General features: G+C 29.3%; 1 protein-coding gene across 1 annotated transcript; it reads left to right on the top strand.

Annotated features, from left to right (window-relative positions):
- The first annotated feature begins 22,963 nt into the window (after positions 1 to 22,963).
- On the top strand, positions 22,964 to 53,964 carry eIF2alpha (eukaryotic translation initiation factor 2 subunit alpha). The gene is made up of 8 exons (XM_067286639.1): positions 22,964 to 23,069; positions 33,819 to 34,063; positions 36,289 to 36,368; positions 43,165 to 43,313; positions 50,519 to 50,625; positions 53,160 to 53,257; positions 53,328 to 53,474; positions 53,565 to 53,964. The coding sequence occupies exons 2-8, from the start codon at positions 33,826 to 33,828 to the stop codon at positions 53,721 to 53,723; spliced, it is 978 nt and encodes a 325-aa protein (XP_067142740.1). The 5' UTR covers positions 22,964 to 23,069; positions 33,819 to 33,825; the 3' UTR covers positions 53,724 to 53,964.
- Positions 53,965 to 62,486: the final 8,522 nt, after the last annotated feature.

Raw genomic sequence — 62,486 nt, 5'->3', positions numbered from 1 at the left:
GTTATTATTTTAAAGCTAATTAATGAGATAAAATTTTAATTTTGTGTTAGAGACTAATGGTTAATAATTACTAAATACTTTGGTCTGTATTTATGATATTTATTATCCTGTAAAATTATACATCATTTATAGGCATACTCATATTTAATTAAATATTTTTTAAAAAATCCTCATTTATCAACTAATGATTAAAAAACACGATTAATAATCGAGGTTTATTTTTAAATAATATAAAACTATTGCTAATCAACATTCTAGAATTTTTAACTCATTAAATTTTCATACTGCTGATATGAAGCAATTTAAATATAATAATTTGTTTTATGATTTAATAAATTTAATAATGGATAATTTATAACTTTCTAATCTTTTCTCGCTTTTCTATTCTACAAATTTGTCAAACCTGTTAAAATTTATAAATAATCCATCAAGTTAACTTTTAACCTAACTTGACCTTTAGTTTTTCGTGCTTGATCAATTCTGTGCTATTTACCATCTTATTAATGCTTAAACTGACTTTTAAATGTTATTAACTTTTCTGAGTTTGAATATTTAACTTGTTTTAATAATTTATAATCATTATTCAGTTGAGTGACTTACCATGTTTCTATTTATTATCTGAAATTATTAAAATTTGTAATACCCTTTCTTTATAGATGTTAACTATGATGAAAAATTATAATGTAGATATTTTAAATAATCTATTAAATATACACGTTCTTTATATTATATTTAGGTTTTAAATTTAGTCAAAAGCATATAAATGTGTCGAGACTATCGAGAGAGAGCTGGGAATTTTCCTCTGGAACCCGAAGAAAACTTAGTGGTTTGTAGAAGATCCTATTTCTATAAATTAATGTTACTTTTACTAAAAACAAACAAAATCTTTAAGACTAGTATTTATTAATAAAGAAATATTCTAAGTATTTCATCAGTTCAAAAGTAAAACAAAAAGAAATGAAAAAATGGCAAATGGCCTTTACCAAACTTTCGACGTTCTGTATATATGCATATACATTTTTAATTATGTATACAGTAGCCGATATACTTATATATATATATATATATATATATATAAGGATTATACTAAACTTTATACCGATTTTGTCTATACTTCATGCTATATAAGGCATAGACGAAATTAAATTATTCATCAATCACTTTCACTTCATCATAATTAGGCTAAAAATTAAAAAAATACATTTCGAAACTAAAAATAAATTATATAAATCTAAATTCTCTATTTTTTCCACAATTTTATATCTAATTGTTTGCAATAAACTTTCTTTATAATATATTTTATAGTAAAATAATGTAAAAAAAAGCTTTTATAAATTTCAAGCATCCTAAAATCTTTGAAAATAATTAAAAAAAAAATTAAATAATTTTCGTAAAAGTTGCAATATAAATACTTTTTTAACTACATGATTTTGGATTATAAAAGTAAAATTATAATTTCTAAGAGAATGATATGAAAGCATAATTGATTTACCAAATCGAATATAACTTCGGAAATAGGACAAAACTGATAAATATTTCAACAGAGATTTTGTATGGATATCTCGAAACCTTTATAAAATATGCATCCACATTTCTTCATCGAAGCTATCATTATATTTTTATAAAGAAATAAATTTATTGAAAACCCTTCTAGAATTATGATTAAGATGGTCGGAATTAGATTATTATAGCCCCGTGTTAGAAATAAAGCAATTCAATTCCGACATAACTGAATTTAACCTGCGCAAATCTCATTTAATAGTTTCTTTCAGACATTTTTCTTATGAAAATTTTGTCGTTTGTCGTTTCCATATGAAACTTTTTTCTTACTTTTAGTATGTTAAAAATTACATAATAAAAATGTGTCATTAATAATATTACCACTCTGATACAATATTAAAATATTTGAAAAGTAATTGAAGTGAATGAAACTCAGAAAGAATTTTAAAATAAAAAATATAAATTGTCTTCAGTTGCAATATATATAGTTATTAAACCAATGTATCTTAATGGCGAATGGCCGAAGCAGTGAAGACGTAAGCCTATTGCTCTGGGGGACTCGAAATCGAATCCAGGCGAGCAACTCCCAAAAATTTTTCATGGGCGATTACCATCTGCCGCCTCTATTGTGGCCTGGCTAAACCTATTCTTACTGCCTATAGTGTAAAAATGGAAAATAAATTGTGAAGGTATTTTAAATCCACTATGCACGTTTTAATGTATAAAATATATGACAGATAACTCATTTTACTAAGTTCTCCTAATTAAGAAGATCAAATTCATTATTTTTTGTTGTAAGGAAAAAATACAAGAGTTTTGTTTCTTAAAAATTAAATAAATTATATTAAAATCAATCTTAAAACGTAGTAATTTACTATAAAATGATACATATATATATTGATTTTTCTCTCTTTGTAAAGCAAAAGAAATTTGTTTTTTTTTTTTTTTTACCATGATCTAACTTATCGCGACGTGAAACACTGAATATGGTTGAACTGACAATATGATTGATTTTTGTGTCATGTGACTAGAAAGAAAACAAGCTAATATTGTTTACTGGAATGAATAAAATAATACTACTTCCACTTGTTTTCTTCATTAATAGATAATAAATCTCTCTTTTTATATTGTGATAATTGACAAAATAGTCTTTATTAAAAAATATCGAAACAAATTAGCAAAATTATCTATTTTATAATTAACGAAGACAAAAACTGATGTTCTTTAAAGACATATATAGATGTTTCAAATTTTGTAAATTTTTTAAAATAAAACAAAATAAAAAATATTTATTCTGTTTAAAAATTTTATTAAAACTTTAACTTAAAACAAAGAGATTTAAAATTCTAAAGCATTTTTAATTACAAAGAGTATTAATATAATACTTGGTAAATTCCTGAAGTCGTTATACTTAAATTTGTAAATGTTAATTTTTATTGATTTCACTTTTGTTTTAAGCAAAAATCTGGTATTTCTCAATAAATATCTAAATAAAGTTAATACACTCGAACTACAAGTAGTGACGTAACTAAGAAAGGCCTAAGAAGCCCGGGCTCGTCCTTACTTTCGTAAATAAATAAACGAAGAAAAAATCAAATAAGCACAGGAAAGTGACTTGAATGTGACAAAAGCACTTCTTATACATATGTATTCTGCATACAATATGCAGTATATAGAGGTAAGGGCTTACTCTTTATCCACAGTAAACAGAGGTAACATAGGTTTGCACGTTCTAATTCGGCCCCTAACATCGGTTCTAGTTACGCTACTGACTATATGGTTTAATGTCAAAAATAAACGTCTGCAGCCTGGATAACATCAAAGTTACGCTTTTAATAAAGGAAGAAACGTCTGCTATCTCCTTCTTTAATGAGTTTTAGAAAGATAAAATTTGGCATAGAACTTACTGATTAAGAAATTTTTTTAATTTGATTTTCAAATATTTTAAAGTTATAACATTCAAAATAAAATTACGATAGCAAAATTTGTGAGTGTCTACAATATTAAATATTTATATAAAATTGTTTTAAAATATTAATAAAATAGAACTAATCCTTTTTTAAAATAAAATAATTGCATAATATTTGTAAAATTTTAATTTTATTATTTTTTTATGTTAATTTAACATACATCTGTCAATAGGACAATTTTTATAAGACCTTTTCTACAGTAATATTAAATCTTAGAAGATTATTCGTTCATATTTGGTAATCTACAAAGAATTTATTAAGTTGTTTTATAGTAGCATTCACAAGAACATTTGATGACTGCCTGAAAACAATAATTTCCATTAAAAAATCAATATACAAACATATAAAAGGTAATACAAAATAAAAACTATAAATACAAATATTTAAAAAAAATTCATTAGCTTGTAAACTTTTGAACCTTTTGAGTTTTTTTTTATTTTATTAACGAGAAAAATTCGAATGTAATGTGATTACTGAAAATGAGCCAAATTTTGTGATATTCTCTTCGTGTAAGTACTAATTACTTAAAAGTTTGAAATTTTCTGAGATATTTAATCCGCATCCTTTTAACTTTTAGAATAGTGAACCTCTGCTATTACTTTTCTGATTATGGTATGTCATTCTAAAGCACTTCTTAATTAAGTGAAAAATGCCACTTTTTAAAATGCTCTAAAGTTTGAATTTGTTTTGTTTTAATAATGAAAATGAACTTAAAGAAACTATTTAAAATTCTTTCCTTAAAAAAAACTGTAAAATTTGAAGTTTTTTAAAAAGTTTTTTCGAAAACATTAAGCCAGTACCTGTATATATAATGACGAGTAGAAAATTTTCAAATTATAATAATGGATATTTTTAAAGAATTTTTGTAATTCATAATAAAGATTCACACGGATAATATACACTTTTTTGTTCCTTGATAATCTTTTTCTCTCTCTTTCTTTATTATTTTCAAGATTTTTATTTAATTACGAGTATAACTTAAACCAATAAATCTTTCGATTAACTTCTGTAATGTTTATGAGATGTCAATTTGTAGAATACAATTTAAAAAACAAAACACTAAACAGTAGGCCTACTGTTTATATATAATGTAATGTAATTATAATAGTTAAAATGTTAAACATTAATTTAATGAAGTGTTAGGAAAATTAAGTTATACACTATTCAAAACAGTTAAAACATATTGTCAGATTTATTCTATATAAAAGTACAGTAAATCCAAGTTTTATATTTTAGGTCTATGTGTATTGAATAACTGAACTCTTGAATAATCTTGCATTTGCTGAAGGATTAACGCAGACCGAACCTCGTTCACCATTCTACCATGATCCTTTTCTTAGTATACAGGTAAGAAATAACTTCTAATATTAAATAACAAAAATCCAGTTAATTTTATTTAAACCCTGGCAAAAATTGCGAAAATCTAGTGATACATTAAAAATTGCGATAATTTATTACTTTACGTAGGACCTTCTGTGGAACCACATGATTTGCACCACCTCTCAGCAGAACTGTGCCAGATGTTCTGTTGTTTTAACACTTAAAAGTATGCTACGTCTCAGTTACTTTATCATGAGATCACGCCATAAAGATTAATAAATTGTTTATATTAAATATAATGTTTTCGTTACATTTACCTAATAATTAATTTTACAATTATTAAACATTGTCTTCGATTCTATTGAAATATTTAGACTGATTTTCAATTGTTTTGAAATAATATAGATTTTTTAAAGTTATAACATTATATTTTTTTAAACGACTATCAATGTATTCTTTCAATTCAGAATGCACACCTTAAACCGAAACACCGTATTTTAAATTATAAGAATTTTAAATTTACATTTAAATCTTACGTATAGTCATATGATTTTTGTTTGTATATTATGTTAATGTTTTATTTGCATTTTAATGGATTTTGTTATCGGTTCGAAGGTTAAAAATCTTTCTTAGAGAATAACTACACGTATTCTTTTGTCTTCATTATTTCTTTAATGCATTCTAAATAAAGATTAAAATAACTTTTTGTACTTTTCTTAATTAAAGAAAAAACAAATATAAAAAGATTTTCTTGAATTGTCTGTTACTCTGCTTACCTCAGATGCATTCGTCTTGTCACAATAATGTACACCTTTATGTCAATTTGACGTCATTTTGACACTTCCTCATTACAAAAAAGTAAAAATGACGTCAAATTGACGTAAAAATGTACACTATTCTAACGAAACGAATGCATCTCTCCTTTACTTCATCTTTTTACGGTTCTGAACGCAATTTAGATATACACAAATTTAAAATAAACTAAAATGTAAATAAAAATTTTTTAATGGAATTAATATTGTTTACAGTGATATGCCGTAACTTATATTTGAAATACTGTATAAAGTAATAAGTCACTTTCTTAAAAATTTGAATTATAAATTTAATTAAACTTTTATAGACTGTAAATCCATAAACTATCAGGATACGTTAAATTCCTGATTGTTTAATTACTACAGATTAATGATTTTCTCAACATGTAAATTTAATCGAGGATAATATTTTACATAAAATTACCTATTGATATATTTAATCATTATAATTACAGCCTGTTCAATCTATTGATTAATTAATTTTCTAATTAATTTAATAATTAATAAATAATAAAACGAATTTAACATCTTAAATTTCATCATAAAATTTTATATATATATAAAAAATGTTTTCTAATTGTAAATATTCGCTTAAAGTTTTTTTAGCTGAGGTTTTTCTGAAAATGATTTCGCTAAGTCTATTTGAAAATTCTAATATTTAAGAAATATTCTGAAAGAAAAGATGAATAAATTGATAAATTTATAAAAATAAAAGGTAATCTAAATGGAGAGATTATAAAATTAAATTGTAAATAATATTTTATAGGCTACGTTTAATTGAGAATATGCAGCATAAAAAATAATTAATTCAAGTGAGTAATAAAATTCTCAAATAATTATGCAAAATAGAATTAAATCTTGAATTTTTTTAAATCATATTTTTTTTTACTTCTTCCTAACATTTTTCATCTTAGCATTACTTAAATTTATATTCATTTTTATTGTAATTTTGCGAATTATTAACTAAAGTGAAATAATAATTTAAAAATTATTGAAAAGAAAAAATTGTTTCATAAAAATCTAACTTGAGTTAATGATTGTTTCAAATATAATAAAATTGTTAAATCAAATATTTATCTGTGTAATCAAGAATTATTCTAAAACAAACCTGTTCGAAAGACTTTTAGGATAGTGGCTTTTTCATCTTGCTCTATAAGAAAACATTCACCATTACTTTATCTTATAAAGAAAAACAGGTTATTTTCGTCTTCTTAGGCAAGCCAAGAGCAAACAGAAGTAGACCTACAAAATACTTTTTAAATAAATAAAATTTATATATTTAATAAAAAACTTTTATATTTGTTTTGAAGTCTAAATGATCACGACTATTTAAAAATAGTTAATAATTTCAACTATATATTTTCCCATAGACTAATGTTTTAATCATTAGCAATATACTGTAAAATGTTGAAAATTGATTATTTTGTATTCATTGATAATAATAGACTTACTATAGAGAAATAAAAATGTATTTTCTCATTTTTCCAAATCTCTTCAATGGTACAAAGCACATCATATATTTTTCTACCATTAAAATATTTATTTTGGCTTTAAAACTTACTAGGATAATTCAATATTTTGTCTCATTGCGTTGATATTCTGTGGCAAAAAATTAGAAAATAGCAATATAAACTATATCTGCCTAAAAATAATCACATAAAGTTTTTCCTTTTAAAAAGTCATTCTCAACATAGTTCTACTAGATACTCTGTATATAAACTATTTTGAAAATCAAAATGATTATATATTAAATCTATATGAATATGTAAAACATTAATTAATCGATTATAGAATTAAATCTGCAATATACATCAAAATCGATAATATAATGTATATGTAATATATATTAAGTGTATTCGTGCAAACTTAATGAACAACAGAATGTAATAAATGATAAACAACCGACTAGACATTAAAGTAGGATCGAAAAATGAATAAATAAACAAGAACAGTTCACGTTTTTCTCTCTCTTTTTAGATTGCATGCCACTAATGACGCATGGGATTATATAGAATGAATAAGCCTACAATCTACAGTATCTTATTTTATTGCATTGAATAAATATTTTAAGAAAATGAGTCATTCCACCATGACACATACTCAAATTAATTCCAGAATAAGTTAACATCAGTTTAAATAGTTTATACGTTTAAATGAAAGCAATAGTATGGCACCGTCTATCCGAAAAAGTTAGGGGAATATGTCGTCAAACCTCTGAACAATGGCCACTAACCAGAACATTAAAAAATGGCCGTTTGGAGATTCTTTCGTATGCATTTTGTTCAAAAAATTCCTGAAATAATGCCCGCTATTTAGAGGTGGCCTTTATTAGAGATTCGACTGTATATAAATTATACTATACACATGTAATATTAAGTTGATCGCTGATATTTATTTAGAATTGAAATTAAAAACCTAAAATTAAGAAATATAGAATCAACAATTTTAGATATAAAATAATTCTGAACAGATTTTATCCAGTTTTTTTTGCGTGAAAAGATTTATTCTGAATTATTTTGTATTTGATGAAATTCAATATTTAAGGTTTAATATAAATTATTAGATATTTTTAAAAGGAAAAAAAACAACTTATGAATATTGTTAATTGCTAATCGTGACTTGACTGAGAGCTTTCGTGAGATTATGATTGAATAAAGTATGCTTATTGCAAACGAAAAAAAAACAATCGACAGGGAAGCAAGATAATAAAATTATATTGATAAAATATGTAATACATTAATTTATAACATATTAGAATAAAATCTAAATAAAGCATAAATTTATAATAAAAAATTATTGTTATAATCATGATATAAGTGCATTATTCGCGTTTAAGTAGACCTATAATAATTTTTTCATATAAATTTCGTTTATTATTATTTTCAAAACAATTATTTCTAGTAATTGCATGTTATTTACTAATCGCTCTCAAATTCCTGTTTAAACTGAAGGAAAAAAATTAAAATTTGCTTAAGAATTTGCTAAAGTTCTTCTAATAGGGCTCTTCTAAGTGACAAGCAGCTAAGTAAGCAAACTAATGGCATAATCCATTTCATATGAAACGAATTGTGCCATTAGTTTGCTTACTTAGCTGCTTGCTGTTTAGAAATATACCATTATATGATTCATTGTAAAATATAACAAGATAAATTAGTTAAAATATATTTTACGTATTATGACTTTAAATTATATTATTATATAATAAATTATATGATTTTATATTTAAATAAATCATTGTTTTTAACGTTATATATAACATCAATATAGTGGTAACTCGTGCAGATACTGCTAAAATAGCGTGCAACTGTTCTGCACCTTTGTTTAAAATAAACTAGCTTGTATTGTAATTATCGAATATTTAAATTTATTTCATGTTCGTTTCATTGTAAAGAATCATTTCAATAGAGATCACGTGAGTATCAACAATAAATCAATGCATTAAGTCAATGACTTGCATACAATACACAAGCGACTATGACATAGGTCTGTGTAGAGTCACGACAAAAGCAAAAAAAGAAAAAAAAATTAAAATGTTTGTTAGTCTCTTTTAAATGGAAACTTCACATCAAGATGTTTAAATATATTAGAAAAAAAAACTTTAATTTTGATGTTAGCAGGATTTATAAGTTAAAATAATTACAACTGTTATTTTAATTGTTGTATGAAAATAGTAATTAACGTGCAATATTTTAAAATAACGGCCCAGGTAATAACAAAGTAATCTTTTAAAATATTGTTGGAATGTGTGAATTTTTACATATAGTTTCAGAAAACACAAAATTTTTTAAATATTTATAATTTCTGAATTTAAATATCAAAACTTATTAAGTTAAAGTGATTTAAAATGTCCACTTTAATAGGTTTAGTTGTGACTTAAATAATAATAATAATTGTTATTGTTTTAAAACACAAATAAATATAGCTTCTCGATCAATAAATCAATATATTTTCAGAGAAAATTCTTTTTTTACCTATCAATGTATTAAAATTGACGTGAGTATATTTATGAATGTTTTCTTTATTTTTATTGATTGGCTGATTCTTAGCATTGCTTCATTCATTTATTTTCTTTACAATTACACAAAATCTAATTCAACACATTCCCTCTTTCTATTACAAACTTTAAAAATTTAAATAATGCCATGACAAATAATTTTATTTTTTCAAATTATGTAGAATTTTTTCGATATTCCGTGCATCCCTCCGCTGATTTTTGCGATAAAACAGCAGGGATCGAATTCAATTTCTGCTTGCAATGGATATATATTTTGTTCACAATTTCGATTATCATATTTCTATACAACAATATTTTTTTAAAAAAATGGAGACTTATTTAATATTTTAATAGAAAATCTTAAATGAAAAATAGTAGAAGTCGCACCGAGAAAACATGCATTCGTTTTTAAATTAATGAAAATAGACACGAATTATCAATTAAGAAATATAGAACTTTTCAGCTATCTAGGCATCGTTAAAGGGTCTTAGAAAATAGGAAAACATCTACTTGTTTTCCTATTTTCTAAGAATAAGTATTTATCAAAATTATATACTTTGAACTAGTCTACCTACGAAATTTCCTGTATATTTTCTGGAAAATGGATAATATCTGCATTACAAGAATCGTTAATAAAAAGAAGATTCATATCAATGAATCTTCTTTTTATTATCCTTATAGCCTATTATTACTTCCTTTTAAGCATAAGTTCATCGAAAAAATTAATTGTTTCTATTAATTTCTCTGTAATTATCAACTTCCTACTTAATATTTTTTCTCTACAGCTCATTAATTTAGAATTTAGTTCGTGTAGAACTTCGATTAGATTGTTCAACTCTTTCATTTCCTTGTTATTATCACTCGATCCTTTAAGATACTAAAACATAAACGTATCAATAGTTGGCATTTCTTATAATGAAATTATAAATATATTATATATATACAGTCGAATCTCCAATAATGATTACCACTAAGTAATAGCGTTTTTTATACTCTCGTCAGTGGTGGGAACTTGCAGTTTAGGAGTTTAACTGTAAGTTTATCCTGTTTCAAAATACTTTTTCATTTTAAACTATTTATGATTCATTTTGAAATTAGGATAAAATTTTATTGTAGTTTGAGTTAATGTTTAACAATATGCATTTATATATATATATATAATTTATTAAGCAAAATGTTACATTCCACAAATTAGTGTATTATTCCACGAAGTTGTATACATTGATAGAATGGGTGAAATAATGAAAATCGCTACAACAATCACCATGAACAATGTCAGAAAACTGTTGAGTATTTTGTAAACGAGCACAGTTTAATTTTTCTGCTCATGTAGCAATATTTGTCGTACACATTTCTTTGTATGAAAATAATATATAATTTACGTAATTATTTTTTTAAAAAAACATCAATTTTTTCCAGCAAAATGAATTGATTACGAATTATAATTTGCATTAATCAAAAATTTTTTTTTATTCTATCATAAATAGTTAACCCAAAACTACGGCAGTACTAAATATTATCAGTATTTCTTGAAACTTTCCTTCATCCAGCAACGTGTTTTGGTTGTTGGTTTGATTTGATTTAATTTTTGACACATGGCACGAGCGTACTATGGGTTATATTTACATGACTCAATTTTGCCATTACCACTGGTTCTGAATAGCATGGTAAGTATGGTTAAGAGAGAAAGAGACTGAAACTCTGCTCCATTAGGTATTTCCTATCACTGCAAGATCGAATATATCTAACCGGACGGCTATTCAACTGACATTTTTGAGATTTGAAATTCATGGAATCCAATCCATTTAGGCCTACCGGTGACCTATATTTTAAAAAGTCGTTTCCACGTGTAAAATAGAAGTTTTTGATCGGCGATTGTCTTGAAGATAGCATCACAAATAGTTAACATATTTAATGATTTATAACATGATATTTGTAGCTCTTTAAAGAAATAAGCTAAGGTTGAAAATAACAAATATTGATGGCATGTACCAGTGTTCTTACCTTTTTTACCAATTAGAATGTAGTAATAATGTTATGATTGTGTGATGCATTTTCCTTCATCCTAGTTAAGATTCATTAGTAATATTTTAAATCATAAATTTAAACACTATTTTATAGCATAAATCATTCTTATATGCTTAAGATTTGATCTAATGTATTGGCAACTCTCAGTAATATGGCTATTTAAAATAAAGTTTCTTTTGATACAACTTTCTTTATATTACAAAGAATTTCTTCATTCGTGGCTTATAAATGAGTCTAAATTCCAGAAGAGAACAAAAAAGGTATTCACTTCTTTTATAAACATACTTTTTTATATCTTATCATTTTATCCCTATTCATTTATTTACGTCTAAGATACTTATAATAGCATATTAATATATCAATTAAATCAATTAAATTGATTCTATCAATTGACAGAATCAATTGAAGTCACTTTTCAAGTCTTAAAATAAAAAATTGTTGACAATTTAATGGTAAAAAATTTTCGAACTTCCTATAAAAACGAAAATAGGAATGATAATGTAATACAATATATACGTTCGAATACTATAAGCTAGCGCCACGTCTTTATCGCCTCATGTAATGAAAAGAAAGACAAAATGTTTATGGAAGGAAGAAAAAGAAAATATTGTTCCAATGTTTTCCAATTCTTACTTCGAACTTCTGTCTTGTGAGACAAAAGCAAAGAAAATCATTTACTTTTCATTGCAGACAAAGAGGAGAAAAATAATTTTAAATATTTAATACTGTCAGTTCTTCCCACTTAGCTTCAGGTAAAAAAATAAGATAAAATATGTTTCAAATAATCTAAATAGGCTATATATAAAGGAATAAGCATCAGTAAATGTCACACAACCGATCAGAATAAGGTGTTTCAGCTATGACACGTAATCTATATTCTGCCAATCATACAAGTCTTACATTGCACTCCAGCAAACCGTAATTTTCGCATTATTTCTCGTTTCCAGATTTAATTGAAGATTTAAAGTACGGCACATTTTGAGTTAAAAATTCTTCGTAATCTGCACGTAATAACGATAATAATTGTGGCATATTCGATTCCGTTAAAGTGCGTTATAGTGTTTTATTTTGTCTCTTAAAACTTACTTTCTTAATTATTTTAAAATAATTTCTTAATTAAAAGTTTTACATTCCATAATTTTTAATCTTAAGTATATAGCCAATCAACGCAATTAATTAAAAATTATTGGTTTATAAACGTAAGGATTGCCCATAAATTACGTATCGCAGATATGGGTGGGTATGCAGATTATTGTTATGATGCGTTACAAGATAGTGGGGTTAACAAAAACGTTACGTAAGTCTAGGATCTCAACACTTGGTTAACAGAATGATTCATTTTTGTTCCAGAAGAGTTGCGTAATGAACTGTACTGTTTATGTCACTGCTTTGTACGTAATTAATAAAATAATGTAACTTTCAGTACCCTGTACTATATATTATTCCTTAGTACAATTAAGGGAATCGATCGAAGAAATGCGTTACGTAATTTTGAGGGTGAGTATGTGGCACGAATTATGGAGCGCTGCAGGGGATAAGATGCTTGTTGAAAAGTATAAAAGTAGCGTTACGTATTATATGAATTCGTAAAGATCCTTAAAATTATTTAACTGTAACGATAATAAACACAACTCACATTGAAACATGAAAGAAATTTAATACAGACTATATCATGTATATTTTAGCGACGTGATCGTGCTGCTCCCTTTCTAGTATATAATATTATTCTAAAGAAAAATTCTTAAAAGTAAAACAAAAATCAGGGATTTTTCTAAATCAAAATTATAAAGCAATTAAACTTATAGTTGAGTATCTAAAACATTGTTGTTTTAATATTAATAAATATGAAATTATTTCAGTTGTTTTAGCCTAAGTAACCAATTTGTTATAAAATTATTTTTGGTTAGAGAAATAATAATTAAAAAATCCAGGACAATATATATTTAAATTTTTAAAACATTACAAAATTTAAAAACTAAACACTAAAAATCCAGCAACGAGTTGCGTAACTTTCCGAGCAAAATAATTTAAATTGTGTATAGCGCCATCTATTATGATATTTCATTTAAAACACTTTTTATATTACTAATTTTAATATTATAAAACGGCAAAAAGCTTAATTTTGAAGATAGACATGCGTTTTATATTTTTAAAAAAATGTAAATGCTAATAAAAGTAATTCTTTATTACGTCCATCCTACCCGAAATATGACACATGACACCTACCTCTATCAACCCATCCCCTTGACCTTTACCCACCAAAATTTAATAGCAATCCTTCTAATTCATAAACCTCCCTGAAAAATTTTAAAATATTCTACAAAAGTCACAAGAGTTATTAAGTATCAAAATGGTTGAACAAAAACGTGCCTCTCCATATGTATGGATGCTAGTGTGTATGGATACACACTAGCATCCATACATATAGGGGGGAAACAAATTTTTGTTTTCATTTCTCGACGTTTAAGGTCCCCTGAGTCTAAAAATGCAAAAATCTTGGGGGTCATTTTTTGACCGATCGTCACACTTTTCCTGTTATGTATAGCAACCGAGAAAGTAAAAAGAGACTTTTTTTGTGTAGTTTTCTACTCGTCCATTCACAACCGTGGAAACAATTAACAATAGCGGAGTCGATCTTTCTTTAGAGGCTCTTCTCCCTCTATACATATGCAAATTGTCTAAAAAATTCCTCTGGTACCGGATACTTGTAACAATTTTACTTGAAGAAATAATAATTTTAAAAAATGTTAAAAATCCAGGATGATATACATTAAAACATTGTTAATTTTCTTCGGACGGTTGTGAATGGACGAATAGAAATGTCAAAAATACCTATTTTGAATTTAGTCTTCAAAATTTGTAAAATTATTTTTACTAAAACAAATTGGTAAAATTAATTTTAATGTTATTTAGAGATATCTTCTTGTTTATGTATTTTAAAATAATTTAATTACAGTATGTTTTATATAGATATAATTTGATTTAGAGAAATATTTAAGAAAGAATGAAATACTTTTTTCGTGTTTTAGAAAATTTACAATTCGTTAAAAACATATCACTTTTTCATAAATTATTTTCGTATCTTCTTGAATTTTATAAACTTAATGCTATATATTTTGAAGTTAAAAAAATTTTGACTTTTCAAACTTTATTTTCGGATAAAATTGATGAATTTAAAATTGAATTTAAATCGGTTAATGCACAAACAATCTTGTATTGTATTTTATTAACAATTATTCAATTTTATCATTAGGGAATTTAAACATTTTAATATACTGAATAATTCAATACGAACTCTCAAATGTAAAAAGCATTATTTTCATTGAGAGTTATGTTTTCCAACGAGATTGTTAACTTCGGAGTTTTCCTGCCCACTTGTGGCAAAATGGATAAAACACTGAATGTTTCATCCGTGAGTTTGCGCTTTATCATCTAGCTGGCCGCCTGAGCCAGCTCGTTGCCACAGAAAGTCTGTTGCCTATAAAAAGTTCCGCTTTGGCAGATCGTCCAAGTGTTGTATTGCCTTATTCTATCAATCCAATCCAAATCGAACGTTTCTTCCTTCCTTTGTTTTTTTTTTGTGAAATTTATCAATTGTTTTAATTTTTTAATGTTGACCTTCAAAAATGACGAAAGCTAATATCTTTTTCTAACTTCTATATCTCGAATTATAATACAACAAAACTTTTTTGCACTTCAAGTAAAAATAAAAGTAATGATACAACACTAATCTGGATAATTAAACGTTTTGCCATTAGAGATAATGTTACTTAGTTGAGATCACTAATTACTAAGTACTGCTGCTTCGTAGTTTTGTATGCTATAATGCAGCGTAATCGATTTTAGTAATACAAAATTTTGATCGTGCAATGCTGTATCACGTCTGGCAAATAAATCTTTATATTGGTAGAGAATTCTAAAAATAAAAATGCTTAATCACAATTAAAATAATTGTAAACACTTCATTAAAATTAACAGACAAATGAAGACAATATATCAATATAAACTGCCTTTTTAAACGTCGTTCACAAGAATATAGTCTATAACGTCGGCGATGTCGATTTATTTTTGTTTATTATAAAAGTTTTTCCATCGTTGGTCATTCTCTTTCTGCAAGACAAAAGGTCTGTATGTTCGCTTAAATTATGTCTGTTTTGGCCGAAGTAAATTCGTTCCTCACTCGTGCTGATTAATCCACCATAGACCGATCAGTAAGAATAAAAGAGGAATGAAAAACAGTATCCAAACATCAGTAGAAAGCTGGATGACAAAGCGATTAAGATGGCAGCCTACCGCTATGGAAGCCCGGGATCGACTCTGAGCTAGTTCGAAAAACCATAGGAATTTTTCTGTGGTGGTCTGTCCGGTTATGTCAGGCCCCGTCCTTCACCATCATTGCGGGCTTGGCCGAACTCATAACGGACCTTGCTAAGATGAAGAGTCATTCAATGCCCACAGGGCCGAAAGAGTTTAAGAAAACCAGACATGGATTATGAAAAAGCGTAAAGCTTCTTCTTCTTTTTGTTGGACGTGAGCTACTCGACTATTGCACACCATAAGTAGGCATATTGTGTTTGGTTAGTTGTGATGGCGATCTCTAGTAATTATAAACGTTTGCTTTCCGGTTGTTATGTATACGTGTGTTAAACTCAAAGACCAAAAACGCTCATTGAACGAAAAAATCGACCACAACAGTTCTGACTTCTCAGATCCAGCCACAACGCGAATTTCATGTCGTGACACTTTCGAAAGTGAGCGCAACGCGTTTTGGCAAATTCAATAAGACCACAAAGCGAAATTCGTGTCGAGATTCGTTTGATAATCAGCCGAAACGCGATCTGGCAATGTGAATATGTCACACTTATTAATGAAGTCACGACACTATGTAAAAATATCTGTGCAAAAATAAGTAACAAATTTCTTTATCATTTAGAATAAAATCAAATTCTAATCTACATCGAGAATTTTACCGAAAATAAACAATTACTCTCATTAATCTTGTCTAACGAGAGACATTATTAAAAGTTTTTATAACAAAACCTTATAAGAGATGGCGCCACTCATAATTTCATTTATTGTGATTAGAAATAAAAGTTACTTTAGTTTTCCGGTTGTTATACGTACATAACAGAGGAAAGTATTCGAATCGTGTCAAATTTGACCTTCGGGATATTATGCAAATCCGTATGTACAGTGAACCTAAAAAATTAAAATAAAAAAAAATAAAAAAATTCACGCGCGCGCATTTGTATACGTCTATTTAGTTTAATATCTCGGAATGGGATAATGATTTAGAAACGAAATTTGTCACAGTAGCTTGTGTATAAGAGGCATTTATGCTGTTAAATTTTTGTGGTTAAATATAACCAAATGTGGTTAAATAAGGGGATGGGAAGATAGAAGGTAGTCATGTATCATATCTCGAGAGGGACCGGACTTAATGAAGATTTTATTGGTTATTAGCATTTATATTTTTTAAATAAAACTCATATCTACCCCAAAATTAAGCATTTTGCCATTTTATAATAATTAATAATATAAAAAGTTTCTATAATAAATCTTACAACAGATGGCGCCACACACAATTTTATTTATGATGATTGATATGATGTAACTTTTAAAATAAAATGTCATAACAGCCGGAAAAATTACGCAATTTGTTAAAAAATTTTTGTATAATGTGGAGTATGAGATCGGGGCCACTTGACAGGAGTTATCCAGAGGAGTTAATTTTAAACATTCGCTGATTTTAGAGATATAATTGTTTTTTACGTTTGCAGTTTGAAGGATTTTGTCGAGTATGTTATTAAATCTTAAGGCAACATACTCGACTCATGAAGGCGAGAAAGCATAAATCTCTAAATCAAGTTTTTCTACTCTGCTTTCTATGATTGAAAGAGCTACGTAATTGAAGTTATTGCATTACATCAAGTATAATCGAATTATTATATAGACCTATCTTAAAGAATTTCAAATACATTTTAACATGACATATGAATATTTAATTATAAAATTTAATATTTTATATTAATGTTCATTGATACGAGTATAAGATCGGTAAAAAATAGTAAGTATTGTTAAAAGATGTAATAATTTTTTTTAAGAAACAGGCTATTTTATTGGATATTCTATTAGACTGCTACGATTTCGTACAATAATTATTACGTATTTTATGTACTAAAATGGAAAGTATAAGCCAATTTGTTTCGGGACAGAACTCGATACCTTCTAATGGAAGCCTGATGCAATTAAATATTATTATCCAATATGTTAAGACGGCTGATGACCCAGGTGATAAAGGCGTCAATCTGCCGCTTTGATGGATTCGGGTATTTTTAATGGATAGTTAGTCGGATACATAGCGTTCCATCACCAACATCAGGCTTTTCCGTTTAGGTCCACAATGGAAAAACCTGACTGTACATAATTTAATCATACCCATAATGGATATGATTATATTATGTACAGTCTTCTTAGTACTCTCTAGGCAGAAAGAATCAAAAATGAAAAATCTCAATATATTAAAATACTATTCATCTTTCAAGTTATGGTGTTATTACTTCCGGATATATGGAGTATTTCTTTCTCACACATGAAGCTAAAAAATCATTGCATATCTTTGTACTTCTGAATAAATAAAAGAATTTCTTTCGTGTTATTGACTACGACATGAAGAATAATCACGCAATTCCTCGACACAGGATCAATCTCCTTTGGATTATTATTTTCATTCTTTTTTTTTATCTCCTTTGTTGATACAATAGAAATCTGTCCAGAACGGAACCTGAATAAAACGGAAACCTACTTAAACAGAAAAATCTTCGGAACAAAGTGATTTTCTATGTTAAATTTAACTATAAAATGGAAACCAGTCCAACACGGAAACGGAAGAGATTCTTGGATACAAAAAACATAATTTAACCGAGTAAAGATGAAAATTCAGATCCATTTGCCAACAAAATCATCAGGTTTAATGGTCATCGCAAAGTCTATCCTTTGATACGTGATCTTAGTCAAATAATGAAAGATAGGGGCTCTGCGTGACCGTTGACTGTCACGTGACCTTCTTTACGTGACGATCACGTACGAAGGTCACGTGACAAGGGACACCCAGACACAAGGTCTTTGTTAGTAACCAGGGGCAAATTCGACTACATTTGATAATCGATAACTTTTAAGATTCGAATGAATTCCTGAGAACAAGTAACGAATGTAATTCATTGAAAACAACGAGAATAAGATAATAAGAATAAGGTAACAATGCTGTCAATTTATCTTGTACAAAATAGTAACTAATACTGAATATTTCAGAACTAACTAGTACGAAATATTCGAGTTGATTAAAATTGTTGGTAATTAGAGATTGAAGTTAAGGATTAATTAGAGTAGTAAGTATAATTCCTGGAGAAGTTAGATCACAGAACAAGTTACAAATTTCTCTGTATTATTGTAATGCAATTACAATAGTTGACAGCAAAACGAGATACTTTTTTGTTTGTTTTTCTTTTAACTCTATTTATCCTGTGGGCTCTCATCGCTCACAGGTCGGAAATTTTATGTCCATCGTGAATTTGGGCACGCCCACTATGAGAGTCATCGGGGTAGTTGTATCATCTGAAAATCCACAGGGGTAGTTGTGGCCTCTTCAATTGGGTGCAGCGGCAACTACACAACGCAGAATTTTGAGGAGCAACCACTTCATCCTTAATTGAAGTTTCAAAGATTGTCATTACTCATGGGAAATCTCGGCAGTCATAGCCCGGGCTCCTCAGAGCGCTAATTTCTGTCTTTAGAAGAAACAACCAGAAGTAGCAGTAGAATTTGTGAGGCCCTAAAAACAACAATGGAGGTAGAAGGTAGATTTATTTCGGCTTACAATAATACGAACATCTATATATATAAAATTATATGTCCTGACTGACTGACTGAGTGACTGATTGATTCAACATCGCCCAGAATAAACCGCTGAACCTAAAGAGGTGAAATTTGGTACACATTTAGGGTACGTCATGAAAATTCACACTAAGAAGGAATTTTTCGAAATTTCCCCCGCAGGGGAGAGGGAGAGGAAAGCCGTTCCTCGGGCTTAACCTGAGGAACGGCTTCTATTGTATTATTTTAGATGCGATTTTTTTTTTAATAGTAATAACTTAATTTCCAAACATAGAATATTTACCAAATCATCCAAATCGTTTGCAAGAGCAACGCCGGGCTCATTTGCTAGTTTTTAATATAGAAACAGGCAGTAAAACACCATATAGTAATAATGAATAGATCGTATACAAAAGTTTTATAATGAATTGAAAAATTCAATAGGTGTATATAAATTCACCTACAAAACTGCACTCCTGCTTTTAGCAGGGCTGAATTAATCAATTACAGAAAAAGTCCAATTCTGCAGAAACATCACTTTCAATGTGATGTCAAGAAACATTATATTTTCAATAATTATCTATTTTATGATTTAGATGCAAAAATACAAGGATTACCAAATTTGAGAGGCCCCTGGAAGCCGCTTCTAGTGTTCTTAACTTCTCTTCCTTTCTTTTAAAACTAATATTTCCGAGCTTTGTCCATCTGGCCTCACCCTTATTGGTTGGTCTGATACTCTCTTTAAAACAAAAGGAGTAGAACCTGATTGGAGAAGAACTGGCGAAAAAGGGGAATATAGGACGAAGGACGAGACGGATATGTTTTGAGATCCGGATTTTAGAGAAGTAACACGTGTGTGTCGGTAAGAACGAAAAGGAATTTCTCATCATCACCGAACAAAGAAGACCCCAGGTTAATTTACCAACCGTCTCCCCTTTTTCTAAATTCTTCCATCTTAATTTTTATTTCTTCCAAGAAACCCCTATCATCTTGATTCAGGGCCCTGTTACTGTAAAAACTAGTTAAGTTAGAATTAAGTTAAATTACGTTTCCTTTGTTTATTGTTGCGTCGTATTGTAAATTTCGTCGCAATTTACTGTACACCTATTAGCAGGGCTGCGGAGTCGGTAAATAAACACTCGACTCTGACTCCGACTCCTGATAATTTTAGTAAGCCGACTCCCGACTCCCGACTCCGGCAAAATTAAATATCAAGTCATTTTATGGGGGCAGAGGTGTTCATAGAGGGGTACCCTACTCTGAACTCTAAAAGGCGTCCCGGCATTTACCCAAATACTTTTATACGTAGGCTGTTTTTTCCAAGCTCCGATAGTCCATGAAAAATGACAAGTGTAAAAAACAAAATGAATTTATTACCAAAAGTTAGGTACAGACATGGTTACTTTTCGACATAATCACCGTGAAGATTGAGAAATTTATATCTGTGCACGAGCTTTTCCATCCTTGTCATAGAATGTTGCGGTCAATGACTCGAGATGGGCCCTAACGTTTTTTGAAGATCGCGATTAGTCTCGAACCTCTGCCCTCCTAACCACTTTTCCTGTTTAAGAAAGAGGTGGAAGTCGCTCGGCGCTGAATCAGGGCTATACGCTGGGTGTTTAAAAGTGGTGAAGACTTCCACCCAGCTTAAAACTTTTTAATGTGTGAAGACTTTCATTTCTTAATTATTATGCCTTTGTGTCCTTTCTATCTTAATTTAAATTTAATTTGTATACTAGTACTTTTTATATATCAACAGGACTTATTATACTGGAAAATATCTGCATCCATATTTTCCAGTATAATAAGTCGTGTTAATATATAAAAAGTACTAGTATACAAATTAAATTTAAATTAACTTCTATTTCTTTCATGAACTGAAAACAGCTAGCAAGGCAGACATTTGAGACTGCCTTGCTAGCTGAATGAATAATAATGATCTTCAAACAACATTGTTAATTAAGGCCATCTCAATTCACTGGCAACAACATTCTATGACAAGGGGATGGAAAAACTCGTCCACAGATATGAGAAATGCCTCAATCCTCACAGTGATTATGTCGAAAAGTAACCATGTTTGTACCTAACTTTTGGGAATAAATTCATTTTGTTATTTACACTTGTCTTTGTTTTATGGACCATCGGAGCTTGAAAAAACCGCCCTCGTAGTTAGTATTTTTAATATTTATTTGTATAAAAAATTAATTTTTAACAAATATTTAATAAGAGGAGTAAGGGTGCGATAAAATTCTACATCTACATATATTCGACAGCATTCGCACTTCAATTTTACTCTTCCAGAAAAGTTAGTCCAACTAAAAAGTGTGCGCTCTAGCTATTTCAGCCCCTTGTTCAGAGAAGAAAAATACATACTCTGATCAATTAGTCTGGCTCATTCAGAAAAATAGAGTACTTATTTAGAGCAGAGATAATAAAGGAATGATTCAAAAATATTTAAATTCAATCGGTTCAAAATAATTTAACTACTAAACACAAACACTTCAAAGAACACTACATATTTAATAAATTAAATTGATGCATTTTGTATTTAAAATAAATGAATTATAACAAAATATAAAAGGATTTTTAAAAATTAATAAATATATAATAAATTTTCTTTCATTTAAATAAAAAACTAAAGTAAATTTAAAATGAGGGAGTCGGAGTCGACATATATTTTCCGACTCCACAGCCTTGCCTATTAGTGTAAATTTGATAAATTTTTTTTGTCGGAAAAATTTCTTTTAAAGCAAACATTAAATTTCATAAATTCTATCTATGCCGAGCGATTCTCAGGAGTCAATTTTTTCCTCGGTTACAACCTCCCCTGAAAAATTCCCGGGGTTAATTGTCCTATCCGGATTTGATCCTGTCATTTCCAGAGCGATAGACTACCGCCTTAACTGCTCGACCATCCAGCCGTGTTTTTTGAAGGGAGAGCTAGAGACCATATTTGACCATCAAGAAGAGGGCTGATTTCAACTCTAGCTAAAATAGTATAAATGTAGTAGGACGAATCCTTTGTTCGTTTTACAATAATCGCAAAGTTGGCAAATATGCTTTTACATATCATTGCCATGGCCGGATGGCCGAGCAGTCAAAGTGGCAGCTTTCCGCTCTTGGGGACCCGGGTTCGAAGCCGAACAGTCAAAAAATCCACAGTAATTTTGTCCGTCCGGATATGTCGGTTCCCGTCCCTCACCGCCTGGCCGAACCTATAATGGGTTTGCAAAAAGAGGCCCTTTTAATGCCTACAGCGCATAGTTAAAAATATATATATATCGTTGCAAGTCTGCCACGACGCAAAATAAATGATAACACTATAACTATGTTATATTTACTTTTTAATAAAAATTTATTGCTTGTTATATTTTTGTTTATACATTATGGAGAGAAATATAATTTATTATTGTTATATTTTAAAATATTTAAAAATTATTTTCGTGTATTTTGGACACTTGCAGGAAGGGGTCGCTTTCTGTCTTATCGGTCTATAGACACATGGTCATTAGAAATTTTCTGATTTAAAATTTAATCGCTGTTTCATCATTCAGTATAATTAATCTGTATAAGGTAAAAATATTATTGAAATCAAAATTTTACATATGATTTTATGATTATTAATAAGAAATCTGATAAAGTGCAAATATAACAAACCTACAATATGTTAGTGTAATTGTAACTTTTATAATATGACAATAATCACGTTTTTTAGGACTAGATTAATGATATTATTCGTAATTAGGTTAAAATATATCAAAATATAGTTATTGCTTTTGTAGTAATTTATTTAAAAATATATGGCCTATTTCATATTTATTCTATATAGTAATTAAAAGTAAGTTGATTCCATATTAGTTTGTTGTTATGGTAAATATGTTTTAGAATGTTTTAAGTAATGAATAAAATTTAAAAGTATAAGGTAAAAAACACATTTTAAGTAAAATCAATCAATTTAAATACATGAAACTGCATTGACCTCATTTACTTATATGAAGTGTTTGAGTAGAAACAGATTTACTATAAAGACTGAACTGTACAATCAAAAGAGAATGTCAAGTATATTACTAGAAAAATTTGAAGTCTCAAGATAAAGTATTTTATTCACTAAAGATGTTAAAGTTCAATTTTTGATGCTGAATAGAATATCACGTCATCCAAGCTGTCAACCATCTGGCTTTTAGATATTTATTGTTGTTAATTTGCTTTGCTTTATTTTAAATTATGTTTCTATTTGTCTTCCTATTAATTGCTCTTTATTAAGTTTTTAAATATTATTCATAGTTGAAGCATGCAATGTCATAATGTTGTAAATGCCAAAAAAACAAACATTTTAGGAAAGATGATAAACACATTTTCTAATAAATTAATTCCTTCAAGACTTAAAGAAATTCATTTCAATTCTACAATAAAACAGTAAAAAAACTCATTAGGTTACAAATTATTTGGAATTACAGAATGATGTAAGCATAAGCCATAACGGCATTGCACGCTTCAGTTATTTAAGCAACGTGTCTTGGTCTTTGGTCCTCCTCAAGCTGGGTAATCAGCTGTCTCCAGCATGTACAATCATTTGCAATAGTTTCAGCATCATTCTGTGAAATGTTATTTCCCTTTACATCATCTTTGTATGTAGAGTAAATAAATAAGCAATTACCTATAACCAGCATTAATTCTCTTTTAAACAAACGTTTTCTTCCGTCTTTAACAGCCATCATCAAGTTTCTATGCTTTGGAATGTTTGTAAAAGAATTCATCTTCCAAAAATTTTAAAAATTGCACATCTTGAAGATGTAGCTCTTTAAAAATGAGCTCAATGTAGCTCTTTAAAAAAATGAGTCTTCAAACTGGCTTCCTATTTTAAAAATTTGATGATTATATAAATTATAAAGATAAACTTGATGACAATCTATTTTACGTTAAAATACACCCTCTACGCAGCCGCCAGCGAGTCCATTTTTTTAAAAATTGATGGCTGTTCCCCTCTTGTATGCTTTAAGTATCTCCAGCTATTCGAGATATTTTAGGTTGTCCTGGTGCGAGCACCAGGACAACCTAAAATATCTCGAATAGCTGGAGATACTTAAAGCATACAAGAGGGGAACAGCCATCAATTTTTAAAAAAATGGACTCGCTGGCGGCTGCGTAGAGGGTGTATTTTAACGTAAAATAGATTGTCATCAAGTTTATCTTTATAATTTATATAATCATCAAATTTTTAAAATAGGAAGCCAGTTTGAAGACTCATTTTTTTAAAGAGCTACATTGAGCTCATTTTTAAAGAGCTACATCTTCAAGATGTGCAATTTTTAAAATTTTTGGAAGATGAATTCTTTTACAAACATTCCAAAGCATAGAAACTTGATGATGGCCATTAAAGATGGAAGAAAACGTTCATTTAAAAGAGAATTAATGCTAGTTATAGATAATTGCTTATTTATTTATTGAATTCTATCTACACCAGTAATATCGTGATGATTATTTTGTATGTAGAGTACCAGGTTGTTTGTGGTTTGCTAGTTTCCTTTTTCCACTGCATGGTTTCCATTTCAAGACTACTTTTGGCAAGCATTTCTCCATCAGATGAAGTACATGCCCTGTAAAATGCATATTATGCTCTGTAACAATGTCCTGTAGTTTATGTAGGCCACTTCTGAGGACTTCCTCATTTGTGATACAGTCACAATTAGGGATTGCAATTGCTGGATCCCTCATCCAGCAATCCAGCTGGATCCAGCACTGCAGATCCGCAAATACTCAATTAACTTTCTAAATAATTGCGCAAAAGTCTACATCGTCACATTGCCGCTTTGCTAACTACTAGACTGCTACTAATTACTTACTCACTATTTTACTGACACTAATAATTAAATTACTTTTAAATAAACTATACTTTAATCAATCTAGCAAAATTTAATAAAATAATAATGTATTTAATTGCTTTTAACGATCTTCCTCAGCTACAAAAAAAAACAACATTAACTATAGAACATAAAATGTGTTGAATATATAAAAAGAATAGTGCTTAATTACATCCATTTTTTTTTAAACGAGATACATAGATGTACTGCCAGGTCCGATAATTTTCGTATTGTATACCGACGTAATCCCACTGTTTTCAAACTTTTAAGAAACGATAAAAAGAAAGAGGATCGGAATTCAATAATGGGTATATATTCGGTGCCTTTACACAACCAACATTTCAATTCCAAGCTTGTTTATGTGGGTGCAACAATGCGCAATTTAAAACAAAGGCTCAAGAGCACAAATATACAATCAGTAAGAACCTTGACAACACTGCGCTGGCATCATACGAAAAACAGAAGGATGTTAACGTCCAATGGGATCAAGCGGCAATTATAAAAGTGACGACGAATAGGCAAACGGTCAAACATCTTGAGAGATTGGAAATCTGCAAGGCGCACATGACAACTGGTTGTATAAACCATAGAGATGCAGACTCATTGTCTACCATGTGGAGATCCTTTTACATTAATTAATGTTATTAACGGGACAATGCTGGTTTCGTTGGATCTTATATACAGGGTGTTTCTTTTTTAAATGACGGTACTCAGAGACATCTGTAGAGCAATCTAACAGCCGGACTGTCGCCAAATTTAGGAGAGTGACTAAGGACGACATGGGAAAGAGATTCCGCGAAGAAAAAAGTAGTACCCAAATTTGCCGGTAGGGGTGGATTTGGCACTGTTGTAGCAAAACAGCTAAGAATCTGCATAAAATCCAGCTGCAATTAACAAACACACAAATGAATAATCAGACAGCGGTTTCAGTGTAATAACAAAAGTTTAATTAATCAACAAATAACCTTCTTCCTTCTTCAATGTGATCACCATCCTGCTGGACAATTCATTCCATCCTGAACACCGTGTTTTCTATGGCCGAATGTAACATGTCTGCAGGAATGTTCATCACAGTTCGAGAAATGTTGTCCTTCAAAGTCATCAAGTTTGGGACACTACCAAGATAGACCTTGGACTTTAAGTAACCCCACAGGAAAAAGTAACATGGGGTTAGATCCAGGGAGCGAGGTGGCCATGCAAGTGGAAAAAAGCAACTGACGACCCTTTCTTCAGTGAAGTGCTGATAGCTTTTTTGCTACAACAGTGCCAAATCCTCCTCTACTGGCAAATTTAGGTACTACTTTTTTCTTCACAGAAGATTCCGCAAAGAAAAAAAGTAGTACCTAAATTCTATCTCTTTTTCATGTCATCCTTAGTCACTCTCCCAAATTTGGCGACAGTCTGGCTGTTAGATTGCTCTACAGTTGTCTCTGAGTACTGTTAGTTTAAAAAAAACACCCTGTATATATTTTTTCCATTATTTATTTTGTTTATTTATCTATATTTTGTCTATTTGGGCGTTTTCCGTTAATTTTTATATTTATTCTGAACACATTTTATGTTCTATATTTAATGTTCTGTTTTTTTTGTAACCGAGGAAGATCGTTAAAAACGATTGAAAACGTTATTATTTTATTAAATTTTGCTGGATTGATAAAGGTGTAGTTTATTTAACTTATTCTACTTCCAGTACATAGTTTTATATACTTATAAATAACTACAGACTAATATGTAGAGCCTATATATGAAAACTGGTAAGACTGATAGCCACTTAGCCACTGATTATCCGTCCTTACATTATTATAATACATTAATATAAATTAATCAGTAGAATTACCTTTGCTATTATTTAACTTAAAGATTACATTAGATTATAATCTAACTAAACATTTAAAGTTAATTATCTCTATCTCAAGTGTATAAACTGAACCAAAGTTAAGTTTACTACCTAAATGTGTAAGTTTTACTGATTTATAGTGACCAGTCTAAATAATAAAAGTTTAAGTATTTTTTTTAAATGTTTTTTTTTTTATTAAAAAAAAACATAAATTGCAGGCTAGATAGATAGACAGATAACACTTTATTGCACCAAAAATACATCCGTGCTGGATCCAGCTGGAATGATTTCAATCCAGCAAAAATCCAGCGAGATTCAAAACACTGCTGGATTGCAATCCCTAGTCACAATATGTAATTCTAAGTTTCCTAAACAGCGTTGATGGAATACATTTGGCCAATTGCAGAGACAGAGTTTACGTTAAATGATGTTTAACAGCTGAACAGCATCTAGACATTGGCTGGCTGAACCGTGGTTTAAAGTGCATTGCAAAGACTACGATCATTTATTTCTGAACTCCGTCTAAATGAACCTTGGCAAAACATTGGTTATTACTTTCTTTGCTGTTACTCCCCCTCTCAGGAGTTGTTTAACCAATCAGGTCATTCGTTTATGGCATCAGAAAAATGGTGACGAACAATGTGTTCAAATCATGCTGGAATTTTTCCGAAGAAGAAAAAATTGTCCTCATGAAAATTATAAAAAATTATCCTGCAGTTGAGAAAGGTTACAACAATCATATTCTGAGGATGAAATAAACTGCATGAGAGATGATACAGAATGAATTTTCTTCGTCATTTCCTTGTCTGTCTGCTCGCAGGAAGACCTTATTCTTAAATAAGACCTCATTCTTATTATGAACATCTCTATCACTATACAAAAAACTTTTTAAATTTATTTAGTGATAGTTTGATAGATACCTGCATACAGTAGAGATGTGAACTCCAATAAGATCACTGGCTACCCTCTGGAAGCTTCCAGTGACATAAAATCGTAAAGCTGTCAACAACTGTTGTTCAGTAGTAAATGGCAATCCTCTTCCATCTAAATGCTTAATTTCGTTGCCAATACAGTTTAAAATGCGAACAAATCCAGATTTAGAAAATACATACTGAATTCAAAATTTGTCTTCAGAATAGATTTCTAAAGGATTATTTCAATCTCGTATTACTCTCTCTCTCTCTCTCTCTCTCTCTCCATAATTGTTGAGATGAATAATTTTCTTGATTTGTCCCATTTACAATATTTATTAAATGAACTATATCCATTGTAACATAAACCTTGTGACCAACAAATGAATATGGCGACTTCTACTCAAGTAAAATGGTGTCCCCTGCTATCAAGGGAGTCTAGAAAGTACATCAAATAACTTGTTTCTAATCACTGTCTAAACTGTGACAAGTGAGAAATGCCATCTCTGCAATGAATTTTTCTGAACTGCAGTCAACATGATTTCTGAATCATCATCATCATCTAAATGTTGTCTCTGCAATTGGCCCAATGAGTTTCTGAGTGATCTTTATGTCTTTCGAAACATCACCAAACAATTGCCTAAATAAATGGACTATAACTCCACTAATTTAATGATTAATACTAAGCAATCTGCCACCACAACTTATTTTTCTCATTATATTCTAAATATATAATTTTTAAACATTAAAAGATATTTTGAATAGATTCTTAGGTCAAGAAACATTGGTTATATACAGTATAAGAGGATCAGTGAAATGAAAACTTTAGTGTCATTTAAACATAAAAATAATTACAAAGTATATTTAGCATTACAGGCTAAATGTACTTTGTAATTGTCAGTTGAATGAATCATACTCAGACCTAAAAACTTGAAATCAGATCAAAACATTCATTGAAGATTAGTTAGCGAGCATTTTCTTATAGCATGGAAATGATCAGTAGGGTTGCCAACTATTATATTCTGCATTGATTGCAATGAAGAAAGTTTAACAAATATTTTAAGGTTGATACATTCTTCTTGTCCTTAATTACTTACATTATACTTTTGTCCACTTTGGACTGTTCTTCTGTATTAGGACTTGTTGTACTGAGGAAGAGAAAAACACAATTTTCAATTGAACTGTATTTCTGTAAATATAGTTGAAAGATTACATTACAATAAATATAGTTTAGTTGGAAATTGTGTTTTTCTCTTCTCTTAGTATAAAAAGTCCTAATACATAATAATGTACAAAGTGGATAAAAGTGTAATATAAATATTTTAGTTTTCTTCCAACTGACCATCATTGAAAGAAAGAATATAAATAATTAGCTTAATTTTGACACAAAGATTTTTAAAATAGTTATTAACATCTATTAAATTTCTTGCAAAATCTACATAATTTGTAGTATGTATGGGGATGATCAAAAAGTAACTTTAATATACACACCAATCGAAACCCTATATCAAGCAAATATACACTCACAACTGCCGTAAATGATCAGGCTAAATTTGGATATAATGATTATAAATTAGAAATGAATTTGGTACTGGAGTGTGGCATTAGGCACCATCTCATATTAGAATTAATAATTATAATATTTAATTAATTAATTTAGAATAAACTGAAAGAAATGGTTATATCTTAAACTTATATATACTGGAGGAGGAAATTGGACCAAAGGTCCAGGTAGTGTAACTGGCAATGCGTTCGCATGGTAAATGGGAGTTGCGGGTTTGAGTCCCACTTTGGGTCGATTCTTTCCTTCCAGTTTAATCTAAATTAATTAATTAAATATTATAATTACTAATTCTAATATGAGATGGCACCTAATGCCACACTCTAGTGCCAAATTCATTTTTAATTTATAATCTTTATATCCAAATTTAGGTCGATCATTTATGGCACTTGTGGGTGTATAGTAACTTTAAAGGTCTGTGGTTTAAAAATCAAAGTGCTGTCAAGTATAACTCCAATATAGGTGATTGGCAATACTGAACAGTTAGAATGATGCATGTTGCAACATTCAGATAGGGCAATTTTACAGAATGATATTGGAAATTTGCAAATGGATAAGAAAATGTAAGTGATGAAAGCTGCAATTAACAACTAAACTGCTCAACGGTAGAAATTATTGATGCAAGGATTGATGAAATAATCCAGGATGATAAGCACTTTGCTGTAAAAATGCTTTTCAACTAGGATTATGAAACTATACAACACATTGTTTATCACACTTTATTAAATCCTGTAGGCCTACGTTTTCATTTCCATAATGTAGGTATTTGGCTGTAAATTTTATTTTTGATCACCTCATGTATAATTCAGGCCTTGCAATGCATCTAATTTAAAAATATTCTCACTATTTTTAAATTAGTCACTTTTTCTCAGCTATTTTGGCTATATATCACTTTTTCTTCTGTTATAGGCAATGACATTTTTGTGACACGTGTTACTTCATTAATTAATGTTTCATTAAATATTTAAATTGCGACACTCATAACATCTTTCTCTTGTTGCATGTTGAAAACTTCATGTTATTACATGACTTTTGAGGTCTTAAAAATGTTAGTTACACAATATCATAAATTTGAGAATGCACAGTCTAACGTCCACAAAATTTTTTTCTGAAGTACAGTATATTTTAATTTCTTCCGAGCCCCTCACAATTAACCTCTATACCTTCAATTTGAAGGCAGATGTTAATAAAACAGTCTAAAAATGAAAACCAAGTGCAAAAAATGATAAACAAACTTAATTTAAAGTGATACTGTTTATCATTTTTCGATTTGTTTTAATAATTTTGATAGTGTAACAAAACTACTAATTAAATTTTTTTCAAGTTTGTTAATATTTTATGAAATTTGGAAAGTTTATTAAGGGACAGTTTAATAAATTTATAGTTTTGTAACAGATTACAGGATTCATTGATGAAAAATAAATAAAAACAGTGTTTTACTTTTTCATCTTGTTGTGTATACAACATGGCAAAATATTGGAATTGTGTCAAATTTAGTCTTTTGTGATCCACCTGAATCCAAAAATGGCCAAAAAAAAAAAGTGTTTGTGTTGGCATCTATTTTGTTTAATATCCCAGAATGAGGTAATGATTAAGAAACGAAATTTAGTGTATAAAGGGCATTCATGCTATTAAATTTTTGGTGGTTATAGATTGAGGAGTGGGAAGTTAGATAGAGGTCACGTGTACAAATCATAACTCTAGTGGAGTTGGACTTCATAAAAATTTTACTCCTTATTAGCATTTATAATTTTATATAAAACTTCTCTACCTTCAAAATTAAACTATATGCAGTTTTGTAATTATTAATAGTATAAAAGTTGTTTTTTAACGAAATCTCAACAGATGGCACCGCAAATTAATTTTAAATTTGTTCTATTACTTCATCATGTTTTCGCAGGAAAAGTTATGCATTTCGTTTCTGGATTTTTTTATTTAATGAAATGTTTTGTATTAAGTTTTAATAATTTTAACTAATTAGAAATTTTAAGAAGATAACTTATTAGAAAGAACAGTAAATATATAGGAAAATTTTTTCAATTTTTTTAAAGAGAGATATGCCGTATATCTTCTAATAGATGTCTCCTGCAGTTAATTGCTGAACTGGCTGACCAACCCAACACTTATTACCCTACGATTATGTTCTACAAAAATAAACTGAGTAAAGAACAGATCAAAGTATACAGATATAGCAAAGGATAATTAATTACTCCCTTTGCTAATTTTGGTCAACCGACTAGGATATGATGCACTCAAAAATGAAACCAGAAATTTCTGGTTTTGGTCTTGCCAGACACCGGCATCTATTCGAGCCTTTGCTGTAAGGCTGAGAAGAGGTGGGGGAGACATGCAAAAGCAAACTTTTTGGACCAGAATTTGCAATTGTGACACTGTTTATGCAGAAGCAAGAAACAAATTTCTTGCACAAACACACGAGAAATGCACACAAACATCTAGACCAGTGGTTCTCAAAATGGGAAGTATGGCCCTCTGTGAGAGGTGAGTAAATCTAAGTGGGGCAAAAACAAGCGAGTTGGTGGCAGGGAGAGCTGGAATACTGCAATGTAGTGAACAGTAACCATAGGCGAGGGTTGGGGTCACTAACAACTTTTCTCTTTCCTCTGTTAAAACAGACAAGAATAAACATTGCATTTAATGGTTTCAGATGTGGAGAACAATGTATGGTAGTGTGAGTATTGTAGAAAAGTTTTTCTAAGAATAATTCCAAGCCTTTCTCACACAAGAGAAAATGGGTTAGGGGCATTGGGTATAAGTTTACAGAACCAAGGGGCAGTGACTTGAAAAAGTTTGGGAATCACTGGTCTAGACCCTGTGTGAGCATTAGCTTTAAATTATGTTACTGCAGCAAACATCACCAATAGTCTGAAGCTCAATTTGTGATATTTTCTGGTCATAATTACAAATTATGATTGCTTTATTTGTAATTACTATTAGTTAATAATGAAAATAAGTTATTGTCCTTTAAACAAAAGAAAACATTCTCAAACTAAATTATAATGTCAAACGAAACAAAACCCATAAACATAAAATAACATTTGGACTCGACTCCTTACAAATAATGTATATTATCATGATCAACTAATTTTATTTCAGTCACTGTTTAGTCATTTTCTCTTTGCTTGGAATTACTATTCTCACTTATTTTGAAGTCATTTTCTGTTATGATGCCTGATAATTTTTAATATTAAAAGCAAATACATATCTATGTTTATTATTAAACTAAAAAAAATTTTGTTAAATTATTAATATTTATAATTAAATAATGCATTATTGTAATATGTTTTGTTTCTGAATATTGAAAGTTTTTCTTAAATTTGAAGACATTCGTTTTTATAGTATTTTAGTAAATCTAACAATGAAAGCACTATTCAATATTATATCCATAGATGCTAAGAATAATTATGAATTTAATATTAGATAATATTCCTGATTAAGGAATATGTTACTGAAATACATTATAATTAGATATTTCTAATTATAATGTAAAAAAAAAAGGAATCAGTTTTATTTGATGTTTATGAATTTTACTTGATTTACTTATATAACTGAATTTTATATTTCAAAATATTTTATTTGAAATATATAAGAAACTTGACTTTATTATTATCTTTAAAGGTTTAAAGCTTAAGTATTCTATAATGTTCATGCATGAGTACTTAAAGTACTTTGTGTATGTGTGTGTGTGTGTATATATATATATTTATATTTATAAGTTAAAGTTGAATTGTATATTTATATTCTCACAATCCAGGCTCAACAGTTAGTCAGGAGTAAGTTAATTAGCATTCATCTTGTATTGAATAGGGTATATGTACCAGTTCTGGCCAGAAAACAAATTTAACTTAAAAATATAATCACCACATATTCAAATCTGTCCAATGACACAAACTTTTATTGTTAACTGTTCACACAGTATGAATTTTTTTTTATTAGAATATAGGCAGACTATACATGAATAGTAAGTACTGTAATTGGTTAACTATTGACACTGACTCTTGATTTTAAGTTATGAACATGGATGATAAAATATGAATGTATAAAAAAATTTAAATAATTAAGATCACATTAAAATAATTTATAAAATAAACTTTATTAAAATAAATTTAATAGACCATTTTTTTTAAATTTTAGTTTCATCATGCCTCTCAGTTGCAGATTTTATGCACAGAAATATCCTGAAGTAGAAGATGTCGTCATGGTTAACGTTCAATCTATAGCTGAAATGGGTGCATATGTTCGTCTTTTAGAATATAATAATATAGAAGGAATGATTCTATTATCTGAATTATCAAGACGACGTATTAGATCTATTAATAAATTAATTAGAGTTGGTCGAAGTGAATGTGTAGTAGTTATAAGGGTTGATAAAGAAAAAGGTAATTTTTGAAATTTTTATTTTTAAAATGTAATCACTTTGTAAGTGATTACATTATTAGTAATTAATCTAATTTTAAATATTTCTAAGTTTTTATTGCATTTTAATATTGCTATTAAAAATATAACATGTTTATTATATTAGGAAAGATGATGATATAATTTTAATTCATAATTGAAATAAAATAAAACAATGGTAAAAGCAAAAGTCAGTTCTTAATATTTAAACATTTTAGGAACACACACAAATGTATACAAAGATGATATCTATATCTTAATGTTCTAAAAATTAAAGTATAGACTATCAAGATGATAAAAACAATTTACATTCAACATTTAAATAATTGTGTCATTATTATCACTTTAAATTATCGTTATTTAGTGCAAAATCAACTGTGTCTTCACTTTCAGTATTTTAAAAATCTTTACAAGTTTCTGCTTTTTGTTTGTTTTTTCCTTTTTTTTGTGGGTGAAAAACATTATGTAATGACTTTCATTCTTTTGTAATTATATACATAATATTGTCATAAATACTTGTGTAGTTGTGATGTAGGTACTGTACATTGCTGTAGGGCACCAGCAGACTTGTGATGTTATTATCAATGTCATTGTTGCTGTGCCAATTGACTTGTGATATACATTATTAAATGTTGTTGTAATGGCACTAGTGTGCATTGAAAATTTACAATCAATGTAGTTGATGAAAGTGGATTTGTGGTGTGTTGTCATTGTCACTGTTGTACCACTGTTAGAGTGCAATGAATTATTTTATAAGATTTAAGAAATCAACTATTATAGTTTAATCATTTACAAAATTTGATACAAAATTATTAAACTAGTGAAAAAGAAGAGTAAATTATGCCAAAACTGAAGTTCAAACATTGTGCAAAGTTCCCACTAAAGGTCATAGTGTAGGTTAGGTAGCCATAAGCTTCACTGGCAGTCTCAGATCTTTATCACTTAACATCACAAAACCTAGTAATTTGTAAAGCCAAACTACCACCAGATTACTTCGAGATACTTTTCCATGATTATATTTAATTAATTAATAATTTGTCACTAGAGGAAGGAATTAGGTGCCATCTCATATTAAATTCAATAATTAATAAATGCTAATTTAATTATAAATAATTTAGAATATTCTGGAAGAAAATAATTGGCCAAGAGTAAGGCTTGAACCCATGACTTCTGCTTACCGTGCAGATGCATTGCGAAGCAGAGATATTTAAATATGATATAACCATCCTTGGTTATAAACAGTGCTGACTGGAGACACCTTCAGCACCCTCATCCTATAAACTTCTATTCGTGGAACTCAGCTGACCATCGTTCAATCCCAGCATGTTATATATAAAACACATCACAAAATCTAATAAATTTGTAAAGCCAAACACATAATAAGCAGGAATTGCAGGTTTGAGTCCTGCTCTGGATTGATTCTTTTCCTCCAGAATATTCTAAATTATTTAATAAATATTAATTAAATATAATTGCAGTAAAGTAGCTCAATGTAATCCAGTGGTTATTTGTCTTTATCACATTGTCTAAACTTTGTATTAACATTGAAGTATATAATATGGAATGCATCAAGATGAGGCTAATCCTATTCTTGAAGTGTTATCTAACTGAAGATTTTTGCCAGATATGGTAATATCTTACTATGCTCAAGATAGAATTCATGTCTGACCAACATGATATACAGTATATATCTTGTGAAAACAATGTGCCTAATGTGTCCCAACTAAAACCATTCAAAAGCACTGCTTTAACTGGTTTTTGATATCAGAAAGTGTATGATGGAGGGTGAGAGTGTGAGGCCAATTCCACCATAGAATTTTGCAAAAAAAAAGAAAATTCAGAACAAGCTCTGACTGAGGACTTTTGGACATACGTGAAAACAAACGTTTGAAAGACAACAGGCCATGGAATAGATTTGATTTTGTTAAACTCGCATTATTTTACATACATTGTTCATCTTGTAACCTCAAAACTTTCTGTATAAATTTATTTCATATTCTAGATTCAAAAATCTAGGATATGAAATAAGTTATACAGGATTTGATTAGTTGACAAATCTTTAATAACTAAGGATGATGATGATTAACTTTATTATTTTTTATTTTAAGAATAAAATATATTTTAAATTTAAGAAACTTATTCAAATAATAGTATTTTTCAAAAAATGTCAAGAATTTACAATAGGTATATTTAATTTCTTAATTTTTAGGTTATATTGACTTATCTAAACGAAGAGTATCTCAAGAAGATATAGCAAAATGCGAAGAGAAGTTTGCAAAAGCTAAAGCAGTAAGTAAGATTCTTTTCTTGATTAAATTAAATATGTACATTTAATTGAATAGAAATTTCTTATTATCAATAGTGATAGTTGTCAGTTTTTCAGACAGTAATAATAATAATTATAATTTTTTAAAATTGTATTTTCATTTTATTTGGAAATGAACTAAAATATTAAATGCTTGATATAATATCAAAAACAGTATTTCAGTTTCTTAATATCAAACACTCAAACACACAAGATGATTTTTGAAAAGCACTTAGAATTTTTTAAACTTTATTATTATTAAAGGCATCTCATTTTCCTGCTACTTACTCTTACTACAATAAATTTTAATGCCTTAGAAATTATTTTGTTGTTTAAATTACAGACTACTTTCTAAAACATAAATAGTTAATTTTAAGAAAGTATTTTATAGAGATTTTTAACAGCAAAAAATTATACTTCCATTTTAATTGTATGTTCTATTTTTACTTATCCATCTATTATATATACATAGCAATGGAAAGTAATGGAATCATGTTAAATTTGACCCTCTGAGTTTTTTGCAAATCTCCATGTCAAAATTTGAGACCCCTTGAACCCAAAAATGTCAGAAAAATGAAAATGGCAAAAAAAAAATTGTGTGTGTGTGTTGGCATCTATTTCGTTTGGGGTGAAGATAAAGTAACAAAATTTGGCATGGTAACTTCTATATAAGGAACATTGATGCTATTAAATTTTGGTTGTGAAAGGTCAAGGGGGGTGGAAAGATAGAGGGTGATCACATGATATATCTTGAGAGGGGGTTGGGCTTAATGAAAATGTTATTCATTATTAACATTTACAATATTCTATAAATCTTATCCCTACCCTCAGAATTAAGCTTTTTGCCATTCAATAATAATTAAAAATATAAAAAGATTTTTATAACAAAATCTCATAACGGATGGTGCCACACACAATTTTATTAATTGTATTAATAATATAAAAGTTATTTTTAAATAGATTTTATAACAGCCAGGAAAGTTATGCAGTTCGTTGCCAGATTTTTTTTTAAATTTGTGTACAGTACAGTTTATAAATATCCATTCATTCTTCAACTCTTTCATTATCTTTATTTAATTTGTTTAAGTTATTCATGATTTATTAAAAATTATACTAAGAATTTTCTTTAAGTTAGTATTCAGATACATAAATAAAAGAAAACGAGCAATTATTTATTGTGACATCATCACAATGCCAGCCTGTAATTTTTCATCACCGTGCTCTCAGTTTTAGTAGTTTAGTAGTACATCATTCTTTTCCTGTTAGGGGCTGTCCATAAATTATGTCTGTGTTTTTCATGAAATTTTTATTTTTCCTCTCCATCTTGTCCAAGTTTCCATAACCCCTCCTCTCTTTGGATGTCCAACAAAACCTTTATCACTCTGAAAGGTATGTACTATAAGTCAGTGGCGTGCTGTCCATGGAAGCTGTGGAAGTGCTGCTTTTCTTGTATTTTCTAAAATATAAATACATATTGTGTGCTAGTATTTATGAAATCATGCCAGTACTTATTCTGCAACTTGAACACCAACTATATAGTGTATTCACTCAGACACATGGCAAATTTCATCACTAATTTTTATTCAGTTAATATGTGTATTAAATGCTTGTACACGTTTCGGGCTGTTGACGCCCCTCTTCAGCCAACTAAAATACAAGTATATGGTTACAAATTGAAATATATAAATAAAAGGTTATGCTGTATAAAACATACCTTCAAATCACAGATCTTTGTAAACATAAAACTGTTTTAAAACTTCTGTATACATTAATCAATTCTTGTTATCTGATGGAGAATTATACATTAAGTATTGTGTTTTAATCAATTCCATAAGTCTACAACATACCTAGTCAATCTTTTTACATCAAAGCCAGAGACTCTATTGTACAAACAAATTCTTATTTAATTTTACACCTTTTTTTCAATATTACTAATTTTAATGCATATGACTGTGTTCATTTACATAGTGATGTGGTAGATGGCCACCTTGTGGCAAAACTTATGTTAAAAAGACATTAATTTTTTTATTTTTTTATTTTACATAGAGATATTTTACTTAATTTCTATTTATAATATGCCAAGCCAATTTTCGTTTATTTTTATACTAAAGTTTTTATTTATACATTTTCTACTTTTTATGATCTCTATGCTTTCTTTAAACTTTCTTCTATATGTTTCTTTTTCTTTATGAAGGATTTCCACATTATTTTTATCTATATTGCAACTGTTCAGAGTACAATGGTCATGAAAGGTGGAATTTATTCTATGGTATTTTAGGTCAGCTATATGTTCCTTTAATCTGACTCCAAATTTTCTTTTTGCTTCTCCTATGTAGTATTTATTATTATTACAAGTACAAGGGATTTTATATACTACATTTTTATATACCAACTGAAACTAAAAACGTAGTATATAAAATTCCTTGTACTTGTAATAATAATAAATACTACATAGGAGAAACTATTTTATATTTAATGTTACTACATAGGAGAAACGAATATTTAATGTTATTTTATGTATGTTTCTTTACAAAGCTATATTTAATTATAATTATATAGATAGATTTTCAGACATAAAATCTTTAGAGCTTTTATCACTTTTAGATGTTGATAATTTTAAATATTATGAAAAACAATTCTCTGAAGCGAGTTTTAATTCTTTAAATTAGGTAAATTTTATGAAAAATTTTTTTGATTTATCTAAATTACATAGTGAATTGCAATATTTGTATTCGTGTCCAGACTATACTGGCAAGTCACTCTTAGACATTAAAAAATATTATAATTAACGACGATCCAAACAAAGATGTACTAAAAGAATTATATGATTTAATGTCATTAACCCTTTCCCGGCCAGGGTACCGATCTATCGTTACCCTATTCGTTTAGCAAAACGGCCAGGGTACCGATTGATCGTTACCCTGTTAACAATCGATTTTTATAAAATTTATCGACAATAGATGTCAGCACTTGACGGCATCGTCTTGTTTATCGTTCATTCTACATATTTTTGTCCAGGTGGAGTTTTGTCGACTTAAAAAATTTTAATTATCGGTTATTTTTTCTTAATTTTTCATTTTCTGATAATTTTTTATTTTATTTTTAGCATATTCATGCAATAATATTACTATAATAAGTTGATTTATGCTATAATAAGTTTATTCAGCTATAATATGTTAATATATCGTAAATATTTAAGTTATGACCTTCAGTTCTGATATTTTATATATTTTTTTTAATTTTTAATTTTTAATTTTTTTTAAATCTAAAATATTAGCAAATGTTACATCTATTGCTATTGGTAATCATATGTTTATTACAAAAATATATAGTCTTGTTTGATATGAAATGAATAAAGTATATTAGTTAATTATATTAAATGAAAGCAGAATAAAGTTCAGATTTCAAACAAATGTTTGATATAATGTGCGATAATTTTACAACGAATAAACGTACGTGCATAAATGTAATATCAAATTGTACAGAACAATATTCTACGTCATTCTGGCTCAGTGACAATAAGAATAAAGTAACCAGACAATGTTAATTTTGACAAAAAGTAACAAATTTTCAAGTTTGAATGTCAATTATCATATATTATTTTTTTTTTCTCATAAATTTTTCAAACAAACTTTATTGAAAAATGTCGTATTTAAAACTAACTATATTGATAAATATATGTGATTTTTTTCATATGAATCAAATAATAATTTAATTTTTGGTGAATTTTTAAAATAATATTGCCTGATTTACCTATTTTGACCTTGGCCGTTTTACAAAATAAGGGGGCGTGGCAAACGGCAGGGAAAGGGTTAATTTTGACGGTACCATCTGCAAGTGCATCTGTTGAGTGCAGTTTTTCAACCTTGAAGTGATTTCATACATTTGCAAGGGACACTCAGTCATGGGAAAGATTGTCATCACTAGCATTGCTTTCAATAGAAAAAGAGCTTTTAAATACAGGGTGATTCAAAAGTCAGAAATTTTAAAAAATTAATAACTTGAAAACTATTTACAGTAAGATGATGCAGTTTTCACAAAGATACTTAGAAAGAAAAGGGATTTTTTGTGTGTCATAAAAATTTTAGTACCACAGTAGTTACATTTCTTGTCATAGATGGCACTATAAAAAACTTAAATCATTTGTCAATTTGTTAAAGTAAGAATAAAAAAATAAAAATGTTCTTAGTGTAAGTTCTAGTAACAATTTCACAAATTATGTAATCTTATCAAGCACTATCTATGGCAAGAAATGTAACATCTTTTAGGAGAAGCGGGTCTTGCTTATAAAGATCATCCTCCGTAAGAATAAGTTCATGTAAATAAGGCATAATAATTTTGTCTAGAAGTCCTGATAGCTTTGTTGAGGCAAAGATAACTTGCACTTATGAAAGAAATTTAAAACTTAACTATGTCAAAAAATTTAAATGGTTATTACATTATCAAGAAATGTAACTAAAATTTTTATGACACATAAAAAATCCCATTTCTTTCTAAGCATTTCTGTGAAAACTGCATCATCTTACTGTAAATAGTTTGCAAGTTATTAATTTTTTTAAATTTCTGTGACTTTTGAATCACCCTGTACTTTGATGGAATCAATGACAAGCGATTTTTATGATAAGTAATTAACGATCCGACGAAAAATCAAAGTAATTAACGAATTAACAGAATAGAGTTAGTTAATAAAAGATAATAAAAACAAGTTCTTATATCTTTGTTTCCTGTCAGTTATCTATTTTAAAATTAAAATAAAATTGTTATCTTAAAGCCTTCCCTCCAGTATGGATATCATTTATGGACAGTCTCTTAACAATAATCATGCCAATCATCTAACTCCATTCTGGAGAAAAATTTTTAATTGAAATAACATGGCTTCTAGTTTGGAATGGAAGTTCATATATAATCAGGGTCTCCTAAGCTTTTCATATGTGGTCTTGACTTTCATCTATCTAACTCCATTTACTCTCAAAATTAAGGAAGGACAGACAGATGAATGCCAGTGGGAGTTTATAGGTCTGCAATATGACAATTGTAGCCCAACATATTTTTGTGATATGTATTATTCAAAACAAAATTTTCAAATAATACTTAATTTTAGCTGAAAAATATAGTTTAAAGTTTATTTTTTATCAAAAACTAATCTGAAAAATATGGAAAATTTCACTTTAGTGATCATAAAATTAAACATGATATTTTAAACAATGTAAAAGTCAAATTCAGGTAGCTACAATAATAAAAAGTAAGAGTTGATTCTATAGTTGTGAAAGAAAGTTTTTGAACAAGTAAAACAATAATGCTTTTGTTTGGTTGAAAATAAAAACTTTCTCAGTTTTATGTTAGGTTTATTATAAAATAATATAAAATTACTAACTATTTATTGATGTTTTTTGCAATAAAATATAATTAACCATATAAACATAAATTGTGAATTCTTTTTTGATTTAAATATAATAAAAACTTTATTTTATATAGAGGGGAGTACAAAAGTAGGTATACAATTGTTATAATGGAAAAAACATACAGGGAGAAAATAGGAAGAAAAAACATTATTTTTATGTACAAATTAAATCACAAATAAGGAATACAAACTAATAAAAGATAATAAAAATAATAATAATCTGAACACCAAACATTTGTATTTCTCAGATTCTCAACTGTATACCTACTCTTGTACACCTCTTCCCTGTATATGCAGTACAGTTCTACTTTTCTGAGGTTTATAAATATTTTTGTTTTTACAGTATAGATTTTATTAAAGATTAGCTATCTTTTAACAATTAGCTATCATTGATCATGTAATAATATTTCATTTGATAATTTTTCAATTTTATTAAATTATTGTTATATATAACTAGCTGACCCGGCCACGCGTTGCTGTGGCTCAAAATGTATCTATTATAAATGTATAACACTTTCCCCGTGGGAGGAATTTCAAAAAATCCCTTTTTAGTGTACATTCTGTTGACGTACCCTATTAAAACGCAATCAAAAACGCATCTAAAATAGTATAATAAAAGCCGAGTTCTTCACAGTAAGCCTTAATTCCGTCGCTTTTCCCGCTGGGGAATATCGAAAAATCCCTTTTTAGTGTATATTCTGTTGACGTAACCTATTAAAACGCAATTAAAAACGCAAAAAACCGCATGTAAAATAGTATAATAGAAGCCGAGTTCTTCACGGTAAGCCTTAATCCCGTCCATCTCCCCCCACTGGGAGGAATTTCGACATGTATATTATATAAAAACACGTGCGTATTCGAATGCAACGTTGTGTCAAAATTTCAAAGGAATCGGTAGGAACAAACGAACGTTATATTTTTTATTTATATAGATAGAAGATAGAAAATGATCTGCTTCAGTCCATTCTCACAGAAAAGCAGAATGCCTGACAGAAAAGCAAACTTAGGTCGTCGGAAGTTAGCGCCATCTGTTGGACATAAAAGCCTTAATCCATATATAAATATATTTTTGAAAGGGGGAAATGGTGTAGGGGTATGAAAAATAGATAGTAGCCGATTCTCAGACCTACTGAATATGCATATGAAATTTGGTAAAAATCGGTAAAGCCGTTTCGGAGGAGTAAGGTAACTAACATTGTGACACGAGAATTTTATATATAAGATTTAGCATATTCTGTCTCGTTACTAATAATTCTTACATTTAAAAGACACTGTTTTCATACATAAATTATTTTCTGCTGAAAAAAATAGAAAAATTCCTTCTTTAAGAAACTATGAAATTCATTTATTGACATTTTGATTTTAATAATATATTTCAGGTAAATAGTATACTAAGACATGTTGCAGAAGTTCTGTCTTATGAAACAGATGAACAGTTAGAAGAGCTTTATGAGAAATCTGCTTGGTATTTTGATGAAAAATATAAGAAACAAGCCAGCTCATTTGATGCCTTTAAACATGCTGTAAAGTAAGTAATTTTAAGAATTTAAGTATATTGTAATGAAATATTTTGTTATGATATTTTAAAGATGACAAGTCAATTATATTATTAATGCAAAATCAGTTTTAAATTTAAGTTAATATCAGAAATTAGAATATATTTAGAAAAATAACATTGTTAGATAAGTATGGCTAAAGACTAGATCAGAAGTATGGAGCCTTTTTTTTTTTTTAATCAGAGGATCACTTCCTTTTTAGAGGGTTTTGTAATGTTGTACAATGTATTAACAGACTGCATAAGTGTATACATTTATCATACGTCATTAAAAATTATGCATATATGTGGATTGAGAAAATAAATGATTGATCTTTCTTTTATAAAATTAGTTTGAAAATAGAAAACTATTTTCAAACTAATTTTATAAAAGAAAGATCAATCATTTATTTTAATTAATAAGTATTGATTTTATAACATAATTACCATTTAGAGTGACATATTTTTCTAAATATTCAGTTTATTTTTGCATTCTTTGTGTGAAAAAGCTTTCTTGATTTTCCTTGATACATACTTATTTCGTAACTTGAACTTAAACATTTTCTAAAAAGCATTGATCTTTCAATTTCTTTAATTTTGGAAATAATTGGAAAAGTCTGATGATGATTTCACATATCAATACTGTGCTTTGTGGAATGTTTAGTAAGAGACTTTCACTCTCATATTTATGTGATTGTCTTTATTGGAAAAAGAATAGAACACATACATTCATAATTCCATTTAAATTAATTCAATTCAAATTATACTTATGTTATTTTATATTTTTAACTAGCTGTTACCCGTGACTTCGTTCGTGCGGATTTTGCAAGCAAACACCATTTATATTCATTATTTCAACAACCATAGTAATTGTTACATAAACCTACCGCTGAGAATGATGAGAATTGCTAAGAATCTAATGAACTGCTTTCAATTTGATTAATTTTCTGGAACATTTACAATCGTTTTATAATCGAACCAATATGCAATAACAAATTCAAATTTAAAACGGTTTGAACATTTGGTTAAAAAATCGAAATATATAAAAATATTTATAACAGTGTCTGAAATGTTATCAATTTAATACACCTAAGTGCTCAATGAAGACTAAACTAGTTGAAAGCAAAAAATTGCATTTAAAATAGTACAGTAGAAGCCATTCTTCAGGTTAAGCCTTAATGCTCTCCCTCTTCCCCACGGGGCAATTTCCAAAAATCCCTTCTTAGTGTGCATTTCCATGAAGTACCCTAGCTGTGTACCAAATTTCATCTCTAGGTTCAGTGGTTTGCTCTGGGTGATGATGAAACAGTCAGTCAGTCAGTCAGGACAAGTAATTTTTTATATTTAGATAAGCCACATAGATGCCATAAAATATCATGTAATGTGAAGGTTACAGGTTCTTTTCTCTAGACCAGTGGTTCCCAACCTTTTCTAGGATGCGGAACACTTTTGTGAGCAATTTTCTTTAGCGGAACACTTACTTAAGTTAATATGAAATACATAAGCTTGTCATCAGTTATTAATTGAGCAGTTATAATTCAAAATTTCTACTCATATTATTAACGCCAATTCTAAGACAGGAAAAAATATACCTAAATAACTTTAATGGGAAACTTGTGCCTGATGTTTTTTACATATTTCATTCAGTTTTTATCATTGCCTTTATCTTATTCGAAACAGTAGTACACTCCATAAGTACGAGTCGTACATATATATTTAAGTTTATGAAAATTTTATGATTTTAATTTTTTGATATTCGGCGGCTCGAATACGATTGTACACTTTTCGATTTGCGACTAAATCTGCGGAACACTAGGGAGATGCTAACGGAACACTAGTGTTCCGCAGAACACTGGTTGGGAACCACTGCTCTAGACACTATTAAAAACAAGTTTTAACTTTGATTTAGACTAATAATTATTCAATGACAATGTAGATAGTAATTATGCAGAAACTAAAACAAAAATGCGTGATCAATTATGGTTTTGTTTTTAGTCATTGTGATATTTTTACTCATGTTACCAATTTTACCTAAAACTAAGGATTGAGTGGACTAAACCATAAATTTTCTATATCTTGTTTCTGTAACCAGCCTTGTAATAGTTTGTTTTACTGATTCTATTATTAAAGTTTCAGAAAATTTTTCTACATAAAATGTAAATTATTATTTATCTACTTGGTGAACAAACAAAAAAGGGGTATATGAGGAGTTTGGTGGTGCTGAGAGTCAACAGGCCAATAACAAGTATGCTTGGCTAGATTGATCTGTTACAAGAAACACTTAATGTTTCTTGTGATATATAAACACACACTTAAATTCTGAACATTTATTTCCATAAACTTGATAGATAACATTCAAAATGCTAGTATTTTTATAAATTTATTTATTTAGGTAGGCTGAAATTTAATTTTATAGCTGTATGAATAGAATTGTAAAATAAAATGTTTAATTTTGAGATTTGCTTTTTACTCACGCCTTAATATCTAGCAGTCTTTTTTCAGATAAGAAAAAACTGTTTACAACTACTTAGGTGCTGTCCATAAATTACGTAAGGGCGATTTCTGTCATTCTAGACCCCACCCATTCCTGTGTAAGAAACCGTAATATTTTCTTTGATCCCCCTCCCTTCCCTATCTTACGTAATATTTAGGCATGATTTTATAGAAAGATTTTAACAAAAACAATTTTTTTATAAAACCCTAAAAACCTTAGGTCCAAAATATATAATTATTAATTAGTTAATTAATATGTACTATTATTTATAAAAGACTATGTGAACAAATTTAAAAATATGAAAATTTAATGAATTCGAATGAACAATTTATTTAAAGAACTTTATTTTTTAATTATTAACAATCTTTTTATTATTATCATCATTAATCAACATCATAATATTCATTTTTATATTAATTTTAATTATCACAAAAGGACGCAAAATACTTTGACAGATCGACTAGCACGTGCAAACAGAAATGATATACAAAATAAAACAAGAGAGAATAGAAACCACATTCCGTTGTCATATTGGTTACGTCTTGGCTAAGGCCAAGAAAATAAACTACATGCTGCTTAAATGTGCTAGGTGCACCGGGGGACTAAATCATAAAGCTTATAAAACTCTATATAATGGGGCAATACAACCAATGCTACTTTACGTGGTCTCTAGCTGGGGTCATGTAACTAGTAAAAATTCAGTAGCGAGTAAATTACTCTCTCTTCAAGGACAGTTTGCCATCAGAATTTCAAAGTGCTGCAGAACTGTTTCTACTAATGCCTTTCTGATTCTAGCAGAGCTCCTTCCTTTGCCGCTATCTATTGTAGAAAAGGTTCTAAACTACTACATCAGAGCTACAAACATCAAGGCTCAACAACAGTCTCTAGCCCTATCTACGGCTGTTCAAATGCTACCATATTGCAATTACCCTATCTCTGATCACCCTGTAAACAAGGTTATCCCCAGGGTACATTTGGTGTCATCTGCTTCCTCCGTGGATAACCATGCAAACATTAATATCTACACATATGGGTCCAAAAGCCCCCTTCATGTCTGCTCAAGTATCTGTATCTTCCTCCAAACTGGCATATTTTGCCCAAAATATGTTAGAAGGTACAGATACCCCCACATATCAAGCTGAAGAAGATATTAGCTGACTACCAAGCTGTTCAGTGGGCCACTTCACTACCAAACAAAACTCTGTCTATCAACATTTACAGTGATTCTTAGTCTGTTCTAAAAGCTCTATTAAATCCCAATTTCAATAGCAATAAAATCACATATATCCAGCACCGTATTAAAAATCTTGTAAATAAGATAATTTTTATGTTTGTTTGTTGCCATACTGGCATACTAGGAAATGAAAAAGCTGACTTTGAGGCTATGTCAGATGCAAAGGACTACACTCACATCCCTCTCTCACGCAGCAGCCTTAAAAATTATATTTATTACAACGCTATGCAAAAGTGGAATCAACAATAGTTGAGCAGTAAAACTGGTAGAATAACTTTAGAAGACTTTATTTTCCTAGTGTTGAATGCACGTTCTCATCACCACTTAGAGATTTAACGTTTGCTACTGCTCAACTACTTACTGAGCATGTATAACCGGACAGAAGCTGCCTCTTGCTTTTGCTCTATAGAAAACCTAGACACTGTCGACCATATGATCTATTATTGTCCAATTTACGATCAAGATAGACTTATTCTGAAATTAGAAATTTTTACGCTTGGTTTCAGATGGCCATATCCATTCAATAAGCTTGTTCAGAAGCCACTGTTTGATGCTTTTTACAATTATGTTCGAAAAATATGGAAGATAAGACTATAATTTCTAGTTTTACATTTTAGTTTTTACTAAAAACTGAATACTAATTTATGTTTACTTTGTATCATGTATTTTGGTTTATGTATTCTTAGTGTTATACACCCATAGGAGTAATGTACTTATTCAAATAAAAAAAAAAAAATGAGAGAGACAATTACACAGTCTTTCTCCCATGATAAAAAATGTGTCTGCTAACATTATTATTTTATTATGTCACACTTGATGGCATTAGTACAACGAGCGATCTTAATAGAAACCACCAAATTGAAAACTCCACCACTCAACGAGATCAAAAAGTAAAAGTAAGAATATTACGTAAGACGAGATCTATTACCCCCTACCCCTAAGTAAGAAATCGTAAGAAATCCTTGACCCCCACCCACCCCAAAATACCTTACGTAATTTATGGATGGCCCCCTTATGTACTTTTTAGTAAGTCGCAGTAAATAATGGATTGTCACTTATTAAAAAGCTTATAAACAAATAATTTGGGATATTTTAGAATAGTTACCGTATTTTACAGACTATAAGACACATCTTAATTTTTAAGCAATTTTAAAAAAAAAATACCTATAAGACGCTACGGACTATAAAGCGCACCTGAATTTTGGAGGCAATTTTTCGAAGAAAAAGTGCGTCTTATAGTCCGTAAAATATGGTATTAAAAATTAAAAATAATTGTTTAGTGTATGCGAGTGTGTGACAAGTTCCTTGCACTACTACTACATTGTCTTCTTTTCATTATGTTTGATATTAACTTAATGATGTAAATTTTTTGTTTTTGTATTGTGTGTATTTTGTGGCTAAAGTCTGTGAATTGGATAAAGTTAGAATTAACTGGCTACTGCTAACTTTATCCAAGTCTTTTGGTTAAAACAAGTAACAATCTACTAATTTTGAACTTGATCCATATGAAGTGGGCTTCATTGAAGTCACAAACAAATAAAGCTTATAAATTACAAACATGAATAGATGAAGTGTGAACAAAACTCAAAATTTGGGCTTTATTTGGTTAAAAGTGTTTTTGAATACATACAGGATCACTTAAAAAAACTAACACAACCTTTCCTTGGGATCAAGTATCACAAAAAATGTCCATTAAAGACTTTACCAGAGAATTTTTTTTAATTGTATATTACAATAATCAATTCCTATATATGTCATTTAAAATCTGTGTAGTACATATCAATATTTGTAAACCAAAGTAGGCTATTACTTATTGTTATTTTAAAGATACAGTTTTTCCAGCAAAATCAGGCAATTTTGGTGAAATAACTGACATTTACTTTCATTCATCAGCATTTTAAACAGTAGAGAAATAATAAATTCTAATTGATTTAAAAAGGAAAATTCTTTATTTATCCATTTCAATATGCCATCATTGGAAAGATAGCAGATTATTCAGCTCAAAGTGAAAACCTAAATTTTCTCCTCATTTTATCCAAAATGGATGGATAAAACCCAAATTTTAAGTTGTGTTTTTGCTTCATTCATCTGTTTTTGGATAATGTCAGCTTTATCTGCTTGTGATTTGGATAAAGTTTAAAAGTAATAATCTATTACTTTCTTTAACCAAAAGACATGGATAAAATTAGCATTGGTTGGTTAATTCTAGCTTTATCTGATTCATGAACTTAAGCTGTGTAATATACTGTATATATATAGTGTGTCCACTTAAACAAGTCTGCATTAAATGCATGTTTAAGTGTAATAATAACTGAAGGAATTCATTTTAAAACAGTTTAGTGAAGATACAAATTATCTCTGACTGTAAAGCATAAAGACAACATTTCAGAAATTGGTATAAAAATGTGAGCTTTATTTTTATTCGAAAACATGTTCAAAATGACTGCCTTCACTGGAAATAAAAAGATATAGATAGTTGAGCATGGCATTAGGATGGCATGTAGCATTCCTCGTGTAACAGTTTCATAGGCCCTCTCATGCATATCTCCACTTTACCAACATTATGTTGCATTGTTAGATACTTATACACTAATGGTTTTAAGTGACTCCATAAGAAAAAATACAGATGGGTCAAATCTGGGGAATTGGTGACTATGGAATATGATCATGTTGTCCTATTCAGCAGTGTCAAACTGTTCTGATAGGAAGTTCAGCTATTGGTCACTGTTCAGGGTGCTGTCAATGAATACAGGACCAAGAAGCTGCTCTTCTCAGATTCCGCACTAGATGATGATTAGGGTAAAATGCATTTGGTGTCACTCACGTTGCATGCATCATGGAACACACTTATCCCAGTGGTGCTCATTGTGACAGTGGTACTCTATTTTATGGACTAACAAAGACCTGTTAGTCCATAAAAAATGTACTGAAGGAGTTGTTTTATCATCCTATAAATTAACATTATGTTGCTCCACTCAAATTACTGTGGCATTCCTCTGCATGTGCTGTCATGATGGTGTAATATCTGGCATATTTGTGTCTGCTACAGTCCATATGCTAATCTAACCCAATGCTGGAACGATCTTTTTGCCTCTGGATAGATTTATATATATAAGTGAATACCTATATATAATATATGCAAACTATTAAACAGGAAATGATTTGAACCATGATTCAAATCTAAATCGACTTGAATGGAAAACAAAAACTTTTCATAATTCTCAAATAGATGAAATATTTTTTTTTTCAAACAATTTGTTAAAATAATTGTTTTAAAATAAAAATTAGTATATACTGGTTTTAATCCAGAAATTATTATTTGGTTTTTAAAAACAGTGCTATTCCTTAAGACAATTTACTTAAGACTTTGAGCATTTAATTTACTAATTATTGATTATTTAAGTTGAATTTTACAAATAGTTAAAATACTAATAGTTTTTTTTTAAATATGAATATCTTTATCTATTTTAGTGATCCTTCAATTTTAGATGAATGTGGTCTAGATAAAAAGACTAAAGAAGTTCTTTTAGTTAATATAAAAAGAAGATTAACTCCACAAGCAGTCAAAATTCGTGCTGGTAAGAAATTAAAAAGATTTATTTTTTCCATCAATTTAACAGCTTAACACATGTAGCAATCTAAATTTGAGTAATTATTATTGTGCTGTACATGTTGTCATAACACATTTAGTAAAAATGACGTAATTTCAGAACAGATTTAATTTGAAGATGTTTAACAGTCTGTAGAATTGCATGGTGCATGATCAAATAGAAGTTACCAGGCCTAGGAATCACTCACTTTTCTCACTTGTATTCACTTTTTTGAAGTATCCTCACATTTCAGGTCTTTTTCTCACTTTTTTGGTCATTTCCACATGCTTAATTAAGATGTGGGACTAATAAAAAAATAATTTTAAAGCCAAATGATCTGCCGAATTATCAGACTTTCAGACTAGATTTTTCTGGGGGAAAAATATTCTGCCCTGAGCGAGACTCAAAACTGCAACTTCTGCTTAGTGTTGTTAGGTTATAGGAAACAAAAATTCTTTTCACATATGTAAAAAGTCTTTCATGCACTTAAAAAAATCTCTCTCATTACAAATTCAGAAGCTAATATTGAGTAAAGTTATGTACTCGTGCCATATTAGCCAAAATCTAGTTTTTCATAGTTGCATTTCTATTTATGAGGATTAAAATAAGTATTTTAAGCATCCCTACATTTTTGACTGTTTTCTAAGAAAATTCCTTTGTAGGGGAAAACACTATGCCGAGGGATTAATCTCTCAAGCTGATAACACTGTTGCCACTTCTAAATTTAAAATATATTATAATTATTAAAATTAACACGAGATAGTGGCGTAACCTCCTACCTCTAGACAAATTATTTCATTTCTGACCATTTAATTGTTCTTGCTATAGCTCTTTTTATTCTAAATTTAAATTCATTATAATACATGTTTTGCTAAAACATCGAAAATATAGTACACCAAATTTGTGCAGAATACAAAAAAAAAAACATCAATTTCAGATGTTGAAAAGCTCCAAAAAATTGATTGACTAATCCATTCTCCACAAACCATCCCATCAACACAAATGCACATATCAAAAATTTAATTCAGTCTTTGATTTATATAAAATGTAATTAATTTATTTGGTCATTCATTCAAGCTTGCCTACATTGTTTCTCTAAGGGTGTGATGGAACTTTGGAAAATGCAATGTAACACACCATGCAGAGCTTTAACAGATAAACACCAATTAAATATTTACACAGTGTATTCTACAATGCAAAATTTTTCAAAAAATATCTTTAATGTCTAATTATTTTTATTGAGCAATTATAAGAGGAAATTTTAAAATAAATTTGATTATAAAACTTGGATTTTTTCATATACATTAACAAAGTAGACAATTTTTTATAATAAAATTAATTTATATTCATAATTCCAAAATGAATTATAAAGCAAAAATACAGTTACTTTAAGGCAACCAAAACATTTTTGGACTATAATAGGCCCTACTTTTAGTTCATTTTTCTTGCAATCTCTGAAATATAGTACTAATTTGCATAATTACAATGAAGTTGATATATTATCTGAATTATCCTGAAACCAAATTTAAGAACAAAATTTATATCTGAATTAAATTACAGTTTACACCAGGGGGCGGGAACTTTTTTAGCCATTACCCCAAAATATATTTGTGTAAGTCGACATTACCTACCTCATTTTGAAAAGGAGAAAATCGATACAAATTTAAATTAAACACTATTTATTGAATCATTTTACACTGAAAATAATAAATAATAGACAAACCAAATAAAATTATCATTTTGGAACACAATAATTTCATTGAAAACTTTTACTCTTCAGGTTTTGGAGAAATTCCTTATTACCCCCAATAATTTCATTTTTACCCCGACCACTGGTTTACACTAAAAACAGCATTTTACACTACATAGTTTAAATAGAATTATATGATTTTAAAAAATACTATTATTATTTAATATATTTTACTTGTCAGTTGGATTGCTGAAATAATTAAGGCATTAGTATACTGTTCTGGGGACCCAGAATCAAATCTGAACAATTTGAAAATGAAAACCCTGGCATTTATCAGGGGTGATGGGTGGAAAAAAAAGGCCCTTTTAATGCTCAGAGGGCAGAATTAAAAAAAAAGATAACAACATATAGTTAGCTGATTTGCAAACTGCATTCTTTTTGAAGATTTCTCAAAACACGTTCTATGAACTTCTGGGATACAAACAAAATAGTTATCCAAACTCAAATGTTGCTGAAGGTATGAAAAAATAACAGAGTTTTAGTTATTTTTATGTGATCTATGCTTAATCTTTAATTGCTTCAACTTTCTTACTGAAGAAGTGTGATGTCACCAAAGAATATGAAAATACTGTTAAACACGAGGAAAACTTGCAGAAAACTACTATAATTTTCAAAATCAGATAATTTGAACCTCCATCTGGTGATTGAATTAGAAAGATTGATTGTAGATGAAAAATATTTATTAATACTTAAAATCTGCTATTGACAGTATTATTATTATGCAAAATTTTATATTTTAGCAACTTTAATTAATTCTTCCAAAATTTTACAGACATTGAAGTTGCTTGTTATGGTTATGAAGGTATTGATGCAGTGAAATCTGCACTTCAAGCTGGAATTGATTGCTCTACAGAAGATATGCCAATTAAAGTATTAAAATTTTTTAAAATGTATTAATTAACTTGTTATATTTTTATTTAAAATTTGTTGTTGTCGTCAGATTAATCTAATTGCTCCTCCACTGTATGTGGTAACAACCACCACCATGGATCGAACAGAAGGATTAGAAGCTCTAAAAAATGCACTTGAGGTCATAGAAAATTCTGTTAAATCGATAGAAGGTGGAATATTTAATATTCAGAATCAGGTAAATGGTTTCTTGTGGAAGTTTTGAAATGTTAAAGTTGTTACTGAATTGAATTCTCATAGGATAAAAATGAAATTTTTTTTTTTTAAGCCCAAAGTTGTTACGGAAACAGATGAAGTTGAGTTGGCCAAACAGTTGGATCGTCTAGAACAAGCTAATGCAGAAGTTCCCGGAGACGACGACGACGAAGAGGCCGAGGCCGGCTCGGATGGAAACGAACAGAACGAAGACGAAGAAATGGCGACGTAGATTGATAAAATTATTAATGAAGTTTTTTGCAATCATTTCTAATAAGAGAAATTTATAAAAGTTATTGGGAAAAGAAAAATATGAATGTATGGAGAAATTTATTTAAAATTTTCTGAGTTGAAATCTCCTAAATCAAATGCCACAAGTTTTATCATGAGAGATTTCAATTTCTTTTACAATGACTAATGTATTTTTATTTTTATGCTCATTAAATTGTTATATATTAATTAATAAAAAGTAATAGGTCTATTGTTTAAATTTTATCATATTAATACTAATTTAATACTTTAAAAACAAATCATTGAAATTTTAGATATTTTTTTTATATTTGAAATATCTCTATTATTTAACTTATATTTTTATTTAATTTATTTTATTTAATATCTAAGTTGAGAAATATGGAATAAAAGTGTAAAAACAAAATTATTCAAATAGAGACATATTTACAGACATAAGTGTCTAGTAGTATGGAAATGCTGTTAATGAAACACATGAATTCCAGTCCTATAGATGACGTCTAAAATAATGCAAGTCTTTTCAAAATGTATTTACTGTATTTTTTAATCTTATTTAATCGGAGGCAAATTTAATCTCATCAGTTGCAGACGTTCTTATAATATTTGTCCCCACTTATTGGAGAATAATATGTTTTTAAAGCTCCAATTCAGGGAACCAGGATAGTGCCCTTAGATATCATAACTTTAAATTCAATTCTAAACGCACAAATATCAAGAATTTAAAACAGCGCCTTAATATGTCAGAAGTGTGTTTTCGTAAATATTGCGTTTATGGAAAAATTTTTGGGCTGCAATTTAAAAAAAACTATAGCTATAAATTTCCACTGTTGGCTGTCCGTCTGTATTCTTCCTTAATCTCGAGAACGGAGTTAGATAGATGAAAGTCGAGACCAGACGTGGAAATCGAGAAAAAAAAGACCAGATTACCTATACATGAACTTCCGATTTGTATCGCGAGTCACGTTATTTCAATACAAAAATTTTCCCCTGAACGGAGTTAGATACATAACCGGCACGACTCTTGCTAACAGGAAAAGTACGATGTACAGGGGCAAAACACTACTAACACTACACAGGCAACTGCTATGTGCTACCTGTCATAGTAACAGCATAATGGCGCATCTATTTCGGGCTATATCATTGTCGCAGTAATTCAGTGAATATAATATATATAGGTAATTTTTAAAATATTTTTTGTAATAATTATATTTAGTTAATTATTTTGTTAACTTTTTTGCCAACAGATTCGTTGCTAAGAGTAACTCAGAAAATCGAATGTAAATAAAAATTAATTGATTTATAAAAAATGAAATCGATATTTTAGAAATGGGATGTACGACATGATCTAAGTTAGAAATATTTGAACGTAACTACCGAGTTTCGTAGCAATTGATCGAACGGCTTAGGAGTGTATAGCGAACAAAGAATCCTCAATTATATACATGGTTAATCTAATAATTAAAACTCTGGCTTTTACACCGATAACGAAACTAAAAATATAATCAAAATAATAAATTAAAATCAAATCAATTGAAACACATTTTCGAAAATTGTTCGTCTTGATTCATTTGGTTACAATTCATACAGGCAGTCACAGTTGAGTCTTTGTAAAAGGTTTGTTACGGTTTCGCCGGTGACAGAACATTTTGATTTTTAATTTATATATATATATATATACATACATACACAGATAAATTCATTATAGTAGTATTAAACTACTTATCAATATATTGACATATATACTAATGCATTTTGCTAAAACAATAGAGTACCCTACTAAATAAAAGCTCTTTTATTTTTTTTTTATCCTTAGTTCACTAGAGTCTTTTAATAAATATTCCGTTTAGGACGAATAAATTTAACACTATTTAAATTGAAAAGAAATTTATTTTCCACGTTATTTAAAATTTTTATCTAAGAACCCTGTGAACACTAATAGTGCGCCTTTCGCATACTCATCCTTGGTCCAGATTGGAATGGATTAAGAATCATAATGACTCGCACTTCTGCTTCAATGACTTAAAAGAAATACTCGTCTGAACTTTTCAAACACTATCATCTTGCTCGGCGACATATTTTCCCCATGGGAAAACTTTGAAAGTAAAAGTTTATTCGAATCCATTCAATAAGAAATCTACCAACTTTGGTGACAATCTGGTCATTCCATATAGTTTCATAAAGCATTCAATCGGCACGTTCAATTCTGGATACTTTGTACGTACATATTCGTAATTGTTATTGGTATAATACACACCGGTTATTTTACTGTAATATAATAAAGGGAAGACATGATAAAATTGACAAGTAATCTTGAGGTACAGAGCTACCAGCATGTACCGTTTGTTGAGTGTGGTCTTCAAGCTGTAACAATTTCATTTTTTTTTTCTTTTTTTGTGATATTTTAAACATTTACACCAGAAGATCCAAGAAATCTTCGGGAAATGTTTAATTTAAAAAAATTTAAACTCAACCAAAGAAAGAAACAATCGAATTTAGTCTTTTTCACCCGAAAAATATTCCATCGGAGTTATCGCATATTTTATTGTTCTATTCTTCTATTGTTTATATTTACGTATACTTTAAAGCCAAGTATATTTTTATATTGTTTGAAAACATAACCCTTTACATTTTTCTTGTGCTTCATGAACTGTTGTTGCATATTTCAGCTTATTTACGACAAAACTAAGATATTATAATATTAAATTATATAAAATTTTCGGAAATGTTTATCCCGAATTATTGAATTTTTCATTTAAATGCAGAGGGATGCAAAAGTAGGTATATAGTTGTTATTACGGAAAACAGCAGTAAACAAAATATTTATTTTATGCATAAATTAAATCAGAAATAAAAACACGAATAAAATAACAAAAGGAAGAATAATAACAAGGAACACCAAATATCCGTATCATACAAATATAGGAATACTTTTGCACCATCCTGTATATTTAAAAATTTAAAGAATGTAATTTCGGATTTGCGTCTGAACTGATTTAAAATAAACACTTAATTATCCGATTTTGTCAGATAAAGAGCGAGCCTGTTGTTAAAATGCTACCACTTCCGACATATAAACGTTGTTTTTCTTTTTACTGTTATGTACTTTTACATGTAATCGTAAATGAATTCGAAATAGCATCACAACCTAAACCTGGTGTAATACATTAAGAATTCCATCCGAACGTCAAACTTTTTATAGGACATATCGATATATTACTGATATTCTATTCCTGTTAGTACAGTATATTTTATATTAATTTTAGCTTGTGTCTATTTTTACCTATATAAAGCGATAGAGTCAACACATTTAATGCTGTGTCTTTCTGTGTGATTTTTAAGAAATTGACAAAACACCGCTCCACAAAACCTACATGAAAATACTCGTGAAATTTCTGTCGGGTGTACTTAGTCCGTGGAAAACATTATCTTGAGAACTTCGATAACATTTTCACACGTTAAGCCACAAAGCCACGTCAAGGCGACACCCATTTTGTGGTAGTTTTTTGTTTTCCAGAAACTGACCCCGATTGCTCGACAGAATAACAATCGGGAAATAAAACTGGACATTCATTGCTATCCGATTAATTCGGTAACCTAAAATCGATAACAAAACACCCAATTTTTAAATCAAATATTTCTATTAAGTAAAAGGCATTTTCAACCCAGATTTGTCAATTCAAAATAAAAATAGCAACGAATAAAATAATTAAAAATATATTGTATATTAAAATACATAATTGAAAATATATATTAGAAAATGATCACTATTTTAAATAACTAAATATTAATAAGTAGAATATGTATATTATATTAATTAAATGTGAAATAATTTAATTGTATATATGAGGGTCATTCAAATGAAACCCGACCAATGAGTTTATTTAGTAAGTAGAGTATAGTACATTAAAAGTAATTCCTCTGATGAGTAAGGCAGTAGTCGCACTGTGACTCCAGTCGTTGGATTCCTTGCTAACAGAACTCAGTGGGTTGATGTGCACCATTCCCAAACTGTGTCTTCACCTCAGCGTCTGATTGAAACTTGTGTCCTTTCAGGTGTTCTTACGCTCCTCGAAAACATGGAAATCACAGAGACAAATATGCAGGATACTGGTGTTTCCTACTTGAATTTCACAAAGGATTCCTGCACGATGAGAGCGGTGTGAGAACGGACGTTGTGATGAAGAACGACGTCCCTTGCGAAAGCAGACCAGGCGGCTAGGACTTGATGAAAGTTCGCAGAGAATTTAAGGTTTCACGTACCGAGCAGCATTTATGGTGGTTCTACAGGCGGTAAACTCCATGGGCTTAATTGTTGACGCATCCATGCTTGAAAGTTGGGCGGAGTATGGCTGACATGCTAAACGAATGCAGCTTGTTTGTAGGTTCACGTGACAGCAGCGTCACATGACACTGCAGCGTGAGCCTACAGTGTTTCCACCTGCATTTCAAATAAACACATTCCGCGCTTTGATATATCTATTGGTCGGATTTCATTTGAATGACCTTCATATAATATAATATATAATCATATATATAAAATATTGATATTTAATTCTAATTAATTTCAATTTTTATTTCTAATTCTAATTTAATTAGCAATTATATTTATATTTGATAGTAATACTTTATATTTAAATATTTACATTTACTTAACATTATATATTCCTATATACATAGCACATACTTACGAATAAACTATTAAAAGTCCATTGTTCTTTGTTTGAATGTTCTGTTTCTTATACCAAAACACCATTTCCTCCATCGTTATGCAATTTCGGGGCTCTTTCTTACGTTATTTCTTCGAAAATTGCAAAGAATACGAAAATGGCGTCTTGATTCAAACAAAGAACAATGGAATTTGATTCGTTAACAATTACCCGATAAAGCTCGTTGTTGCACAATTGTCGTCGTCGGCCAATGACGTCACAAGCTCAATATCAAAGAATTCTTAAGATTCGCTTTCATAATGTTTTATTAATCTAAAAGAAAACTAGCAGACGAGCCCGGCGTTGCTCGGGCGAAAAAAATAACAACAAACATTAAATTATTAGATTCTTTCATACTTCTAACTCTTCTATTATATTATATTATAGTATTTGATTTATATAACTTCGAATGTTACCTCTAAGAAACTGTTTCATTCACAGGTGAATATCAAATGATCATCTGACAATGAATTAAATTTCGCGAGAAACGGATCAAATATTTAAACTCGGCACCCTCGAAAACCATTTAAATCATGTTTTGTGCAGACTGGTAACCTCGTATTAATGCAATTTTCCAATTCCAATGCCACCATAATTCTGGCTCGATAGAAAAAAGGGGCTGTTGCGGAAGGAGGTTTGAGTAATTCGAGCAAATGTAGTCGTTGACCTCCTTTCGGAAGAGAAGGTAGTCCACTACTAATTAATACTGGTCTACTAATTAATTATTGAAAAGTGATCCGTGTTAGACAGGTTGTGATGATTCCGCACGTGATCAAGTTGCTAACCTTAATGCTCGAAAGACTTCGTATGACTTGTTTAAATATAAAAATCTTGTAAAACTGTGAGAATAATTGCTCTTATGTTATACCTACGCAAAAACACCTTATCTCACAGAGAATTATTTATTAGCCGTAACGAATGTTTTCAACCCTTTAACCAACGATTTTTATCTATTTTATTATTTTGTTATTTTAAATTGTATGTATATATATATAACTGTAATTTATTCTTTGGATTTAAATAGTTCAATATTCCAAATAATTTTGTATTTAAAATGTGTTCTCAATCAATATTCCATAATTTTTAAAAACCTGAAGATGGCCTGTAGAAAACTTTCGTTACGTTAATAAATAATTCTCAGTGAGATAAGGTTTTTTGCGTAGGTTAAGAAGCATCTAGCAGGGTATTAATTAAGTATTTTATGTCATAATAAAGTGTTTATATTTTTGCAACAGATTGTATAAATTATGTGAGAAGTGTGTTCTCGTAAATATCAAGTTTATAGAAAAATTATTGGATTGCAATTTTAAAAAATTGTAGACCTATAAATTTCGATTGTTGTCCGTTTGTATGTCTGATGTCCGTCCTCAATCTCAAGACATGCGTTACATACATGAACGACGAGACCAGAAGTCCTATATAGGTAATCTGGCCCTCCTGTCCATAAAATTTAAGGAAATTTTATGGACAGGAGGGCCAGATTAACTATATAGGAACTTCAGGTTTGGAATGGATGGTCGTTACTTTGATTCAAAATTTTCCCCTGAACGAAGTTACATAAATGACCGGCACGACTTTATTGCTAACAGAAAAAGTATGATGTACAGGGGCAAGACCACCACTAAAAAATTGAGAACATGACGATGTCACAATAAATAATCTCTCGTTAGAATTAGTTGGTTTATTTGGTTACTGCAACGCGACACGTCAGCGATCTGCCGGGGGATGCATTCCAAGAAAACTTTTACCTGGAAAACTCCACATAGCCAGCCCAATTGCCATGCTCGAACCCACGATTAACCAACTATCAGAGTTTGGTGGTTTTATGCACTCAGCTATTGGAAGGCGCTCATTAGAATTAAGAAAGTACCGGCACCAGGTTAACTGGGGGCCGTGCCCACCCATGCCCCTTCCTGGCTACGCCCATGAGTCTGGTCAATAGACAAGTAACGATAGTAACTTTACAAAATTATAGAAGACTGAAACTACAGTACTAGAATCAGATTATCCTTAGGTTAGTAGTCTGTCTCACTTGCCCAGATCAAGTCATGCACACAAGAGCCCCCGTACATTGGAGAAATGAAGAAACCCGAGTCGTTAAATGTGGAAAATTTAAATACTTATACATTTTTCACAGGGTAACACTTTCGATTGCACGCAGGCAAGTGCTATATGCTACCTGTTTCAGTAATGATATAGCGTGTCTATTTCGCGCTATATCATTTTCGTAGTAATTAAGTGAATATAATATATATTTTTTAAAATTATATCCTTTTTTTATAAGAATTATATTTAATTTATTATTTTGTTAATTTTTTTGTCAATAGATACATGTAAATCAGTAAATCTAATGTAGCTAGAAATTAATTGATTTATTGAAATTCAATAGAAATTTTGGGGTGGGATGTAAGACATTATCTAAGTTAGGGTATATAAACGTAATTTCCGAGTCTCGTAGCAATTGGTCGAATGGTCTAGGAATGTATAGCAAACAAACGAACAAACAAACAAACAACCATTATCATTTATATATATATAGGTTAAATTAATTAAAAATATGATTGATTAAAAATTGCAGCCCGGCATTGTGACGATGTCACAATAAATAATTTTTTTTTAAATTTTGTTATCAGTAAAAAGTTTTCTGTGATAAAAATGAATAACTAATTTAAAAATAAAATGGAACCTTACACTTCTTTGGAGATTAAGAACAGGGCAACCCGACAACAAAGGGGGCACGTGCTCCAATGTACGGGGGCTCTTGTGTGCATGACTTGATATGGGCAAGTGAGACAGACTACTAACCTAAGGATAATCTGATTCTAGTACTGTAGTTTCAGTCTTCTGTAATTTTGTAAAGTTACTATCGTTACTTGTCTATTGACCAGACTCATGGGCGTAGCCAGGAAGGGGCATGGGTGGGCACGGCCCCCCAGTTAACCTGGTGCCCCTCCCCAGAAAATTACAGCCTCTACTAGGCCCCCATTACAAAACCCTGGCTACGCCAATGACCAGACTTAAAAGGATTCAATGGAGGATGGTATATGTATGTTTTTACAGTACACTTCTTTGAAAGACAAAAAGAAGTTTAAATAAGTAGGACTTCAATTAGTATCAATATTAATTAATAAATTAAAATTATACATAATAAAAAGAAAAAAAACAAAGTAAAGAAAAATATTCTAGCAAAAAGTTGCATAACTTTTCCGGCTGTTTAGATTTTATTTCAAAATAACTTTTATATTATTAATCTAAACAAAAACAAGTGAAATGTAAAAAATAAATTGAACCAAATAAAAACTTATGATAATTTAAGGCAGTTGAATTTTTTCTTAGGCGTTTTTCTTTCTATAGGAAAGAATAATGAAAATCTTATTGGTAATGCTTCGAAGCACTAGCAATAATCTCAGAATAGCAATCTAAATTTTCAGGTAACCATTCTAGACTGAATTTAATGAACGGTGCTTTACGGCACTCTTTCAATAAAGACTGTTGCACATGCTACTGACTCATTGAAATTAAGATAATGCAATATATGAGTCAAGCTTATAATGATACTGTTTCTTACTGCATGTTTTTACATATGTAAAGACACTTTTGTCCTGTAGCCGTAATCACTGCCATAATTTTTCTATATTGTTAGTTGCTATTTATTTGCATAACAGCGTGTTCATTTATAACTTCCATGGCAATAGCATGCCAATTGTTATGATCACCGCCATATGGTGGCTAAATTATTCATAATATAGGAGGTAGCAAGCTATTGCTCTCCTTGTAAGCGTTCCCCAAGTTACCTCCTAATATCGGAAAGTTATAAACGAACGCGGTTAATGTTACCCTTGGTGGCAAGATGGCGGCCGGGGAAATTTTTCCCTACATTCTAGACGGCGACGGGGAAAATTTTTTTCCCTGCGTTCGACGTGGCGACCGCGTTTCCTGTAACCTCGAAACGGAGACGCGCGATTTCACGTTTGTGACGTGAGAGGGAGCTCTTTCGAAATGTTGTGACGTAATGTGTTGGTGCCGAGATCGTCGAATTA

The sequence above is a fragment of the Centruroides vittatus genome, unplaced genomic scaffold (genome assembly GCF_030686945.1).
Source record: "Centruroides vittatus isolate TY-2023 unplaced genomic scaffold, ASM3068694v2 scaffold_386, whole genome shotgun sequence".
NCBI lineage: Eukaryota > Metazoa > Arthropoda > Arachnida > Scorpiones > Buthidae > Centruroides > Centruroides vittatus.
Note: the sequence above shows the minus strand (reverse complement) of the source record. Positions and strands in the feature narration are given on the sequence as shown.

Excerpts from the sequence above, each read along its gene's own strand:
- eIF2alpha (XM_067286639.1), top strand. The coding sequence starts at position 33,826 with ATGCCTCTCAGTTGCAGATTTTATGCACAGAAATATCCTGAAGTAGAA. Across the intron at positions 43,314-50,518 it reads GCCTTTAAACATGCTGTAAA|TGATCCTTCAATTTTAGATG; the intron begins GTAAGTAATTTT and ends TATCTATTTTAG. Across the intron at positions 50,626-53,159 it reads AGCAGTCAAAATTCGTGCTG|ACATTGAAGTTGCTTGTTAT; the intron begins GTAAGAAATTAA and ends AAAATTTTACAG.